The sequence below is a fragment of the Crinia signifera genome, chromosome 19, assembly GCF_055691185.1.
Source record: "Crinia signifera chromosome 19, ASM5569118v1, whole genome shotgun sequence".
Classification (NCBI taxonomy): Eukaryota; Metazoa; Chordata; class Amphibia; order Anura; family Myobatrachidae; genus Crinia; species Crinia signifera.
Window position 1 is genome coordinate 102,304,620 of NC_139226.1, and position 72,089 is coordinate 102,376,708.

Here is a 72,089-nt window from a genome sequence, read left to right on the forward strand (position 1 = left end):
AGCTATGGGCACATCTAGCTGTCATGGACTAGGCAGTCACCGGGTGCCCAGGGTGCCACCTGTAATACATCCGTAGGGACGTTTGCAATTCGCAGGCCCCTCGCAGGCCACACATAACATGGTGGCAGCCCCTAACTCGGTTCCTGCTCAGAATTCCCTGCTGAAAGCCTGCAATGCCGCCCATGCAGGCTGCTGTCACCCACAGTGCCCGCCGTCCCGTGCCCCCGCTCTCCCCCAGGTGTGTGTGCGGGGAGGCTGGGCAGGACTGTGCACAGGAGGGAGGGAGGGGGAGCAGGAAGCAGTTCCAGCCAGGGAGAGGCTCTTATTTTGGCAGCGGGCAGCGGCTGGAGGATCCTGTCTGTGTCTTCCTCTCACATCCCGGAGAATCAGCACCGGGACCCCGTACAGTCGCCCCCTCGCTTTCAGAGCGGCGTGAGCCCGGTTACATGCCCGCTGTGCCCGGAGGAGGGGGCAGGATGAGAGGGGGCACCCTACCCGCCTCGGCTGCGGCTCTATCTCCCCCTCAGCCCCCGAGCTGCGGCGGCGGCGGCGGTGGCTGCTACTGCTGGTGAGCCCAGGAGCCGACACAGGAGGCCGGAGACAGAGACCATGGGAGGCCGCAGGGGAGACTCCTGAGACTGAGAGGTAAGGGAGACACTATGCAGTCACCATGACACCCCTGCCTCAGGTGTACAGGGCTGCCCATCTGGCGCCCCATGCCATCTGTCTTCCTCCAGCTGCATGGTACAGAGGGCAATGCCTGGATTCCTGCAGGAGACCCCCCTGTCAGCCTGCTAGTACTGCCATGTGTGGAGCCAGGCTGCATGTGTGATGCTAGGCTGCTGGCCCTGGCATGTGTGGTGCAAGGCTGTGGGCCCTGGTATGTGTGGTGCCAGGCTGCAGGCCCTGGCATGTGTGGTTCCAGGCTGCTGGCACCACCGGCATGTGTGGTTTCAAACTGCTAGTACTGGCATGTGTGGTGCCAGGCTGTGGGCCTTGTCATGTCAGGTGACAGGCTATGGGTCCTGGCATGTGTGGTGCCAGGCTGTGGACTTCGGCATGTGTGGTTTCAGGCTGCTGGCTCTGGCATGCGTGGTGCCAGGCTGCATGTGTGATGTCAGGCTGCTGAACCTGGCTGGCATATGTGGAGTCAAGCTGCATGTGTGATGCCAGGCTGCTGGCCCTGGCATGTGTGGTGCCAGGCTGTGGGCCCTGGTATGTGTGGTGCCAGGCTGTGGGCCCTGGCATGTGTGGTGCCAGGCTGTGGGCCCTGGCGTGTGTGGTGGCAGGCTCCTGGAACTGGCATGTGTGATGTCAGGCTGCTGGACCTGGCTGGCACGTGGTGTGCCAGGCTGTATGTGTGGTGCCAGACTGCTGGTACTGGCATGTGTGGTGCCCGACTGCTGGTACTGGCTAGTGTGGTGCCAGGCTACATGTGTAGTACCAGACTTCTGGCACTTGCTGCTGTAGGTGTTTCACCAACACTGAATCATCATGTGGTTTGCTGGCAGTGCCCAGGTGCATCGGTGGCAGTGTCAGCATCTCATGCCAGTCTCCTGTGACTATTGTTGTGTCTGAGCCCAGTGCAGTGATTGAGCACACTGGCAGGACTGGTAAAGGGTACACTGGGCTGTACGGCTCATTATGACACATTTGCTGGCAACACGTTTTATATTGAAATACGTCTTTAAAACAACAGAAATCCATTTAATCCGTCATCATGGTAACATAATAATGGCAGTCAGGGCCCTCGCTCCTCCGTAGATGTACACTCTGACAGTGTGTTCTTACAAGGTCTGTGGAGTTTGCATTATGCACTTTACAGTAACATTGTCATTAAAACAATTAACCAATATGTGGCCCCCAAATAGTGATAAAGTTATGTAATAAGCTTTGGAGGGTGATACAGTAGGGAGAGCTAAAGTATCAGCCAATCAGATCCTAAAACATGTTTACAGACTGCATTTAAAAAATGGCGACAGACCAGCTACTAAGCATTTTATCACTCTTTGGGGGAAATTTACTAAAGGAAATTTGTAAAAAAAAATAGGTGTATTTGTATCCAGAAATACACTTATTTTTGACATTTACTATCCCGAAAATACGGCAATTCGTAGTCGTATTGATGTGCTATCAATACGAATACGAATTGCCGTATTTCGGGATAGTAAATGTCAAAAATAAGTGTATTTCTGGATACAAATACACCTATTTTTTACACTTTTCGTTTAGTAAATTCCCCCCTTTGAGTCTTAGTACATCTGCTTTAGTAGATTTAGCAATCAGATGTATGTATTACAGTTATGCATAAGCTGTGTGTGTTGTCTGTATTTTTTTTAAGCTGAGTACGCATTAGACAATATTTGAAACGAATTTGCAGATAAGGTCATGTTGCTACGACAATTGTCCAGTGCTTACCCAATACATCGTAAGCTATGCGCGTTACTGTGGGTCCCAAGGGACATCCCCTTCATCTATACATGCAGCCCAATCAGGGGATGGCACAAGTGATACCATGCTGCCGAATGCAGCATGGCCCCAATCTCCCCCGTCGTCATTTGTTGCTGTCGGCAAGTGTGTATGCATTTCCCAGTGCCAGGTGCCGTCACTATCAATCTAGCATTATGTGCATCATGTATTGTGTATCCAGCTTTGGTTGTCTGTCCATAAGTTCCATTTATATGCCCCTCAAAATGTATTTCCTTTGTACCACTCTCCAGGGCTTAATACATTATGGGTGAGATTTAATAGGATGAGAGATTCAGAAAATGAGAGATTTTGTGAGAAATCTCCAGTTTTTTTAAAGCGGCAATCATTTACACTGTGAAATCAAACTGGTTTTGCAGTTTAAATGATTGCCACTTTAAAAAAACTGGAGATTTCTCACAAAATCTCTCACTTTCTGAATCTCTCATCCTATTAAATCTCACCCCATGTCTCTACACTTTATAAGCAGCAATCAATTGTTATCTTTGCTCGATCTCCCATCTAAAGTGACGGGAGATCGCAGGAGCAATATTCAATTGATGTTGGTTATGGCACTGATTGCGCTCATTGTGATTGGGTTTAGCCGCATAAAGCAGCTAAACCCATCTAAACTAATGGGCACAATGCAAAAAGTCCTGTTCGAGCCCTCAAATGGGTAACATTTCATACATTTCAGCTCCCCACACCTGGGGGATTAGTGAGATAAAGTGCTGGTTGCACCTGACAGGAGCAACAATTGAATAGCTCCCTCAGCCACTAAGGAGAGACCGCTGCCAGCGCTAACAATTAAATCCCTCCCTTAGAACAGGTAGAAGCGACAGGTAAGGTGGGTTGACCAGGCCGGATAACATTGCTAGTTTTTGCTCAAACCCCAATGTACTGACAGTAAGAAGGAGCAAGGTTTCTTCTCCTTCAGGGCGCTACAGTGAGTGTTTGTGGTAGGGACGGCCATCGACTATGGATGTTCCCAAAACATCAATGGTTGGGACCTAGTGCTCAGTGTTTTGGCCATCGATAGTGGATGGTCAAATAGATTCCAGCCATCGATGGACGCCTTTTTTAATGCCCTGCCTGTCCCCGTGTCCCGTATCTCCCTGCCTGCTACAAGTGCCGCTGCTGTTGCATCACTCTCTCCCTGACCTAGTGTTCATTCTAGCACCCACTATATTTGAAAACCCATGCAGTTCCTCTTCCCTGCCTGGGGTGTTGCTGTCTGCCGTAGAGGTTCTAGCACAGTGTGGTCTGTATATCAGCCCTGATCTGCAAACCAGACCTGTGCTAGAAACACCACAGCAGACAGCGACACCCCAGGCAGGGAAGAGGAACCGCATGGGTTTTTACACAGGCACAGCAGCCGGCCATTGGGATGTGCGCGCATGCACCGAAGAAACTTTAACTATATTAGTCAAAGGTTCTTCTGCGCAGGCATTTGATAGCGGGAACCATCGATGGTAGAAGACTTTATCACCATCTTAAGCCCTATCGACTGGTGTCAAAATGTATGCATTCATTATTAATATATTTCTATTAGTGTTTTTTTTTTCAAATTGAGACTGTTTGCAAGTGTTTTATTAGTTATTATTAGCTTTCTTTTTATAGCTTTTAAAGATGTAGATAAAAAATTAATAAAATTTCATATAATTTGTTCCCAGAAATTTATGTTACTACCTTTTATGTGTGTAAATTTAGGAACCATTCATCCCAGCATACCCTGCCACAGGGCATTCTGGGATGTGTAACATAGAACCATAGAATGTGACGGCAGATAAGAACCACTTGGCCCATCTAGTCTGCCCCTTTTTTAAACATGTTACCTCAAACCATATTTGATCCTTATTTTTTTGTAAGGATACAAACCCCTGCAGGGTGCTACAGTGACTGTTTGTGGTAGGGATGGCCATCGACTATCGATGGTTGGGACCTAGTGCTCGGTGTTTTGGCCATCGATAGTGGATGGTCAAATTACACAGGCATTAGACTGTGTAATTCATCAGCAGCTGGAGTGCCACTGTTTGCCTTCCCCTGCTGTAGGCTAATGCCTCATACACATCATTCAGTGATGTCACTGGGACCTGTGACGCGTATGCAGTCACTGATGATATATGTTCAGACGATAGGGCTTATCCTAAGTGATTTATGGGTACGAGTGTTGTTAGCAATTAGGGATGCCAATATTTTTTCAATCTCAGGAGTCAAGATTGAAAAATACTCAATCCTGGAATTCCCAGGATCCCGGGATTGGCATCCCTAAAAGAAAAACGCCCCTGTCCCCCACATTTACTTACTTACGCTACTGGACGTGGAGGGTTCCGGGGGCGGAGGTACGGCATTACCAAGTCACTCTGCGCAGGCCGCACGCTGGTGTCGGGAACAGCCGGGCAGCGTCTGAGTGAGTGCTCAGACGCTGCCTCCGGCATTAGACTGTGCATGCGCAGTATAATCCTGGGATCGGATACTCCAACCCCGGGATTGAAATCCTGGCCCACCTATTAGCAATATAGTGGGTACACACTGAACGATATGCACACTGAAAGCCCCAAAAAATGCATATACACACGTTGCTTGCACTGCTACATAGGTTGTTCCAAAAAGCTGGTGGTACCTGTGTTTTGAGGTGTGTTATATAGTGGTTCTAGGGAGCCCAACCTAAATACATTACAAATGCAAAAGGAAACAATCAAACCATGAATGATGTGTAGAAAAAGTTGAGAAAACTTTATTGATAATGATAAGAAATTCCACAAACACAACATAACCTCAACAGGGCAAATGGTGTAATGGTTAGCATGGGTTCTATCCCCATGGCCCTAACTCTGTAGAGGTTGTATATTTTCCCTGTGCTTGTGTGGGTTTCCTCTGGGTACTTAATTGGCTCCCAACAAAATTAACACTAGAGTGAATGTGTGTGACTACATGTGGTAGGGAATATACCACACTGCCCCAGTATGTCCAAATGTTCTCTGTAAAGCGCTGTGGAATATGTGCTATATAAATAACTGATAATAAATAAATCAATATTATCCTACCATAATGCAATCATATCGGGTGAATGTATTACCTGGCATCAGCAATGTACTGTGAGGATCACCGGGACTGGTGACCTCCATGCACAAGGGGCTATTTCTGGTGGAGGGTTTCTGAGGAACCCAGCCGGAACTACATCCTGCGATCTGTACCCCATAGGCTACAACAGGCTGAATGCGTCAATATTCAGAATGCTTTACAGAGGTCCAATGGATAGATAGAGAGAAAGATATAGAGGTGCGCTAGATAGTGTTTCACCAAGAAATTTTTTTTCTTTACAAAGATAAAAAGTAGGATATATTTATTCCATTAATAAAACATAAAATACATTGTAAAATACATATATTCTGAATAGTGGTTGGAAGCTTTCCAATTGATGATTTCACATAGGAGTTCTGGTACCCGCTTCGACCATAGATCTATATTGGTCTGTAATAAACCTACGCGTTTCGTCCCTTGGGACTTCTTCAGGGGCAACAATAAATCAATCAGGTAACAGGTTTCAGATGGACATTGGCACAATCTGATATGCTCCAAGGTACATCAGTTTTTAGGGTACTGGAGCTTAATTTCATATACCTAAGAGTGGCTTCAACCAAGGTCTGGAGTTATGACCATGATTAGGAAGTTATCCGCTTAGATGTCTTCACACTTTCAAAGGGGTATTCAGTGGCTGTGATGTGAATAGTGTCCACAGTCAGAATACAGAGATACATTGGTGGCAGTGGGCATGTAAATATATAAACATTGGTGGGCAGTGTTGGCGGTAACATATACATTGCTGGTCTGTGCCAGAAATGCATAAATTAGTGCCAACACTGCCCACCAATGTATATTTTGTTATTGCGCAGGCCAGCAATGTATCTATTACCGCCAACACTGCCCACCAATGTTCATATACTTATATGCCCCCTGCCACCAATGTACTGTATATATGGAACCCTTGGAATTCAAACCCAACCCATTTATAATGAAAGATTTTCAGCAAAGTCTTTCGCCACCTGAAAATCTCTTGCTCTTTGGGGAAAATAGCTCAGTGTGTACGCACTACTTCGGTGAAAGATATATCTATCAAAGATTTTGGCAAAGTCTTTTGAAATGAAAATCTTCAAGTGTGTTTGGACCTTTACTCTCTCTGCACATGTTACATCTGCCCCACCTGCAGTGCAGCATGGTTTTGTCCATTTTGAGAACAAATTTGTACTGCGATCAGATATGCATGTGGGCACAGGTGTATCCAGGCCGTTAAGCCGAGCAGTGGCTGCATAGATGCTGTCTGCGCTGGCGTTTTATATGAAGCACTGAGGTTTTAGTTGTCTCTGCTCAGAGCAGATGCAGGCTCTCAGTACAGCGCTTATTTTATATTTACTATGGGAGACCTGGTCACTAAGCTGTGCTGCATTATTCGCTTCCCAATAAAATGCACGGCACCTCTAGATGATACCTATAAATGCTCATTACACGAGCATTGTTTTGGGAGTTTCCTATTAACCCCAGTCCCAACAAGTCATGTTTCCAGACTCTCAGCAGAAATCCAGACAAAACGCGTGTTAGTTGAGTGATTATCTAGTACTTGGATGACTTTAAGTGCCATTTAGTAATGTTGGGTGAAGAGCAATCTGTGTGTCAAGCTGTATAGAGCCCCGAACACACGGGGGAGATATATTGCTCAGTTTCTCCTTGTCAACAGCGACCAGAGATGGTCGCTGATGAAAGGGAACCTCTGCTGGCGGTGCCACAGAGGTAATCAGCTGGTCGCAGGAGCAAGCTCCTGCGACCAGCGATTAGAATGGGGCTAAAACCGGGAGCGTGCACCCGGCGATTTATCGCCGGGGCACACTCCCATCACTGGCAATATGGTCGCCAGCGACCATATTTCCAGCGATTTCAGCCCCTATCGCCCCCGTGTGTACACAGCTTTACCTACTCTCCTGAAAATCCTCTAACCTCCTGGGGCCGTCTACTAAAAAATTTTGGGAGCCCAATATCATAAACTAGTAAGATTTATCTTCAGATCTGGCTGGTTGGAACAAAAACATGGTTATGGATGAGTGACAGTTTGTCAGTTTTCCAGTTTTCAGTTTTCCAGCATTTCCAAGCAAATGGTCAACTTTGCTCTCATCCATAACCATGTTTTTGATCCAACCAGCCATATCTGAAGATAAATCTGCGTGTGTATGGCCACCTTAATTTGTTAATGCAGAATAGTACGTGTAATCCTGAGTTCCGCCGGTAAGTCAAGGTTCCCCATGGTTGCCGAACCAGAGTGGGATCATTGGGTCAACCAAATTTTGGTTGACAGTCATTAGATTGACAGGTGTCTAGGTTGACACATGCGTTAGGTCGACAGTCACAAGGTCACCATGGGGTTTTCCACTGTTGTTTTTTTTTTTTTTTTAACCCAAATGTACATCTTTAAGTGCACCGCGTCCCCTCGATGCCTCGCTACACTCTGCACACTATTTTATTCTTCCACCTGGCCCTAGTAGTAGGGCGTGAAATACCGCCTGTTGGCACATGTCGGCTCAAAAAGCAGTGAAAAAAAACCATGTCGAACTTTTGACTGTCGACCTAACGCATGTTTTGACCTAGACACCTCTTGACCTTGTCCCATGTCGACCTAGACACCTGTCGACCTTAACCCATGTAGACCTAGACCCCTGGTGACCTTCCAGTAGGTTGACCCAATGGTGTCAACCTAATGACTGTCGGACATCTTATGGTCGACCCATCGACCATATCCCGCAGAACCAGGTGTTACTATGTGTATGGACCTCTGCAGCATCTCCTCCAGCATCTTCGTCGTCCGTGAATGATTTTATGCTATTCTGTCCCCATGATGCCGACATGATCGCAAGTGCAAAGCTGCACACCATCTCCTTGGAGAATATACCTGATCTTTATTTACTAGATAAACACCTCCTCCTCGTTCTGACATGTAGACCATGGCAAAAGGAAAGGGCCATTTTTGACTGCAGGGGTATGCTGAAGAGCTATATGTCCTCTTATACCCCATTTACACCGCCACAACAACCCCCCCCCCCCCCCCCCCCCCCAATATGAGGATTCTTAAATAGCCTTTGTCGGGGAAAGCTGTTTGCTGGAGAAACCAGGTGAAAGGTTTTGCAGGCACCTGATCCTCTGATAATAGCCCTTTCTGTAAATACAGATTATGGGGCTAATTCAGAATGAATAACTAATCATAGGATCCGCGAATGATATGTGCGAGGGGAAATAGCGACCGACACTGCGTATGGATCATAAAGCTGACGTTTGGATGTGTCTAAAGAAAAGAAGGTGTGCCCAGGCGTCTGTGAGAGGGTCTGCGACATCCGAGATGACCACTTTCACAATGTCACAGACTAGTGGAAGCCTTGGCGTAACTCACAATTGCAAAGACGGCAAAAGCTGAAGGCTCGGGAATTGCGTATGGATTTGCGCATGGATAGCGATCCATTCACAATTCTCTCACAATTTAGCAAGTGCGGTCTTCTGTCTGGGTGGTGGCTGAATAAGGCGATATGGCTAGGGTGGCCAATCCCGCGATCAGGATCCTGGTATTTGGTCCTAAAATTACCGGGATTTGAATTCTGGATTAGACTGTGCTGCGCGGCTGCTCCCGTCTCCGGCTGTTTGGCGTGATGTGGTCAGAGGTCACGATGCGCAGCCTGATGGTCGCACCGCCGCTCTGCTGCTCTTGGTCGAACCACCTGCCCATGTGAGTAAATGTGTGGGGCGGAGCATTTTTTAATCCCGAATCCTGGGATTACAAAAATAACCTGGGCTTGGCCTCCCTACCTATGTCCCAATAATAAACATGAGCCATGTGAGAGAACGCTGTTAGTGAAAGTAGAGGGATCGGAACTTCATGACTTTAAAACATTTCTGATGTTGGACTTAAAGATGACGTATTGTTACCTTGTCTAGTGTAAATACATCAGCGGCCATAGGTGAGGCTGAAGGCCTGTGCTCTCCCCTTGATGGACAAGGCCCAGGTTGCTTCTGATTCTTTTTTTTCTTTTTTTTTCTCCTTTACTGGAAATTTTTACTTTGCCAGTTTTTGAGAATTTTGGCTTGTGCTATACTTATTTTTATTGATCTAGATTCATGTAACTGTAACTGGAAAACCTTTTTACTTCGTGTATTAATGACCGGGTTTATATGGGAATCGAAAATAGTACAATAGTCAATTTTACAGTAAGCAAGATTAATCCTAACATGCCCTTTTTATATTCCTGAATCAAAGGTGGACCTTATTGCAGCCGCAAATTGCTCTGCTGCATCTGTACGCTAATGCCGCAGCCAATGCGCTGTCTTCTGAGATGCTGACTGTGTGTAAAAAAAAAATGCACCTTCTGATATTGCATAGTGTTTATTCTAAACTCTGAGGGTGAAATGTAATAGGGTGAGAGAATCAGAAAGTGAGAGATTTGGTAAGAAATCTCCAGTTTTTTTAAAGCGGCAATCACTTACACTGCAAAATCAGTTTTTGCAGTGTAAGTGATTGCCGCTTTAAAAAAACTGGAGGTTTTTTTTTATCAAATCTCTCACTTTCTGATTCTCTCACCCTATTACATTTCACCCCAGATCTTTCAAAACTCGTGCATTTCCTGTTCCCTGCCTGGGGTGTCAATCTCTGCTGTGGGGATTCTAGCACAGGTCTGGTCTGCATATCCGTTCTGAAATATAGACCACACTGTGCTAGAAGCACCGCCAGCAGAGAGTGACACCCCAGGCAGGGAAGAGGAACTGCACGAGTTTTGAAGCATACAGGGTGCCAGAATGAAGTTTATTGCATCAGCAAAAGGCAAAAGCTAGTCGCTGCCGGTGACACACACGCGTCTGGGTAGTCATCGCGCCCCCCCATCCCCTGAAACATCCATTGAACTTGTATGGCCCGTGTGCAGGTTTGATCTGCGTCTCTGTGTAGTAAACATCGGAATGCATGCGCAGTGCGACTCAGACACATGCACAGACTGAGAACATCGCCCGCATCTGATGGCACAGCAGCATCCACCTCTGCATCTGGCCCAGTAAGTGCTCCCGTTCAGATTTAACAGAACATGACTTGACCTGATATTTAACTGGGTGGAACACCAGTATAGACAGTTGCCCCTATTGCGATGGGACATCCGTTTCGATAGAATTGGTGCAGCAATCTGTGCATCCAGGTTTCAATCAGATCTGTGCAACTGTGCACAACTAAGTAACAACGGTCTTCCAATGATTCCTGTGCAGTAACGCTATCCGCAACTATCTGCGTGATTGTAGTGGCCTGAATGAGCAGATGATAGGTCACAGTTGCGTACGCACGGTGTTCGCCTGTAGGATATTAGGTTGCTCAAAATGTATTCCACATTCAGAGGCTGCGATCAGGAAAATGTGGAAACATGCCCGCACTACTGTAACTGGATCTATGCATGATTTGGTGGCTGCAATGTCCTGGTCTCATGCCCATACCCGACTATGTTCACCCAATGCTCTACGATGTTCATCCGCTTTGAATGTGGTTTAATGCATGGGTGGAATAGGTAGTGGTAGCTCTGTATCCTGCTTACCCTGATTGTATTGGTTGCATCGCAGTTGATGAATGTAATTTTTTGCAAGATGTATTGGCAACAAGGCTGCGTCTAGCTAACTGGCACTGGGCAGTAGCCAGAACGTAACAAAACCCTCCTGTCTGTTCTAGCTTCCTGCTTACATAACTAATCCTCTCATTCCGTCCCTTTGCTGTGACACTTTTCCCTCTGTTCCTCCTGTGGTTGCTAACCATACCTCTAGTGAGAATACATGGATTGTTCTGCATGGACTGTTAGCAAAACTGTGCTATGCTGCTGACCTGCCAAGAAGAGGAGGAAATAACGGGAGGTGGGTCCTATGGTGATACGGTGGGAATTCCACATGGCTTCAGGATCAGGCGAAACTATTTGGTAGTCAACGACGGCATGAGATCAATGACTCATGTACATTATGGTCCATGTTGGCATATAGAATTGGAAACTTGCTGCAGTAACATGCTCCAGTCATGTCAGAATAGACATGTTTCCCACTTATGCCCCTTTCAGACCGCACTAAAAAAAACGGTATTTTGCTGATTTTTAACTGTTTTAAAATGGTAATCTGTGCAGTCTGAAAGGTCCAGAATGATTTTACCATTTCCAAAAAAACGGTATTTGTTAACGGTAAAAAAGCAGGGTCCTACCCATTTCAGACCCGTTTTTTTGCAGTCTGAACGGGTCTGAAACGGTGTTTAGGACCCAGCCAATAGTGGTCCCACTCTGTGCATATCTAATGAGTGGGCAGTGACTATTTAATGAGCGAGTGTGGACCCGCTCATTAAATATGCAGTGCAGTGCGGTCGTACTAGTAGTTCACATCCGCTGCAGGAACCCTGCCACTGATCTAACATACGCTGCAGGGACCCCTGCCCGCCAGCGCGATCATTCCCTTCCCTGCGCTGCACTGCCCAGGTGGGGGGGGGGGAAAGCTTGTCCCGTGCAGTGTGTGCATGCCCAGGTCTACATTCTACACACAGGTGTAGCTCGCGGCACAGGCCCCGCCCACTCAGGGTATCGATATCAGCCATCCGTGAAACCTGTGGTGGGCTTGGAGGATACGGCAGCTACATCACGTCAGGGGCGGAGTTTTCTGTAGTTGTGCAGTTTCAGCTTCCCCTGTTATGCCTCTTTCACACCAGAAAACCTGTTTAGACCCGGTATAAGTGCGGTCTGAAAGGGGCATTAAAGCCTGCTTTGACCCGTTTTAAATACCAGGTATTAGCAGGTTTTGCGGCATGAAAGCACCATTATATGTTTGGCTATATTGGATTCTGCTGGGAAGCTTCAACTCCGCAAGTAGAAAATCCACAATAAGCACAGCCCCGGAGCTGATGGTGTGCTGGTTTGAAATATTTATAACTACCTTGTGTCTTGTTGCTGTTCTCAGTTTTGCCATGGGCCCTTATTCAGATCTGATCGCAGTACAAATTTGTTCTCAAACTGGACAAAACCATGTGCACTGCAGGTGGGGCAGATGTAACATGTGCAGAGAGAGTAAAATTTGGGTGGGGTGTGTTGAAACTAAAATCTAAATTGCAGTGTAAAATGAAAGAAGTCCGTATTTAACCTGCACAGAAACCAGATAACTTGCCCAAATCTAACTCTCTCTATACAGTACATGTTACATCTGCCCCACCTGCAGTGCACATGGATTTGCCCATTTTGAGAACAAATTTGTACTGCGATCAGATCTGAATAAGGGCCATGGTGTATGACCTGTGACCTGAAACTACGGTGGTGATTCTCATTGGCTTGGTAAGCTGCGTACATTAGCATCTTACCGAGCAGTCTGACGCCGCCTGCCGGCAGTGCGAACTAGCCTGTGCGAGCGATTGCATTTGCATGCTAATGGATGTGTACACTCACTTATCCATTAGCATGAGAGTGTACGGGTGAAAAAAATCATTTGATGGTCGGCGATGATCGAATGATTGTTCCACCCATTCGCAAATACAAGTCAGCCTAGATTGACTTTTTTATTTGCGAGCGGCTGGACGCAGATGGGGCGGACGGCTGGCGTCCTGTGACGTCAGCCACCTGCCCCGAGCAGGCTTCGGCGTGCATGCATTTACAGGTGGATGTCCAGCATTTTTCTGGGCACACCCACCACAAAACGCTGGCCGTCCCCATGCTCTAGTCCACTGCACATTCCCTGTCTGCACCACTGTGTGCGAACATCTCGGGGAGTGTATTACTTGATGAAGGCATTTGCACTGCCAGTCTGAACATGCGTATTTTCGCCGATACACATGCGCAGACCCACTACATCGGACCCCGCTGCAAATTCTGCTCTTTACGAGCCAACATGAATCAGGGTCCATGTTCTACAACCTCAGCTTTGTAACGGGATTATTCTGGTTGATTCGCAAGGGTGATTTGCTCGCAGGGCCTGTGAATGGATGTTATACAGTAACATCCATTCACAGCCTTGGGGAATCCTCCCACATCATTCGATGGTCAGTGACTTATATATGCGTGGTCGCTCAGGAGGAAGTGGGCGGGCAGCTGACATCCGGTGATGTCAGCTGACCGCCCCCCGCACCCGCATCATCGGCCCATTAGCATGAGAACGCCCAGCCTTCTCATGGGAACGACCATGAAATGCTGGGCATCACCATATTCAAATAAGCCGGACCCACACCCTGTTTGCCGTGGCCGCACGCCCCCGGCGTATGCACATGCGCAGAAATGACCCTGCGCATGCACATACGCAACCATCGATGCCCGTGCAAAGATTCTGGTCCATACGAACGGACCAGAATAAGGGCCAGAGATTGGCTGTTCCTCACCCACTTTTGAGCCTCCTAAGCTGATTCTGTTTCAGTTAATAACTGTGTTTCAACCTACATATGAAAATGACAATCATTCTCACCTGATTGGTTAATCATATATATATATCTACAAAATCACTGTGCAAATTCACCTATAAGAATTGATGGTCACAGCACATATTGATTTGATTTATCTTCTGTTAATTCATTTTGCATTTTGTTAATTGATACAAATAAACTAGTAACACTTCTATTTTCAGTTTTTATTCCAAACATGCTGAAAACCTGTGCACAGTATATAGTATACAGTGTGTGTATATCTATCTTCTATCTAGTTAACAGATTTCAAAGTAATACAGGTAATAATATTGTTCAATGCCGTAAAGGCTTTTTGAGTGTTGCATTGAGCCAGTAACGGACCATTCCTAAGTGGGATAAATGCTCTGACCCTTATAACCTCTCAACAGCCCTGAGCTTCACTAACCAGCTGACTGAGAACTTAAAATACACTGACGGTCACAAAGCAGGGGCAGGCTATAAAAAGATATCTAAAAGCTGCCAGCTTGGAATCTCCCCTGCCAGAAACATCATTAGGAAATCTGCTAAGCAGCAGCCACTTTCCAGAGGACCTGTACAAGGTTTGGCTGCCACGGGGAAGCGGCCCACACTATGCAGTTCCTCACACAGAGATGATATGCTGCAATTAGTACCCATTATTCTCTCCTCTTCCCTAGAGGGCTTCTCTGAGGATTCGCAAAACTACAGGGGGCCTCCATGTTTCTAGTTGCATCGGATGCGTGTGACATCACGCATCCACCATGGCCCGCCCAATAATGCCACACAGATATAAGTCTGTGGAGATGGACTTTTATTTGCGACCATTTCGTCAAAGACAGGGCAGGCGGCTTAAAACCCCGGCAGCCCACGTCACATCCAAAATCCCATGGGAACGCCCTGAAAATGCAGGGTCACTGCCCCCCACCGGCTGTGGAAGCGATGTGACAACTGTTTCAGGGCTCGTCAAATAGTAATTTTTGTTCATTTGCACATGGTACTGAATTAGGCCCACTATCAGTAGCGGGAGGTAGAGAAATGGGCACGTTTCTGCAGGGGCACATTTGCTTGCTTGTTACTGGACTCCTCTGATCCTACCAGAATCCCTTTCTTGTTATTTGTCTCGAGTATTAAGGAGGTCATTCTGGTTGCTTCGCTCCCCTGCGCGCCCTTTTTTTTGTGTCTGCGCATAAACATTTGTGCGCATGTGCAGACTCTTTGGGCAAACAGATGCGGCAAATTGATTATTCGCCAGCCTGTTTGCACGGAGCGCGGGGGGGGGGGGGGGGGCCTGTCGGGGTTTTAAGCCGCCTGCCCTGTCTTTGACGAAATGGTTGCAAATAAAAGTCCATCTCCACTGACTTATATTTGTGTGGCCTGTAGAAATCATTTGATGGTCGGAGTGTGGGAACATCGGGCAGGCGTTCGTGTGGGCAGTGTTTAGATGGCTCGCAAAACTGCGAGATTCGCAGCTTCGCGAGTCAACCAGAATGGACCCCTAAATCCAGAGTAGGGATGGCCATCAACACATCCCCCAACGATTGTTGCCATCTACTTTTTTTTTCAAACAGGAACTATCAATGGTTATAAAACATTCTATTCTCTACCATCAATGGTTTCCGCTATTGACTAGCCGTGCATGCGTAGAAGAACCTTTTGAGGTAAATAGTCAAAGATTGTTCTGCATATGTGCGCACCTCCCAGCGGGCCATCTGCGGCTGGCTGCTGTGAGCTGATCCATCGATGTTGGCGCATATGCAGCAGCAGCACCAGCAACACTGCGCGGACGTGTTCCGGAGTATGATAATCTGCAAGTCAAGCCGTAGATTGGGCGGGAAAAAAAACATCGCCATCGGTTCCCATCATCGATAGCCGAAAATTATTTGAACTTCCACTATTAATGCCCAAAACATTGAGCACTAGGCCCCAACTATCAATGTTTTGGGAACATTGATAGTCAATGGCCATCCCTTTTTAGGGGTAGGCAAACCTGTGGCATGCCATCTGCCGCAGAACTACCCAACCCAGCATGCCTTTACAGAAAATGTATATCAGGGAATGCTGGGATTTGTAGTTTCCCAACATCTGGAGTACCACAGCTTGCCTCTATTATATCATGCTTGTATCTGACTTTGCAGTAGTCCGTTCTGTACCATGATATCGGCTGCCTGTTTGATGCTTCCTTTAGTGAAAGTGAGATAATGAATCAGAAAATAACTTGTCACTACGCTGCGCTTATATCCTATTCCTCTGCCATCCGCAGCAACTGGCATTTCAAAATATTTACACTAGTGGGTGTATAATTCTGTTTAGCCCGTTATTGTGTGCGCTGCAGAGCACTCTGCAGCTGGCGTGCCAGTTTGTGCCAGATAGACGTGGGACGCGGTGTGTATGTGGCAGCTTGTGTACAAGAGGAACATTCTGTGTGTAGGATTTTCTGTTTTGTATCCTTGTTATTTGACTACTAAATGTGTTTGTCATCATTCCCTGGCTACAGAATCATGGAGGAGGAAAGACGGCCACAAAGCACACCCAGTCCTTTCCTCTTACGTTTTCTGCCTTGATCTGTTCTGCCATCCTTCGCCCTCTCTACATAGCGCTCTAATGATTGTCAGGTTACAGTGATACCTCCTCGAGTCGTCTTTCCTTTCAGCTCAGCTGCTCTGCAGGGCTGAAGGGGGGAATGAAAGGAAATACTCAGAGGGTAATGATGGAGGAGGAGTGAGAGGGGCTGGCGTAGATCAGACACATGCAGAATTGCTGCTTGTCTGCTGCTCAGCCTTCTCATTAGGAATGAAGGTGGATTTCAGCATCTCGCTATGATTTCTGGCAACTAACACTACTACCTTTCATGTGTGCTTCTCATGCATCGGTTACTTGGTTCCTATAGCTCCCAATGACACTGGGCTTGTCAAACAGTCTTTTTGGCATACTGTACTTCCATATAACTTACTCTGTCTGTAGTGTGTGATATTACATGCCAGGTCACAGCTGGGGCAGAAATACTGGAGCGCGGAGAAGTGATAAAGTGGAAGGTGATAACGCACGAGTCAATCATTGTAACTTTAATGTTTCAAACCCAGCCTGTAACATGACAGTTATTAGCTGATTGGCTGCTGTGTTATTACCTTCCACTTTATCACTCCACTAATGCTGCTTTCAGACCGCAAAACTGTCTTTGACCCTGTATTTGAAAACTTTTTACCTGGGTCTGCCAGGTAAAACCCCTTTCACACCGCATCTCTTAAATGGTATATTACCGTTTAAGTGCGTTTTTTTGACACTGGCAGACCCGTTTTTGGAAACTTTCCAAATACAGGGTCAAAGCCAGTCAATCTGACTTATGTGACAAGTTTTTGGCCTAGTGGTGCCGGTGAAAAAAAAAAGGTACTCTTTACCTAGAAGGGCGCCAGCGATGTTGATCGTGGGCATTGTGAGGTAAAAAATCGCGTCGGTCGCGGGCTAAAGATGCCCGGACGCGACGCGACCGACGCGATGTCCACGATTTCCCCATTGAAAACCATGTTAAACATGGACATCGCGTCGGTCGCGTCGCGGCCGGCCATAAATGTGCACACGATGGCCGCGACGCGATGCCCACGATTTGCCATAGGAATCAATGTTAAAAGGCCCGATGGACACGATTTTCATGTTAAATGGCTGAATGGACCTGATTTTACCATAGGAAACAATGTTAAATGGGCCTTAGAGCCCAAATAGTTACCCTGAACTCTGAAATGGCCCCCCCAATTGTTTACGCCACCCCACGATCAACGTCAACCCGAAGCGTGGCGAGCGCAGCGAGCCCGCAAGGGGCGGCGGTACGCGTCCTCCGACCTTTTCATACCCCCACTATCCACGTCGGCGTGGAGTTGAGAATAGAATAGTGTGGCGAGCGCAGCGTGGCGAGCGCAGCGGATACCTTCACAGGTAAACGCGTCCCTTCGCGGGCTTCACAGGTGTCCGCGTCGCCATGGACACCTGTGAAGCCCGCGAGGGGACGCGTATAGCTGTGAAGGTATCCGCGTCCCCTCGCGGGGCTCGCCACGCTTCGGGCTCGGTGGCTCGCTGCGCTCGCCACACTATTCTATTCTCAACTCCACGCCGACGTGGATAGTAGGGCATGAAAAGGTCGGAGGACGCGTACCGCCGCCCCTCGCGGGCTCGCTGCGCTCGCCACGCTTCGGGTTGACGTTGATCGTGGGGTGGCGTAAACAATTGGGGGGGCCATTTCAGAGTTCAGGGTAACTATTTGGGCTCTAAGGCCCATTTAACATTGTTTCCTATGGCCACATCGGGTCCATTGAGGCATTTAACAGTAAAATCGCATCGGTCGGGCCATTTAACATTGATTCCTATGGGAAATCGGGTGCGTCGCGGGCATCGCGGGTACATTTATGGCCGTCCGCGACGCGACCGACGCGATTTCCATGTTTAACATGGGTTTCAATGGGAAATCGCGGGCATCGCGTCGGTTGCGTCGCGGCCAGACATAAATGTACCCGCGATCACCACGACGGGCGCCCTTCTAGGTAAAGAGTACCAAAAAAAATCTTATAACCTAGAGTGGCGGGATTACAAAAAGCTTGGGAACCACTATTTTAACTGATATTTTCTGCTGATATATACATTTATTTTAGTTTAATCTCACATTAAAGTCCTAGAGATGCAGCCAAAATAACTGTCCACTGTGTATGTGTGGGTATATCAGGAATCACTGGTTGTGCATATAATATGTTTGGTATGTTCCATGTATAAACGATATATAGCAGAACTTTTTGTGAATCTTTCATTCTTATGGGTTGCTTTTAGAAACTGTGATCTCCTCAAGTAGATTTTTCCTTTTCTACTAGTTAAAAGTCTGTCAAAATGACATCTTCTGCAATGTACTTTCAATTTTGTGCTGTGCCCATTTACTTTCAATCTGAGCTGTGACAATTTACTTTCACTTTGAGCTGTGACAGTTTTTAGCCCACCTACTCTCCACCCACCCTCAGTCCCTATCTGCTCCTATCTCTGTCTTCGCAGCTCCCTATCTCCATATCCAGCAAGTTTGAAAGAGACCATTGTCTCTGCAAAAATTGCTTCCATTTGCTTCCTTTCTGTTAACACATTTTTTAACACACAAAGGAGTAATTTGGTTACTGGATACTGGTCTCTGGAGCTGAACAGTTGCTAATTGTTGTGCTGTCTTGAAAAAGGCCATTCGTGGCCGAAACGTCGACCACAGACTTTAATCTCTGTGACTGAACAGATGGATTGGTAAATAAACTCTTACATTTACTTTGAATTTGGTGAGTGCCCTTAATTGGACCAATATGGGCCATATGATATATATATATATATATATATATATATATATATATATATATATATATATATATATATATATATATATATATATATCTATATCTATATATAGATATATATATATATATATATATATAGATATATATATATTCCGATGGAGCTCTGCAGCGCACCCACTGCTGCTATATAGGTAATCGGCCCTGGCCCGTGAGCACTGCTAACACCTGCAATAGGGAACAGGACAGCTCCCATCTGGTACCACTCAGCCTGCACTGCAGCAAGCAACGATGCAGCCACCACTGCTGCTGGACTGTGAGATTTTGATTCTGCAGACGACTGATCATGGCGAGTCTGACCCTCATCCACCGGCCATTGTATTCGCACATGCACACACCCCCAGACCCAAACATACACACGCACTACACTTGTCCCGTTCCCCAACCCCCCCCCCCCCTCTTTTTTTTTTTTTTTAAGGGTTTATAAGACTCCATCTTGCCTCCAGATGACTGGGAGGATTTGTTTTATTTTCGTGTTGGTACCTTTTATTCTTTAATATGTGTTTATTATGGAGAGATCTGAGTGTCGGCAATCAGATCATTATCTCCCTTTGGTATGTTGTTCATGTCATTATGGAAGAGGTTCTGATGATTCCAGTAATCTGATAGCTGCTCAGAATCCCCCTAGGAAGAATGACAGGTTTAACAATAACATAGAGAGTCTGTCTAATTAGCATTTGTTGTATTGCTCTCCGCTATTAAGTGATTATGCTTGGTTACCTGGCCCCAATACTAGAGCCACCTAATTAAGGATATTAAACACTTTATTGTCAATTTTATTGTAATGTAATCCATGTTGTACGATAATCAATTCTCACTCTCGCATAACGTCACATTTCTGGCTATATGTGTTAGGTTAATAGTTGTTTTCTCGAGCACACATTGAACACGGACTGTCTCATATTCACACCACTGCTGCAGGGAATATACAGAGTGTTCAAAAAAATAAGCAGCCGTTTGTGGGTACGCTTTACTGCATGGTAAATGCTGGAAGTGGCCGCCACTTATTGTGTCACACAAATGGACACAGTGAATGATGTTCTCCAACACCCCTTGCAATGTTTAATGTGAAATTGCAAAGTTCTGAATGTTTGCTTGGAGTACTGCTGGGGTGAGATGTGTAGGCAGCGTCCTTCAGGGACCGCCACAAGATAAAATCGAAGGGTGTGTAATCCGGGGCAACAACCTCTGTAAAGGCCCCCCATACATTAGGCCGTCTTGTCCGGAGGACCTTATTTGCCTGGCAGCTCCCCGGAGGCTCTCGCACAATTCGGCAATTTATGTGCTAAGTTTTGCATGTGACAAATTGCTTGCGATTTATCACATGCAACTCCCAGCGAGCTGCAGGCGGAGGGAGCCAGGCAGCGGGGTTCACGGAGAGCTGGGCAGGGGAACCTGGAGATGAGCTGCAGAAGAATAAATATTCATACAAATGAATGGGAGGCTGCTGATTGGCTGATCTCATGGGTTTTGTGTTTATTATACCTCGTCTCGCGACTCCTGGTTCTCCTTGCTGGCTCCCCCCTCCCCTTGTCCATTCACCGCCTCTCTCCCCCTCCCACATCCGCCACTCTTTATCCCTTCGGCCCCCTCCGGGCTGCACATAAGATTTATCCTGTGTGCAACCCGTCCGACCTCCCAACTCCAATCCAATGCGCACAGGACTGCGCATCAGGTTGGACGGGATGTCAAAACATGAGATTCTCACTAGCGTATGGGGGCCATAAAATCAGTTGTCATGGAAAACAATCTACCAAGTAAGCTGCAGAGGGGAATTCAATTGTGGGCAGAATTTTTTAAAAAAAACCCCTCAAGGTGAGAACGCAGCAAATGAGTGTAGGAAGTTTGTGCGCCCAAGGCAGGAGTGACCATAGACATCTTAGGCCAAATGTAATAGTGTGTGTGAGAATCAGAAAGTGAGAGATTTCCCATTTTCTTAAAGCGGCAATCATTTACACTGAATAATCAGGTTGATGTTGACATGTAATTGATTACTGCATTAAAAATATGGAAAAACTCTCAATTCCGATTCTGCATGAGAGCCTACTCATCTGAACATACATTAAATTCCCAATAAGAGAGTAGTAGTATATTAGGGAAAATGGCAACTAATCAGAAAGTCTGACCTAGGAGTTTGCTGCTGGCTGCAGCTATATATAGAGATCTCAAGAAAGAGAGAATGATAGGAGACAGAAATAGATCCGATGACGGGGGAGAAATGATCGGGAATGGGCATCTGGGGAAAAGTGGCGGGTAACACCAATAAACTGTGTAGGGGCGCTACCAGGAGAGGGCTCAGAAGAGAACTGGGATGATCTAAAAACAATTGAAATACCAACAATCACTTGGTCGACACTTTTTTACTGGCAGGGGGTATATACCAATGGTCAAAATCCAGACAGGCCCATAATGCCGACAGTTGAAAGGCCTACAGTCAATATAAACCATGCTCATAATGCCGAATATGTTAAAATGCCAACACAGCTGTAATGTCGACACGGATACCATAATAGTGTACCGCATCCCTTTGCATGCCTCGCTGTGCACGGCACACTATTGTATTCGCCCTCTACGCCCACTGGGATGGTTAAGTATAATCAATTCAGTTTTTGTGGAAAAAGCTGTACTTGCTATTATTTGTGTCGATATTTTGGCTGTCGGCATTGTGGTTCTTCTGTGTTTTGAACCTGATGTTGTTTTGTCAGTATTTTGATGAAGTCGGCATTTTGATTGTTGTGTTCTGTACCTGTCGGGATTTTGTCCGTCAGCACTCATGTTGATTCTGTCAGTATTTTAGTCTGTTGACAAATTAACTACATACCTATGTGACCACCATCAGTACAAACGTATACCCCTGAGGGCTCACTGCAGTTTGGACCAGGAGGATCGATCAGCTTCGTTCGCCACAGGTTACTGTGCCCAGTAGATCTCCACCTCCACCAAGCAAATGTTGAAAAACACAATAAATTACGTATTGTCATGTCGACCTCTTAACTCTGTCAAACTAATGCATTATCCAGCTATTGACCATAGGCCAATATATTGTAAGTCTATCACCCGGGTACCAGAAAATAACATATACAGTCCTGATAAGTGCACAATTGGTCATATATACTGTCTGCAAGTGCTGATACTAGTAGGATGGTGTAACAGGAGATTTTCTATTTACAAAATAATTACAGTGGGCCAGATGTATCAAGCTTCACAAAGTGATAAAATGGAGAGATAAACAGCCAGCCAATCAGCTCCTACCTGCCATATTACAGGCTGAGTTAAAAAATGACAGGTAGGAGCTGACTGGCTGGTTGTTTACCACTCTCCATTTTATCACTTTTTAAAGCTTGATACATCTGGCCCTCTAAGTGGTAGTGGTGGTTATTTTTCATTCATTTTAATGCAAAGCTTCAGGCTACAGTGACATACTCTGGTGTAGCGTGTGGTTGTAGTGGTCACCAGTCACACCAATAGGAGCGTAGTGGAAACTTCACTTTTACCAGCACATTTTTAAACTAGTTCACGATTCATCTGTTTCCATCAGGTCTGATACCTATAACTGAAGGGTTAGGCACTTTAGAATTTAGAAGGGGGATTAGGGTTAGGTTGCAGGGCGGAAGGGTTAGGTTTAGTGTATACTGTTGGTATTCCTTCCTTTGGGATGCCGGCGTTGGTCATACCCACACCCGGTATGCACCGTGAGATTTTGACTATCCAATTTTCCTTGAACTCCCCAATTTTGACTATACTATATATGGCCTGCACAGTCTATTAATTCGTTACGATGCTGATGCCGATTCCAACTTGGAGCAAGGACACTGTCTCTGGAATACCAACATTGATGAGGATGCTGTCGCTGGGATCCCAACTGCCAGCATCCCGATTGTATGTATGCTGGGTGGTTTATGCTGGGTACACCCCAGAACGTTTCGGGCTCAATTACCCCCATTTCTATGCGATTTCGACCAATTGTATGTAAAAATAGCAGAATTGGACATGTTCTCACTGGGATTCCGTTTTGATGTGCATCTCTGATGGTCGTTTGGTTGCTTTGGAGATTTTACCTGCTGCACTAAAGATTTGTCATCTACACTGGATTGGTTACAGATGGTGAGGAGATCGTTTGCAGATCATGTTCTCCAACAGATTGTGCGACCATTGTTCGATTTCAAGGAAATCATTGCACGATCATGGTCATTCTGGTGTGGACTCTACATTGGTGTTAGGACAGGGGGAAAGGGGTGTGTTTGGCTTCAGCACTAGCAGGGACTTATGGCTAGGTTGCAGGAGGAAGAAAGGTTATGGTTAGGCTCTGGTAAAGGTTAGGGTTAGGCACCTAAAAACTTAGAAAGGGGGATTAGGGTTACGCTGTGTGTAGAAGGGTGAGAGTTAGGCACTAGTGGGGAGGGGTAGGGTAGGATAGGGGGGACAGGGGGGAAGGTAAATGTACTGTTGGGATTCCCTCTTTCGGGATGCGAGTGTTAAAAGTGTTTAGACCAAGGGATCACAGTAACAATATTATTTTAAATGTTGGTATTCCGTGTGTGGATATATTTTGTGGATGAAAGTTCTAACAATTTATATTTATATATATATATATTTTATATTTAGCTGTAAATACCTCTGTTACTTCTTAACGTAACATGACCACTCTATAATATAACTGTATTACCGTATTACTGAGTTCTCGTTCCTTTGTGCAGGTTCTCTGACGTCCTCAGCTGACATCAGTGTAAGCCTCGGCCTATCAAATGCACCCGGAAAGCAAACTGGCCAATCATGGGAAGGCATCCAGCAATGGCGGACAATCACAGCCTCCAAATGTGAGCCAGGGGCCAAAAGGGACAGGGCTGCTCGGCCCCAAAGCCAATCACATGTCACCGAGTGGTGTGGGTCTTAAGAGCTCACCAAACCAGGGACCAAACCATGGCACAGGGCAGAGAGATTCTGCTGGAGAGGTTGGAGAGCAGAGAGAATCTGGAACCCCTTCACTGGAACCAGAACCTAAAGGTAAGAGCCCTGTAGATCAGGAGCCCCTTCACTGGTACCTTCACCTCTACTAAAGTTTGAATTTTTTTTTATTAGGCAATGCTAATTGTAATGACATATATAACACTTATCGCCGGTGATGCACTTGTGATTAATGCTTTGTACGGTGTTCTGCTGTAATCCAGGAGAGCTAGCCCCGCGCACTAAGCGGCGTTGTGTCTTGGAACGGAAACAGCCGTACAGCGGAGATGAGTGGTGCTCAGGGCCGGACACCGAGGAGGATGAGAAGAGCCTTGTGGTCCCCCACAGTAAGTTATTCCTTCGGCCTCTTCCCAGATACATTTAGTAAGATGCTCATTTTATGGTCGCAAATAAAAGAAAACGAAAACAACCTGATAATTTCACACGTGAAATGATCAGTACAACTGGATTCTAAATTGATGTAATGACTGAGACAGATGCAGTAATGTGAAGCTTGTGCATGGAGTAGCTGTGTGATTCACCACTGCCACCTGCTGGCCAATAGAAGTATTTATCTGCTTGGTGCGATGGACTAATACAGTGTTAACGTGGAGAGACCTAAAGTACAAGCCAATCGTCTTCTAACTGCCACGTTAGCGACTGTAGGGGAGATTTATTAAGCTCAGTGTAATGATTACGTGGCCTGTTCTTTATCATAGCCAATCAGCTCCTGTCAAGTTACAGGCTGGGTTTGAATATTGGCAGTTGGGGGCTGATTGGCCAGTGATAAAATACCAGCCACATAATCACTTCCCCAGTCTTAATAACTGCCCCTGTGTTTGAGAAATGACCGTTTGGAGCTGATTGGTTGGTAGTTTATCTCTCCACTTTATAGGTGGGATGTATCAACTTCCTGCGCTTCATCCCACCACACATCACCCTGCTATTAAGCGCATATGCAATTAGTAACGCAAAGGGCAGCTCTCACGATAAGGGCTGCATACGCAGTGAAGCCGGGGATGCTGGGAGGGAACGGATCTCTCTGCAGCACCTTGCAGCAAGGACCCCATAGGCTTCTATAGGGTGACACACTTATTGCTGGCATTACCCTCCATATCGTATACCCTGCGGCCGGGGCCAAGTATATATGGAAAATGCAGTAAATCCCTTCACTTTAGCGCATCCCGCCCTATCACATTCCACAGCTTAGTACATCTGTCCCGAATTATTTTGTATTTCATCCATTGTCGTCGTCCCCCTCCTATTGATTACTCGTTTTGATGCTTTTTATATATTTGTCTATATTTGTGCTGCTTTTATGACAATCTATGAATTTATAGTCTTCCATTTTCATGTTAAAATGTCTTTTATTTTATATTTACCTGTAATTTTCTTTTGTATCTTTATGCCTTTTCTCTTTTTTTGTCTGTCTTCCTTTTGTATTGTTTCCTTTGTCCACCTTGTTAGACTGTAACACCGGTGACTCTGTGATGTCCGCCCCCACAGTTCCAGGGTCAGGATCTGCTTCCCTTCCAGGACACAATGACTCCAGCTCCACCAGCACACCCCATGGGGCTGGCCAAGGTCTGCATACTGAGGGTGTCGTCCCGGGAGGTCCACCCAAGCCTCCGTCATCACAAGTTGTTTATGTCTTCACAACGTTTTTGGCAAACACGTGAGTGTTCTTTTCTGTGTGTTGTAGCATCTCGCTTACTGGTTTCTCTAAAGCAGGGGTTCCCAATCCTCAGGAACCCACACAGTTCATATTTTCCAGGTCACCCTACCGGCGCACTTATTACTCACTGACACATTTTAAAAGATCTACATGTGGAGCTAATTATTTCACTTGTGATTCTGTGAGGAGACCTGGAAATCATGCACTGTGTGAGGTCCTGAGGACCAAGTTTGAGAACCTGTGCTGTAAAGGAAAATTCAGAAAAATCTGCGGATGACCATAAGTCAACGGCTCAGTACTGTTGGTTTGCACTAGGTCATGGGGATAAATGCTGCCGATACCAGTGGAGGCATTTGTATGTTGTTTATCACCTCTAACCAGCAAGGTTCCACTGATGCATCTGCTGCCAGCTCCATGCGTCATTTCCTAGACCTCAATGCTGGCATTCAATGTGATGTTACAGTACGGACATAAAAGTATTTAGCAATTTCTAGACTTGACCACAACACCGTTATAAAGGTCTTGCAATATCGAGGTGAGACCGTCCATTTTTGTTTTGCACCACCATAGAAAATGATGTGCATTGTTCTCCATTGCCTATGAAGGGGGGTGTAGTACAGGACAGAAGCGTATTGGGTATTTGTGTAGTTTCACGGCGGCAACTTACGTTACGTTTGAAGCTACGCTAATAAAGTAGCCCAACGGCTGCCTTAGTTGTGTAGTTTCAAGGTGGCAGCCTAAGCTATGTTATCAGTGTAGCCCAATGGCGGCCTTACTTGTGTAGTTTTACGGCGGCAGCCTAAGCTACATTATCAGCATAGCCCAATGGCTGCCTTACTTGTGTAGTTTCACGGCGGCAGCCTAAGCTACGTCATCAGCGTAGGCTGCTACCGTGAAACTACACAAGTAACTACCGTACTGTTGCCGGGAACTGCATCTCTGTCCCCGGCGTCCCTGGCAAGCCTAGTCAGCGACTCTCTCACACTGCTGGAACCAGCATGATCCCCTCTCTTCGGCAGAGAGGGGATCATGCTGGCGCCGGCGGATAGGCGCTGCATCTGTTTAGAAGCAGGAGCGTCTCAGACGCTCCAGCAATGAGACGCTCCTGCGTCTGAGTAGCTATTGCGGCAGGGTACAGCAACCCTGCTGACAAGGTGCGTCTCATTCACAATGAAGGAGGCATTTGCCAGTGCTCCATGTTACATACTGGCAAATGCCTCCATTTGAAACCCCCACTATCCGCGGCAGCACAAAGCATGGGAGGCATTTGCCAGTGTTCCATGTTACATACTGGCAAATGCCACCTTTTCAAACCCCCACTATCCACGGCAGCCCGAAGTGTGGCAGGCAGATGCGTTACGCGTCCTCCCGACTTTTTCATACCCCATACATGTAAGGTAATCCGCGTGCGCTCGCCACACTATATAGCATCAACTCCACGCCGATGTGGATAGTGGGGGTATGAAAAGGTCGGGAGGACGCATAATGCGTCCCCTCGCAGGGCTCGCTGTGCTCGCCATGCTTGGGCCTGCCGTGGATAGTGGGGGTGTTTCAGGAACACATTCACACCTGCCATATCATACATCTGAGACAGTAATGACTGACTACGCTTACTACGATGATTGACCATGCTGACTACGCTGGATCTGACAGGGACGCTTAAGCGGCCACGGGAACACTACGCTAACTATGCTGGCCACGGGAACACTACGCTGATTCTGACAGGGACGCTACGCTGACGGCGTAACTGCCGCCGTGAAAGTACACAAGTACCGGGTATTGTTGGGGCAACCAAATGAAAAATGACAAATTGGACCCATGAGTTGGCATATATTTAATTACTATTATTATTATTATTATTACTATTATATTAAAGTACTTCCTCTTATCAACATTTTTCCCCATACAGGGCTGCCGAAGCTGTTCTACAGGGGCGTGCAGACTCCATCCTGCTCTATCACCAGCAGAAAGTGCCCCGAGCCAAGCTTGATGAGGTACACAGTCCTGGCCACTTGCCATTTCCATAGGCCTGGTTTTATGCATTGGCTAGCATAGTGGGAGTGGAAATAATAATACAATAATCAATAATGTCATTTAATTGACCTGTACTTGGTCATCTTCACACATTGGGGTGGGTGGGGGGTCAGTCATTGGTTTTAACCATCTGGAATTGAGCATGGATATCCTTAAAATCTGGACTGTAATGGCTATGTTTGGAGAACTGCATCTACCAACAGGTCACCTTTTCTAGACCACCTAGCTGGGGCACAAATGCAGTCATTTCTAACTGTCACATTTTCAAACATGTTCTGCATTCATTCCTAACTGACACATTCTGCAGATCCACAGGTGGACTGTTGGTAGATCTTCAGGAACGGTTTTTCTACCCTTGCCTTAAGGTGCCCATACACGGTTCGACAGGGCAGTGCGATGAGTTGCGCGCTCCCGTGCACATCCCATCGCACAGCACATGACGTCTGTGCTGCCCGTGCTTTTAGTACTAGATTGCATTGTATCTAGTACAAAAAGCACGGCGCTGTAGCACATTGTATGCTTTTTGTACTAGATGCTATGCAATCTAGTACTAAAAGCACAGAGTTCATCGCACCATGTATGCTCACCTTAACAGAATTCCCCATGCAGCGAATAAACTCCATTCTGTATCACACAATCTGTCTACAATAAAGTGTGATATTCGGTGCATTACTGCAGATAGCCACATGTAGAAATGCATAACAGGGTAGTGTGGGAATCTCTTCCCTTTCTATATGGAACTATTTAGTTGTACAAGATTAGGATCATAACCTCACAAATAGGTGATGAACCGAATGACCCACACACAAATGTCTGGTTATATTATACCAAACGCAGACGAAACAAAAAATCCTAGTGGTAAATTTACGAAGATGTGAATTCTATTAAAGATGGGATGTTGTCCACAGCAACCAATCAAATACGGTCTATTAACTTCTAGAAGGTACTAAATAAATAAGAAGTAAAATCTGATTGGTTGCAATGGGCAGCAAGCAATCTTCAATAGAACTCACTTCTTGGTCAATTTGGTATCCATAAGGTTTATATGTGGAGCCAAATGACTTTATTTGCCCAGGAGTAGCAACACTGAGTGCTTACAGTACTAAAGACATGGCATAGTAAATATAGAATTTCTAATGCCTATTGCTTGGTCCCATTTGAATAATTTAATTTATTAAGCATTAGCTTAGCAATAAGAGTATCTATATTCTAGAAAACGTTCCCACAGTTTATCAGCAATGACCATCGTGAGCTTACATTAAAAAAGTTATAGGCCTAAATCATCACCTGATGTAGGTTGCTCTATCTGTACAGCGATACCATATCCAATGCACAAGAGATTACAGTAACTTCTCACACTAACAATTACTAGCGCCTACATTACAGAAAGCTTGGGCTTAATTGTAAAGTATGATAATGGAAAACATGCACATAAGATGTTTTGGGAATCTCTGACCACCCCGACTACTGGGTGTTTTTAAAGCAATTCTTTTTGGCCAATTTCAGATAGCAATATTACTAACCTTACAAAAGCATCACTTAGGGCAAGGATGTGGAACCTTTGGACCTCCAGCTGTTGTTGAGCTACACATTCCATCATGCCCTGCTACAGTTTTGCTGTGTGGCCATGCTAAAACTGTTGCAGGGCATGCTGGGATGTGTAGTTCAACAACAGCTGGAGGGCCAAAGGTTCCCCATCCCTGACTTAAGGCCTTGTTCAGACTGGATCAAAAAGCACATTTTTTTGGGGGGGGGGGACAAAACCATATGTTCAAACTGAAATCTAAATTGCAGTTTAAAGATAAAGCAGCCAGTATTTACCCTGCACAGAAACATTTGTAACTCTCTCTGCACATGTTACAAATGGAGTGCCTCTCAGCTAGCACCAGGGCTCACCAGAATGCCCCCGCTGGCAAGCACCGGCACAGAGGCGCTCCATCTGACTGGGTCTCACGCACACGGGGGTCCCAATTTTCAGGCGGCGGGATACGGGAACCCTGCCTGTTTCCGCTTCAGGGAGACGGGCAGGGTTGGGGGGGGGACCGGCGGACTGCGATGGGGACTGACGGGGAGCTCCTTCTGGGGGCTGGTGGTTGGCAATCCGACCACAAGACCCTGGCTCCATCTGTACATCAGCCTCATCTGCAGTGCAGCATGGTTTTATGCATTTGAGAAAAAAATTGCTATGCGATCTAGTCTAAAATAAGCTCTTATTGCGTATGATCTCTCAGTACTTCCGTGGCATGGCTGTTACTGTGCTTGTTATGATTCCTAGGTCAAGGTGTGTCATATTACATGTAATTGGCTGGAATATGTATGGGCCCTATATGCCCGGTAACACTTATCAAAACCTAACATAAAATTGAATGTAAGATGACAATATTGGATTTTGGACAACGGCTAATTTGAGTGGGCACTCATCATCTGAACGAGTCATGCTGTATAAACTTCAAATGCCCCTGTATTTCCGAAATAGCTAACTTTTTAATAGTTTTAATGTCTTTATCTTTTTTTGTACACAGGATGCTCTCCAGAAACCCCCCAGTACACCAGATCCTGTAGGAGACGTTTCTGTGCCCAATCTACCCTTGTCTACTTCACCAACACCAGCCAACCATCCGACAACCACACCTAACCAGGTCCCTGCTACTGCTCTACAAACTGATGCAGTTGTTGAGGAGACAAACCAAGAGTTGACCCCCAGCACGCTGGGAAATGGCAATAGCCGCCCTGTCAGTGGTCCCGCTAATCCTCCACATGCAGCTTCTGCACCGATACCGGGAGATGATTCTGGGCTTGTCGAAAGCGCACAGGGGACTGGCGGGACGATACACCAAGAGGGTCTTTCCAGGGAGCAGCTGGAGCATCGGGAACGGTCCCTTCAGACCTTGAGGGACATAGAAAGGTTGTTGCTTCGCAGTGGTGCTAATAATGAGTCCTTTTCAAAGCACACACCAAGTCCAGTAGAGGGATCTGTACCTCCTCATCCACAGCCTCATGCTCCTTCAAACCTTCCCACTCCAATAAAAAAGTATGAGGAGCCTCTGCAGTCCATGATCACGCAGACCCAAAGTTTGGGGGGTCCAGGGATGGAACAAGACATGGTAGGCCCTCAGCCTGGGCCTGACATGGGCCATCAAATGAGTCTTATGATGCAAAGGTTGGGACAAGACAGTCTTACACCAGAGCAGGCTGCATGGAGAAAACTTCAAGAGGAGTATTATGCAGAAAAGAGGAGGAAGGAAGAGCACATGTCCATACATGGGAGGCCAGCACCCGATATGGTGCTCAGGGGTCCTCCTCCACCTTACCATAGTAAGCCAGGTGAACAGTGGATTACTAATCGGTTACCTGGGCCATTAGAGGGGCAGGAGCCAATGCAACTAAGAGGTGGAGGGATAACGTTCCAAGGTCCACGATTTCCGGGCAGATATGGTGGCATGCAGAACATACCAATGGACACAATGGGGGTTATGCAGAGACAAGGTAGATGGCCTGAAGATATGTCTCCAATGGGAGGAGGGCAAGGTGGCTTTCCACAAGGGGGAATGGGATATCCAGGTGGAGGTCAAGGAGAAGTGGAGAGATTTTTAAATCCTCATTCCCGAGAGGAGTTTTTGCGACAACAGCTGTTGGAGAAGCGCCCGTCAGGTATGCAGAGACAGTTGTCTGTTCCCAGCGGACAAGGCATTGATATGGAGCGAATGATGATGCAGCAGCGTTCAGGAGAACCTTCTATGTTCCAAGGAGATAGCATGGGCAGCGGTCGTGCCATGGGCATGGATTTTGTAGGGTCTCGCGGTATGCTAAGCCCCACTCTTGGGCAGCAAGTAAGAGAACTTGACCCAACAATAGGAGGCGGTAACCTTAACATGAACATGAGTGTCAATATGAATATGAACCTAAACCTCCAAATGGCACCTCACCAACAGATGCTACTGTCCCAGAAAATGAGGAGTGGAGGAGACCTGATAGGCTCTCAAGGAGGTGTGGGATCAGAGGAGCTGGTGCGGGCAGCACAAGCACAAAATGGCAGTGGAATGACCGGAGGTGGCCAGAAGATGGTAATTCAAGGTCAGTTCCCTCAGGGGCAGGCAGGGTTTCCCCCAGGGCAGGGTCCATATACCAGCATGCAGCAGGAAATGAGCATAGACATGTTTGGACCAGAGCACAGTTCTGTGGGGAGCACCACACGACTAAGTCACATGCCAATGCCCCCAACACCTGGCTCCAATCCAGCAGGTATTGGACCAGTGCACATGGCTGCCAACAGAAGTATGGGCCGCAGACCAACAGAACTTACAATCAGCGTAAATCAGATGGGATCACCTATCATGGGCCACCTTAAGTCTCCCACACTTGGACAAGTGCATTCACCCCTTGTCTCGTCCCCTTCTGCCAACCTAAAGTCTCCTCAGACTCCAGGAGGCCAGATGGCTGTGCTCCCTCCAGCCAATCCCCAGAGTTCTCTCAAGTCTCCTCAATTATTGGGCTCATCCTTAAGTGGACGCTCACCCAGCAGCTCCCCTGGCAGACTAAAGTCACCTCAGATGAATGTGCCCTCTCCGTCATGGGTGCCATCTCCTAAAAATGCCATTCCTAGCCCAGGTATTCCTCCAGGAAAGCAGGGAATAGGCATGAATTCTGGAGCGTCACTTGGAGTCGTTGAACAGGGTACGAATTACAACTTTTCTGATGCTTGACAACATAAGTGTATAATGAATTACTTGTGTGGGCGTTACTATGTGTGTGTAGTGTGTGCGGGTTGTTCTCCCCACTTACTTTCACCAGTGGAAATTGGGAATGGAGGCAGGAAACCTCTTAGATTGACAAAGCCTGATCGGTACGTGATATAGCTACTGATCCCACATCCCCTATCTCCTATTATCTGTACTTGTAAGATAGTTACCGTTCCGTTTCTTTGTTTTATTCTGTTTGCTGTTATTGATGTACAGTCCTTTTCCAAGTGTTCCTGTTTGCATTGTGGATGGCGATAGTTGTACATTTATGCACATAGATGTATTTACCTTGCAGATGGAACGCCTACCCAGAATCCTTTGTCCTTGATGATGTCGCAGATGTCGAAGTACGCCATGCCCAGTTCCACTCCGTTGTATCACAATGCAATTAAAACAATTGCCACCTCCGATGACGAGCTCCTACCAGACCGGGTTCTTCTTGCACCAGGTAGTCAGCAAGGTGAGGACCTTTAGGTGTCCCCTGTATCGCTTATTGTGGGAGAGGAAATTTACAGATGTGTTCTCATACACCTAGGGGATATTTACTAAAGTGCAGGTTTGCAGAAGTGGAGATGTTGCTCGGAGCAATCAATTACTTGAGAGATTGGTAGCTATGGGCAATATCTCCACTTCTGTAAAGCTGCAGTTTAGTAAATATGGGGTTCGGTGTACTAAGCCTTGGAGAGTGATTAAGTGGATGGAAATAAAGTTTGTTTGGTACTTTGGGCCTGATTCAGACCTGATTGCTCCGCTGCAAAGTTGCAGGTAGATAGCCGGCGTCTGGACAGAAAAAAATCCCGCCCTGTGCAAATCTGGGAGAATATCGCTATCCGAGGCCGGTGCTGATGTCGCGCACACTCCATTAAAACCCCTGGGCATGCTTGCATTTTTTTGGACACTCCTAGAAAACGGCAGATGTGAACCCCAAAATGTCAGTCAAATTGCGATGGGATTGTGATTAAGAGGTTGATTCGGACCTGATTGCAGTGGAGGTACGCCCCTGTGCAAGAACGGCTTCGCAGCCGTACGAAGAGGGGGGAAACCACTCGCCGTCCAATGGATCCCACCCCCAGTGTACGGCACCGCACAAGTCAATATACTTACTCAGCGCTGCGATGGCTCCGGGGTGATCAGGGCCGCTTATGACGTCAGTTGGCTGTGGTCTTGAGCAATGAGCACTGCCGACCATGCACATAAGCGTACCTCTGATAATCGCCGGTGTGTTCAGGGCTGAATCAGACATTACATCCTTTTGCTATTTTTGCCGCTATTCTGGCTCTCGCATGCGTGCAACGATCTGTATGCATGCGCAGTTATTTCATAAGCGTACACATTGCAAATTAGCACATCTGCAATCAACTCTGAATAACCCCCTTTATCTCCATCCACCACGTACCTAGAACCGTAAACCCTCTCGCCTCAATATGCCATGCAGTGAGAAATGCCTGCCACTAGTGTGCTGCTCCTAAATCTGTACAGTCTTTTTTGCTGAAATGTGCACAGTTATACAAGTTTTGTATATTAAATTAACCAGGGCAGTTTTGTGTGGTTGTTTTGTCGCATCACATTTTGATTAAGACACATATTCGAGCAAGCAGTCTCGCACACGAAGAGGCACTCCCAACCGTGGATGAGGACACCTGTTTAAGGATATTAGGGAATGAGGTCACCTGATTAAGGAATGGGGACAGAAGGATATTAGGGAATACACATACTGAACCTACCTATATGTTTATTACACTTGCTGGTAAAATAATGTAAACCAAATACCCTGTGCGTTAAAGGTGTTCTGGCTTTCTATAGTCTTTCAAAACTTTCAGACCTGATTCTGTTGGGAATAATGGAGGAAAGAGCCGGTAACTCTGCACCTGGGTATAACCATTCTGCACTGCAAGGGGGCAGATGTAACGTGCAGAGAGAATTAAATGTGAGGCGGGCATGTCCAAACTCAAATCTTCATAACTGTGTAACAATAAAGCTGTCCAGCATTTGTGGTCTGCATGCAAAAGCAGACAGTATTTACCCTGCATTCAAAAGCAGCCATAAAGGAAATGTTTTCTGTTGTATTATACTTTCACCAAAGACTTTTGTTCAATATTGTTTTTAGTTTAAATAAAATGAATGTTTAGGTAAAGACTATGCAAAGCTTCCCCAGTGCTTTATCTGGCTGTATATGATCTGTTTCAGGTCCTGGGATGAATGCTCCTGTATCTCTGCACTTGAATTTGAGTTCTTCACACAGCCCAATGGGGAACCTTAGACTTCAAGGACAACCACCTCTTTCCCATGAACCTACTCCAATGCTTAGTTCACCTGGACCTCCCATGCACCCACCAATCGGTTCTTTACAAAACCCCATGATGATTTCTTCTGTAAACCAGGACCCTTGTTGTCCTTGTCCCGGATCGCAAATGATGTCCTCCAACCAGCTGGTCTTCCCACCACGTCTGCAGCCTGGACCACCCCACAACCCACCTATGTCACAGGGTGGTGGCGGGAGCTCCATGCAGCAGCACTATCCAGATGAAGCACCTAATCAACCCCGGCTGCCTCCTAGGTTGTCGGATCACTATGGCCCTGGTCTTCCATCTTTGCTCTCTGACACAGATCTGGGAGAGGTGATGCGAACATCAGCCAGCGGTATCCCGGAATTTGACTTGTCCCGGATCATGCCTTCAGAGAAGCCCAGTAGTACATTGCAGTATTTTCCCAAAGGGAGTACGCAACCTCCAAAACCACACCCCGCTAATATGCACCTCCTTGGCTTGCAGAATATGATGGTAGAGCAGCATTCAGGACGTTCAGGCCCAAGTCTTCCAGGCCCACAGAGAACCCTGGGAGTGCCGCCTATGCACCCTATGGGTAGGACAGGAATGGCGCCTCCACCTCAGATGGCGCAGCAGAACTTTATGCTTATGAAGCAGCGGAGTGTGTCAGGGGAGATGTACCCACAGAGTGCCAATATGCTGTCACCACAGGGTGCTCTTGGAGGGCATCTGCATGGACAACAAAGCATGATGGTTGGACACCAAATGAGACAACGCAGTGTGTCCTTGGATACATACATCCCAGGACCAGGACACCTTCCATTTTAATGTCGGAGACTCACTAGCACCAACCTCATTCTCCCTGCTATAATTAATTTGCAAATATTAACCCTTAGTAACTTCTCCTATGATCTGTACGTTTCCTCCTCAGTCCTCTCTACCCTTTCCCACTTCCTCCAGAAAGTCTCATCACTTTACAAATGCTCCTAGTTTAAGCAGTTTTCTTCTACTGCCTCCTCTGTTCCCTCAGAGACCACCGCCCTGTCTTACCCGTGCTATCTCCATATTGTAGAAGTAGTTCTGTCAGCCCATCCACTATGCCTAATGCCACCCCACCATCTATCACCACCATCATTGCTTAGTTCTATGGCAGAAATCTCTGCAGTATCAGGCATTGGGCATAAGAAATCATCAAGGCAAATCAGGCCTAACAGTTAGAACAATGGTAAGGAGGTAACATCCTATTCTTATCTCCTCTGATGGCATCACAGATGGGTGCTTCTCAGGTGTCCTCGGTGCATTATGCTGAAGTGCGTTTAGATGGTTAGGTAAATGCAACTAGGATGAGAGATGATTCATTCCTTTGGTGAAAGCTCCACTTGCCATTTCCAGTGTGCATTTGGCTGGATTGTGGGTAATGGGCAATGTGTGAAGGTGCCAGTGTGTACTAGTGCTTAGTGCCCCTTAGCCAAGCTGTGGCTTGATAAATTTGGTCAAATTGACAAAGTCTTGTTGGTTCTCCCAGCTACTTGTGTCTCCAGCAACAGGCTTATCCCACCATACTCTCTTTTTTACATTATCCTTCCGCATCTCCGTCGGACTCATCCGACCATATAAAACTGAGCGACCCCTCTCTGTCCACCCCTCCTATTAACAACCGCTGGTCCTTCCCATAATTATCATTTATTTGTAAACCAAAACTGGTGATTGGCAGTAAGGGGGATGTGTAAGGTGAGAGGAAGCGGTGGGTTGGTGCAGTGAGAAGAAGCGCTGGGTTGGTGCAGTGTGATGTCTCTGTACAGTGCTGTCTCTTCCTCTCTTTATCTACTGTATTTGTGAGTGTGGCTTTTTTTTCTCTTTTTATTTTTAATTTTTATTAAAGCAGTGAAAATGTGCAAAGGGTTTTGAAAAAAAATGTAAATACAAGAAATGAAATGTGAAACTTTGTGTACTTGTATTTGTCATTTCTCTTAAGTGTACTTAAAAATAACGTAGACCAGTGGTGGCCATAAACTGCGCTGGAAGCCACACGATCCAACAAAACGGACCAGAAGCTGGGTGACTGATTGATAAGTGCCGTGGTTCCATACAATACATATTTGATAATCAAATCAAGCAATCCAGACCGCTTCTCCGGCATACTACAGTAAATGCTATGCTACAGTGTTTTCCTAGAAAACACTGTAACCTAGCACTTTCTTATGGTCGCACACAGAATATAGGCATGCTTGTGTAATATTAAGAAAAGGCATTTTCAGAAAAAAAACTAAAAAAGACGTCCACTGCATGGAGTATTGGGGAAAAATGCAAGAGGACACATCGGTAGGTCAAAATGTATCAGGCCAAACAGGTAGAAAAGCTTGCTTGCTTTAAAAGATCGACATGAAAATGGTTCACACAAAAAATGTTTTGCACAATTAGTTTTGCCCAAATCTAACCCTACCCCTAGTGTCTAACCATAATCCTCCACCTAGTGCATAACCGTGCCCTAGTTCCTAACAATAACCCTCCCCAGTGCCTAACCCTAATCCTCCACCAAGCGCCTTATTCTCCACCAAGCGCCTAACCCTCCACCTAGTGCCTAACTCAGTGGTTCCCAGACAATGCCGTGGCACCCTGGGGTGCCTTGGGTCAATAGCCCTGGGTTGGTGGTGCTGGACCAATTTAATCCAGTACATACACAGGGGGGCAAGTGTAATTGTATGTGCGCACCTTATGCTAGGGTGGGTATCACCTGGGGGCGTTTCTCAGACACCCAGAGACATGCAATGGAAGAAAAAGATAGGTTCAACCACCACCAGCGTGGGATAAATAAAATAATACTTCCCTTCTATGGGTATAATCCTTTCTTTGTATACACTTGTGTCTGTCATACGTATCCTCTGCTCAATTTATATTCATTTGTACATGAAAAAAGAGCATATACATGACATAGTGTATACTGTTTAATCTATAACAATGGGATATCACATATATAAAAACATCAATACATCAATATACAATTAGCACACAATAAAATTTCCAAAGTGGCTGGTGCATTGGTTAGAGAACGTAGAGGTAGTTACCAGATGGCCAGTGAACCATAAACCAATATAGTTCAGAATGAGCATGCAAGAAAGATTCCACGATCGCCCGGGCACAATCAGGATCTCAAGCTGCTGCAGGATAACAGTCCCCCAGTCCAGTCCAATGCCTCTGCCCGCCGACGCGTTTCAGACTCGATCTGAGTCCTTTTTCAAGGCTTGTCCTTGTGTGCATATGTCAGTTTATTTATGTAGTCCAAATCTCGCGGTGTCACGCAGGAAAACCCCGGCACTTCCGGGTTTGCGGCACCACGATGATGCGTGTGGCGGCATCCCCGTCATCACGTATTGGTACGCGAAATCCCGATACTTCCGGGTTCGCGTAAACGTGGTGACGTCTGCAGTTGACGCAACTGCAGACGTCACCACGTTTACGCGAACCCGGAAGTATCGGGATTTCGCGTACCAATACGTGATGACGGGGACGCCGCCACACGCGTCATCGTGGTGCCGCAAACCCGGAAGTGCCGGGGTTTTCCTGCGTGACACCGCGAGATTTGGACTACATAAATAAACTGACATATGCACACAAGGACAAGCCTTGAAAAAGGACTCAGATCGAGTCTGAAACGCGTCGGCGGGCAGAGGCATTGGACTGGACTGGGGGACTGTTATCCTGCAGCAGCTTGAGATCCTGATTGTGCCCGGGCGATCGTGGAATCTTTCTTGCATGCTCATTCTGAACTATATTGGTTTATGGTTCACTGGCCATCTGGTAACTACCTCTAAGTTCTCTAACCAATGCACCAGCCACTTTGGAAATTTTATTGTGTGCTAATTGTATATTGATGTATTGATGTTTTTATATATGTGATATCCCATTGTTATAGATTAAACAGTATACACTATGTCATGTATATGCTCTTTTTTCATGTACAAATGAATATAAGTTGAGCAGAGGATACGTATGACAGACACAAGTGTATACAAAGAAAGGATTATACCCATAGAAGGGAAGTATTATTTTATTTATCCCACGCTGGTGGTGGTTGAACCTATCTTTTTCTTCAATTTAATCCAGTGTTTGTGGCTTCCAATCATAACATATGTGGACGAACAAAAGCATATACAGTCCCTCACCACATAAATAATGTTAACATTGACATACTGTATAAAAACAATTTACTTTAAAAAAAAATAAAAAATTTATTCCGCCGCTCCCCACCATGACGTGGTCCAGGCGCCTGTACAATGTAGATGACAGGCATCGGGACTGGTGCAAGTACAGTATCGGCCTTTGTACTGCGCATACACCAAGGTTCTATGGGCTGGGTGTACTGCATCTTGCTTTACTACAGTGACTGATTTTACCTGGGAATTGCTGCAGCCCATAGGGAAAACTGACACTTCTGATAATCCACCTAGTGCCTAACCCTAATCCACCTTCTAGCACATCTTTCCATCTTTCCACCTGGTACCTAAGCAACCACCTAGTGCATAACTCTCCACCTATTGCCTAACCATTATCAACCCCACTGGCAGCCTAACCCTAACTCTCCAACTAGTGCATAACCCTAAAAAGTTTGGGAAAAAAACATATTGACCGTATGAACCTGTTGACCTTAAACACGGTCGACCTATCATCTGGTTTATATTTCAGGAGCAATCATTGAACTGTCCGCACTTCACAAGAGGATTTGAGTTTTGCTCCTGCTCCGAGCGGTTGTAGGTTGGGTGTTATACTATGATTATTAGAGTTGTTATTATGATTATTAGAGTTTTAATAGCACCAGCATTCTCTGTCGTATGTTACAATGTGAAGAAAAGGGTGGAAAAACAAGGCTGTTCTTAATATACAGACAAAGCGGTGAGAGGGTCTAGCCCAGGGCTGAGCAATTGCGGCCCTCCAGATGTTGATGAACTACACATCCCAGTATGCTTTACATTAGTTTTGCTATGTGGCCATGCTGAAACTGATGCAAGGCATGCTGGGATGTGTAGTTCATCAACATCTGGAGGGCCGCAATTGCCCAGCCCTGGTCTAGCCGATAAACTATCAGATTTATCTATCAGATTTATAGGTATGCATTGTGCATCTTCCATTTTACTAAAGTTGAGAAGAAGATTTAAACACACAAAGGGGAAATACTGTATGCAATAAGGGAATAATGAATAAAAGAAGTGTTTGTAGATGTTGGAAGACTTTGCTCACCATGTCTCCTGGGATCTTCTCACTTACCTTGAGCATAGCAGAAACATCTGAGCGATCACATTTTGTTCTCGTCAGGAAACGTCTCAAGTTATATGTGCATCTGTCCAAATGTTTCATTTCCTTTAACATGTTTCCCAGTGTTACAACCTGGTGCATAATTTTAAGTAGAGGTGCTGAGTGTATGTGCCATATGGAAGGTAAGGTGCAAATATCAGACATCTGTGTTCCCACCTTGGAAATTGCCAGTTTGTGAGTGCTCACTAACCATATATCATTTCCAGCCAACCAATCCGCTCCTGTCATTTTTCAAACACATCCTGTAGCATGGCAGCTAGGAGCTGATTGGCTGGTACCTCTCCACTTTATCACTCACCAAGGGCATAGTACATCTCCCCTGGTCTGAGAACTATAGCATTCATGTCTTATCTACAGTTCCATCCTCATACAGTAACTGTTACACTTTGGTTTGTAAGATGAAACTATAGCTTTTGCTCCCCTACTTTCCAGTACCCAGGGGACAAAGGTAAATGACATTGCCTGGATATCAAGAAACCTGTATGTGGATAGATTAAATGTGGGAATTTAACTTTTCTCATTGGGAGTGTATCAACAAGCAGAAATTTGGTCAAAACAACTTTTTCCGCAATTTTATTTATTTCAGTCAAGTTAGTCAGACCCGTCTTCAGACGAATCACCCCAACTTGGATCTCTATTTCTTTTTTTTTTTTTTTTTTATTAATAATAATATTAATCCTTTTTATCAGTGTCCCCAATACAATATGTCTGATTTATTAAATGTTTTCATGTGAGAAGGCTCCGCACTAGTGTCCTGTTAAGATACGGGAAGCCTCACACCATCGACCCACACCTCTTTGCGATTGTTCATGGCTCAGTAGGTGGCTGTGCTTAGCAAAGTATTTGAGAGTGTCCTTATTCATGACAGCTAGCGATGGACCTTAAATTGATGGTCTCCATTAGTGGTCTACATCAATGGCCTGGAAACCACTGGCTTACACGATCAATTGCAATCACTGGACTTTGTGGAGGCTGGACTTTGTGGGACAATTGTGAAATGTGATGGGGTTGAGCAGTATGCTGGGGAATGGGGCCTAGCAATGTCGCCCCCCCCCACACACACACACACACCAGGGCAAGTGAAAACCAATGCCACATGCTGCCATTGGTATCGGACATCTTTCAACTTTCACCATTGATGACAAAATCAATCTATTAAATCGGGCCAAAAGAATGTAAATGTTTTCACCTAGATTTGTTATCAGTGATTTATCGGTGAATATCTATCATCTTATTGCGGCCCCCCCCCCCACACACACATACACATACAGTTTAAGTGGATACTAAATAACCAGCAGGCAATTAGAGGACTGAAGTGTTTGCAGTGACAGTAGGGATATAAGCTGAACTTATGGGAGTCAGCGACCTAATATTATGTTAATGAGAGGGGGACTGCGATAAAAATGTTTGTTAACTCGGCCCCCCATGACAGAAGAGTATAAGAGTAAATGGTACAACAGCAGGAAAGTATGGTCTCCCTCTATACCCTCCCCTTTGTGTTCCCCAATCTCAATACCACTTCCAACAGGGGGAGGAGCATAGGTGGTATGGAGATGTCTCTGTTCAGTGTTTTTTAGCTGGCAACCCCTCCCAGACACACCCCCCCCCCCCAGAAAAAAAAGCAGACAAAAGGGATATTTTTTTCATTATTTGAGCCTTTTCATCCTTTAGGCCGGTTTCACACACTCCGGCTCCTGCCGGACGGTGAAATCCCGCACGGCCATGGAGCCGTGTCGCACACAGTACTTTATCATGGAGGGGATGGCCACAGCCTGGCAGCCGTCTCTTCCAGTGGCGGGATCCGGCTGCAGCCGTGCGGCCGGGCCGTGGCCGTCCCGTGTGAATGGACAAAATAGTGTCCATTCACAACTAATGTGTGCGGCACGGCTCCCTGGCCGTTCGGGATTTCACCGTCCGGCAGGAGCCGGAGTGTGTGAAACCGGCCTTACCGTCCATGTGATTGAGAATAGTAATTAGGGTTACATGGGGTTTAATACTGAAAATCACACTACAAAAAAACTGACAAAAAGTACCATGTCAACCTTTTTAAGTGTCTACCTTTTTACGTGTCGACTTATTGACCCTGTGCACCACTTGCATGTCAAACATATGGATCGACCTCTTGACTGTCTACCTAATACTGGACCTTAAAATCCATGCCTCTACCAACCACATGACCCCAGGAGATGTGGGGAGAGCTGCCAGGATTATATATATTTATGTCCTCCAATATTGGATAATACAATAAGAAGAGTCATCCCTGTATTCATAATGTAGAACAGAGTTGGCCGTAACCAGTTTGAGGCCCTTGACAAGATTTTGGCTGGTGCCCCCTAGTCCTGCCTCTGGCCCATCACCCCTCACAATTCTTATCCACAGAGCCGTTGGTGTCCTTACCCCTTAAATATGAATTATAAATTTACATCACAAGGTAGTGTCCCGTAATCCCACTGTCCCATTAGCGATCCCTCATTTTAGTCTACATTTCTAGGATCTGCAAAGCTCCAGGACACTCACCTTGCCTCCCCACAATGTCGGCGATGTGCTCCGAGCTTGGGACCAGGACCAGCTTGCTGGTGGTGGTGACGCTTTTCTTTGGCATGGAGAGTGGGGCCAAACTCACCAGCAGCAACACTTCCTCCTCTGCGGGCCTATCGTCTCCCTCATCACTCTCCATTGGACCCAGCTTAGCTAGCATTGCCCAGATCTTCTCTAGTTCAGAGGCCTAGGCCACAGCAACCCCTCTGCTTGGCATGGCTCTCACAGCTCACCTCAGGATAAGAAGCAGTAGGACCCCTGACTAATCTCAGGGTCTGAACGACTCAACCTCTTGTGCAGCAGGAGACAGCAGCGTGTGCCCTGTGCCCACACCTATAATTAAACCAAGTATCCCCCTGTCATGGTAAGCCAGCCCTAGGCGTGGAATGCATTCCCCTAAGCCAGTGATGGAGAACTTCAGCACGCCAACTGTTGTTGAACTACACATCCCAGCATGCCTTGTAACAGTTTTAGCATGGCCAAATAGCAAAACTTTTGCAGGGCATGCTAGGATGTGTAGTTCAACAACAGCTGGAGGGCCAAAACCATATTTATATAATTGGTAATAACCTACACAGTTATTCCGATAGCTCTGGTATTGTGAACTCATGTACAACTTTTAACAGAACATTTCTTGTCAATGGTCAACTTATTATATTTAAAAAAAAAATCCTCAACATTTGCCAAGAAAAAAACTTATTACGTAAATGGAATACACTTGTATTAGGCTGTAAAGAAGCCTCTATAGATCTACATTGTATTGTGCTAACAATATGCAAAATTTACAAGCATTAGCTGAGATTAGTTAAAATGTATAGTATACTAACATAATCTACACATATGTTCAAGAACATTGAAAATTATAACAAACAAAAATATGTATAAAAGCAAAATTGAAATTCATGGATTATATGATAAATCTGTAAAAATATACAAAATTGGCTAAACCAGGCATGGGGAACCTTTGGCCCTCCAGCTGTTGTTGAACTACACATCCCAGCATGCCCTGCTACAGTTTTGCTATTTAGCCATGCTAAACATGTTGCAGGGCATGCTGGGATGTGTAGTTTCACAGCAGCTGGAGGGCCAAAGGTTCCCCATCCCTGGGCTAAACCCTTAGAAGCTAGACATGACCGTACCACTTTCGGAATCTGTGGTCCTGGCTAATGTGGTCACACTGCACTGCTTCCGTGACTTCAGCCAACCAGCATGTTTTAGAACTCTCAGTGCATCATTCCTGAACTTCACGCCCACAAATGCATAGAGCACAGGATTCAGACAGCAGTGAATATATCCCAGTAATTCCAAGATCGCAATTGCCAGGGGCAGTTCTGTTTTAACTGTGCAGCTCTGTATGAAGTGCAGCTGACTCAAAGTGTCCAGGAATATGGCCACGTTGTACGGGGTCCAGCAGAGGAAGAAGACTCCTGTGATCACTATGGCCACTCTTACCGCCCTCTTTTTCTCCCGCCTGGGGGACCTGTACAGAGCAGCTATTACGTGAGCATAGCAGAAACTCATGAGGATCAGCGGGCACAGAAATCCCACGACGTGGTTGAGAGTTCTCCCCGCTTTCCACCAGCCATTGGTGGGAAAGTGGCTGTTGTGGTAAGTACACCAGGTGTAATTATTAGTCTCATGGGTGTCCAAGAAGAATAGGTCTGGCAGGGAAAGAAGGAAACAGAGAAGCCAGACACCAAAGCAGGGGATGTGTACGGCAGCAGCATTCTGCTTCCTGAAGGTGTAGATGGCGTGGATTATAGACAGATACCGATCGACACTGATGCACCCCAGGAGAATGCTGCTGCAATAGAAATTTAATCGACTGATGACTCCAACAGTCTTACAGAGGAAGCTTCCGAAGACCCACCCTACCGCAGTCTCCGTCACCGAAAAGGGGAAGGTAATGAGCATCAGCAGATCCGCTATGGCCAGGTGAAGGAGGAAAAAATCAGTGGTGGAGCGCAAGCTGCGGCGCCTCATGAGAATGAAGAGGACCAGTATATTCCCCGCCATGCCGACCACAAATACCAGGCTGTAGAGTACTGGGATGACGATACGACGGAATCTTAAAAGTTGATTCTCTTGGTCCTTTGTACCGCAGGTAAAAGTGTTGTCATTATTGATATCTGTATTGGTATAATAGCTTGTGTTCTCAAGGTTCTCAAACATTCCCTGTGGGAGAGACACCAAAGAGGAAGTATTATACAGAGGGCAGCTGTGGTAACAAAGGTGAGTACTGAAGTATTATACAGAGGGCAGCTGTGGTAACAAAGGTGAGTACTGAAGTATTATACAGAGGGCAGCTGTTGTAACAAAGGTGAGTACTGAAGTATTATACAGAGGACAGCTGTGGTAACAGGTGAGTACTGAAGTATTATACAGAGGGCAGCTGTGGTAACAGAGGTGAGTACTGAAGTATTATACAGAGGGCAGCTGTGGTAACAAAGGTGAGTTCTGAAGTATTATACAGAGGGCAGCTGTGGTAACAAAGGTGAGTACTGAAGTATTATACAGAGGACAGCTGTGGTAACAGGTGAGTACTGAAGTATTATACAGAGGGCAGCTGTGGTAACAGAGGTGAGTACTGAAGTATTATACAGAGGGCAGCTGTGGTAACAAAGGTGAGTTCTGAAGTATTATACAGAGGGCAGCTGTGGTAACAAAGGTGAGTACTAAAGTATTATACAGAGGGCAGCTGTGGTAACAGAGGTGAGTACTGAAGTATTATACAGAGGGCAGCTGTGGTAACAAAGGTGAGTACTGAAGTATTATACAGAGGGCAGCTGTGGTAACAGAGGTGAGTACTGAAGTATTATACAGAGGGCAGCTGTGGTAACAAAGGTGAGTACTGAAGTATTATACAGAGGGCAGCTGTGGTAACAAAGGTGAGTACTGAAGTATTATACAGAGGGCAGCTGTGGTAACAAAGGTGAGTACTGAAGTATTATACAGAGGGCAGCTGTGGTAACAAAGGTGAGTACTGAAGTATTATACAGAGGGCAGCTGTGGTAACAGAGGTGAGTACTGAAGTATTATACAGAGGGCAGCTGTGGTAACAAAGGTGAGTTCTGAAGTATTATACAGAGGGCAGCTGTTGTAACAAAGGTGAGTACTTAAGTATTATACAGAGGGCAGCTGTGGTAACAAAGGTGAGTTCTGAAGTATTATACAGAGGGCAGCTGTGGTAACAAAGGTGAGTACTAAAGTATTATACAGAGCACGTGGTGACAAAGGCGAGTACTGAAGTATTATACAGAGGACAGCTGTGGTAACAAAGGTGAGTATTGAAGTATTATACAGAGGGCAGCTGTTGTAACAAAGGTGAGTACTGAAGTATTATACAGAGGGCAGCTGTGGTAACAGGTGAGTACTGAAGTATTATACAGAGTGTAGCTGTGGTAACAGGTGAGTACTGAAGTATTATACAGAGGGCAGCTGTTGTAACAAAGGTGAGTACTGAAGTATTATACAGAGGGCAGCTGTGGTAACAGGTGAGTACTGAAGTATTATACAGAGTGTAGCTGTGGTAACAGGTGAGTACTGAAGTATTATACAGAGGGCAGCTGTTGTAACAAAGGTGAGTACTGAAGTATTATACAGAGGGCAGCTGTGGTAACAGGGGAGTACTGAAGTATTATACAGAGGGCAGCTGTGGTAACAAAGGTGAGTTCTGAAGTATTATACAGAGGGCAGCTGTGGTAACAAAGGTGAGTACTAAAGTATTATACAGAGGGCAGCTGTGGTAACAGAGGTGAGTACTGAAGTATTATACAGAGGGCATCTGTGGTAACAGAGGTGAGTACTGAAGTATTATACAGAGGGCAGCTGTGGTAACAAAGGTTAGTACTGAAGTATTATATAGAGGGCAGCTGTGGTAACAAAGGTGAGTACTGAAGTATTATACAGAGGACCGCTGTGGTAACAAAGATGAATAGCGCAGTATTATACAGAGGACAGCTGTGGTAACAAAGATGAATATAAGATAGAAACAGCCCAGAGAAGTAATGTGCTACATTTAAAATGATTGAGAAAAATAAGCTTCTACGGTTTTAATCAATATATTTTTAAGGTATGAATTATAGGCTCAACAGTGTCTAGGTCAACATGCGTAAGTTCTGCACTGGAAAAAGGTTGACACAAGTAAAAGGTTGACACATGAGACAGACATGAGTTTTTCACTTTTACTGGTGACATCTGAGCACGGGAACCTCCATTTGGTGCCCTCGTTCTCTCGCCATGCCTCAGTCCAGGTGTCCCACCCCACTAATGCTACTCTTGGCACACTTTACCGTTCCCAATCAGGGCAGCATTTACCTGTTTACTAGGCAGCCTATATGCAGCTTAGAGAACAGGTCTGAATAAGGCCCTATGTACAAATATTCCTGTAAATGCTGCAATGTATTCCAATGCACATCACAGCGGGGATAATATATTTTTTCATGGATATCTCCACTGTGTACTAAGTGCAGGGGTGTCCCTAGCCCTGGTGATACCAGGTGCTGAAGAAAGACCACATAAAAAGAGGCAGGGCTTCACATGAAGGGGGTGTGGCCTCAGTCAGTCTGCACTGCCAGCTCTTTCACTGTCACAGGAGCGGAGTGCTACAGTTAATTGCAGCACCTGGCTCTTGTCACTGAGGAGCAGCCGGCATTTTGGTGTGACCCCTTGGTGGATGAAACCATCCGTAATGACTGCTAAATGTAATTCCCAGGGACAGTGTTAGCAATAACTGCTGTTCCTGTGGCTACATCACTGGCATATTTAGAGGAGTTTTTCAATTTCATGGCCATAGTGCATGGTCCGGCGCGCCGAGGGGAGGGATTCTGTGGGTGTAAAGATGGTGCAAGCTGCCTTTGCTTTCTGGAACAAGGTAAATATGACTGATAATGGCTATACTGGTTCTGCTATAAATAAAGGGCGCCCAACAGAGCAATCAAAATAGACTAGCAGCATTTAGAGCAGGGCTGGGCAACACCGGCCCTCCAGATGTTGATGAACTACACATCCCAGCATGCCTTGCATCAGTTTCAGCATGGCCACATAGCAAAACTAATGCAAAGCATCCTGGGATGTGTAGTTCACTAACATCTGGAGGACTTGCCCAGCCCTGATTTAGAGTATATCACCATGGTACTTGCACCCAGTGGCGTAACTATAAAGTTTGCGCCCCCCTTGCCAAAATCTTTGTGGTGCCCCCCCAGGCATAATGGAGAAGCTGAAGCAGGAGAGAGAAAGAGAGACCAGCAGACACTGCTGCATCCCTTGGCTCCAACGCATCCCAGGCCTGCCATGGCCTCACCCGCGCTGCGACTGACTTGCCTCCGGTGCCCGGCCAGTGGGCAGCGGCAGGCACCAGCATGTCAGTGCATCGAGCGGGTGCCGGCGCCCACACAGACCCTGCTGCCACTTGCTCCCCCAAACGGCAGCTGGGGCTGCCTTACAGTAGTTACGCCACTGCTTGCACCCAAAAAGAGCAGCAATTGAATTGCTTTGTCAGACACCTTTTAGTGGCAGTAATGAGGTAAAAACAATTGAATTTCCTCCCTATATGGACTTCTGGTACTAGGGCTAAGAACTCCTCTGAATATGTCTCTCCAAGTAAAGGGATACGGTCACTAGATAGGCAAGCATTAGGTCACCACCACTAGGTCGACATAAGGTTAGGTCGACGGGGTCATTAGGTCCACATGGGGAAAGTCAACAGTCAAAAGGTCGACATGGGGTTTTTCGTGTTTTCCTTTCATGCCCTACCATCCACTAGGGCATGGCAGAAGAACAAAATAGTGTGCCGAAGCATGGCGAGCGCAGCAGTGCACTTTTTTAGGGTCCATGTCGACAGTGTCGACATTTGGGTCAAAAATGTGAAAACCCCATGTTGACCTTTTGCCTGTTGACCTTCCCCATGTCAACCTAATGACCCTGTTGACCTAACTTCATTTCGACTGTCATGCATGTCGACCTAGCTGTGTCGACCTAATGCTTGTAGATCTAATGCTTGCCTATCCAATGATCCCTTTCTGTAAATAATTTGACCACCGCTTAGAGAATGTCAGACATGTAATACATCTGCTTGCCTGCAGGGGGATCCAATGGGTCATTTCAAAGTGCATTTTCAAAGAAACCATTTACATTCAATTCAGACTGTTTCCTCCTTCGAGATCCAACTCTTTCATAACTACAGAAACTGGCACTGATATCCCTCGAAATATAAACATGTCCTGACTAGGAGATATGTGATGTGATCCTTGTAGTGCTCAACTATAATAAAAATGAAAATCGTTACGTGTTTTTTTGCTCTGTACGACCAAGATGTGGAGGGTGTCACATCAGGTTTCTCACGGGCAATTCATACATAAAAAACAAATAAACAAGGACATATATAGTGTAGTATGTTCTCAAAAGTTCATATTGGGGCTATCTTCCCAAGGATAATAAAATAGAGTCTTCCTTTATACGATAGTGGTAGTATTCTTTAGAGGTTCACCTTCTGTGCAGGTAATAATGAACGGTGCCTACAATAAGCTTACATTCATATTATAGATGGTAGAAAACATATCAAGGTATCTTTCAAATGCTCACTTGTATGCTTACATTAGCCTCACAGTGGATCCACCATAGAGTGGTTTCTTTTCAATGAAATGACGTCCAGGCAGAAATTAAAAAATTGGTAGAATTTATTAAAAAAGTAAATATAAAAGGAGGGGCATGTATGATGACAAATGTAATTCATACAGCCTTCTCCAACAAATAAACACCAACGCGTTTCAACAGTGTCTGTCCTTATCAAGGTGCACCTGTCCGTGTGTCTGTTACAATGTATTTGGTTTGTATGGGTTTTATATCTAATAAAAAAACGGGAAAAGTACAAAAGAAAATGTCAGGTTGCACTGTAGACCGTTTCTAAATAATTATAAGAGGGTTGTGTCCTAAGTGCTGTTCCTATATGTCATCATTTATGCATGTAAGACACTGCACTTCTGTGTTATATTGCACAGATCTTATCCACTCATTTGTATTTTGCAGCTGCAGTTTACGGTCCTCCGTACGCCTACACGGTACCATACCCAGCACACATGTATTCGGTTACTGAAAATGAAAGTAGAAGCTTCATGCCTCAATAACTCATCAGCCTAAAGGGGATCTACAATTCATTAATTCTGGGTCGTTCCTGACAGCTTGAAGGGGTAGCTCATCAGAAGGGACCTGACTTTAAAAGCAGTCTGGCCCGTTTTGCCGAAAACGGACGTGGATTGTCGAGATCACGGCCGGATCTCGATAATCCATGGCCGTTTTTGCAGACACTTACCCTTTTTTGCCAATCGGCAGGCGGGACATGGAATCCCACCTGCTGATAAACTGGCAAGCGGACTAAAACGGGCCAGGGTCCCTACTGTCAGGACATACCGACAGCCGGGACCCGGGATTGAATAATAATTAAGCTTTGTCCAGACAGGTTTTTTACCTTCAATGTATTCACATTTCGGTAATATTTTTGGTACTTGTTTCCTAGCACGGCCACACCGCTTCATTTCGGGGCATCGCAGGTAAAAAAATCTAATCGGTCGCATCGCATGCGTGCTAAAAAATCGAATGCGATGCTCCCGACGCGATGCCCCCGATTTCCCATAGGGAACAATGTTAAATGCCTCAATTTACCCAAATGAACAGGGAACAATATTAAATGGTCCAGAAACCCCCAAAAACACCCCAGAACAGTGAAATGGCCCCCCAAAATTAGTTAACGCCACCCCACGATCAACGTGAACCCGAAGCGTGGCGAGCGCAGCGGTACGCGTCCTCCGACCTTTTCATACCCCCACTATCCACGTCGGCGTGGAGTTGAGAATAGAATAGTGTGGCGAGCCCCGCGAGGGGACGCGGATACCTTCACAGTTATACGCGTCCCCTCGCGGGCTTCACAGGTGTCCGTGGCGACGCAGACACCTGTGAAGCCCGCGAGGGGACGCGTTTACCTGTGAAGGTATCCGCGTCCCCTCGCGGGGCTCGGTGGCTCGCTGCGCTCGCCACACTATTCTATTCTCAACTCCACGCCGACGTGGATAGTGGGGGTATGAAAAGGTCGGAGGACGCGTACCGCCGCCCCTCGCGGGCTCGCTGCGCTCGCCACGCTTCGGGTTCACGTTGATCGTGGGGTGGCGTTAACTAATTTTGGGGGGCCATTTCACTGTTCAGGGGTGTTTTGGGGGGTTTCTGGACCATTTAACATTGTTCCCTGTTGATTTGGGTAAATTGAGCCATTTAACATTGTTCCCTATGGGAAATCGGGGGCATTGCGTCGGGACCATTTAATGCTTATTTAGCCGCATGCGACGCGACCGACGCGATTTTTTAACTTTTCAATGCATTTCAATGGGAAATCGGGTCCATCGCATCGGGGGCCATCGCATACCACTATTAAGGGCACAAGATCAATGCGATTGTGGCCGTGCTAGGAAACAAGTACCATATTTTTTGTTGACTACACAACTAGAATATTTTTTTTAATGAATAGATTTTATATATTTTATTATACTGACATCACACGTCATTGGAAAACCTATTTAACAGAAGACACCAGAGAAGTGGATGCACCACAAGCAAGGTACTAATTACTGACTTAATTTACTACTGGGTACTATGGGCGTCTTACTGACAACTCTCACCAACGGGCACCCCCTGACTGACCACTGTCACTTATGGGCACCATCTTACTGACAACTGTCAATAATGGGCACTACATTACTGACCACTATTACTAATGGGCACCACCTTATTGACCACTTTCACTAATGGGCACCCCCTTACTGACCAGTATCACTACTGACAACTATCACTACTGTGTACCACCTTACTGACCACTATCACTAATGGGCACCACCTTACTGACCACTATCACTAATGGGTACCACCTTACTGACCACTATCACTAATGGGCACCACCTTACTGACCACTATCACTAATGGGCACCACCTTACTGACCACTATCACTAATGGGTACCACCTTACTGACCACTATCACTAATGGGCACCACCTTACTGACCACTATCACTGATGGGCACCACCTTACTGACCACTATCACTAATGGGCACCACCTTACTGACCACTATCACTAATGGGCACAACTTTACTGACCACTATCACTAATGGGCACAACTTTACTGACCACTATCACTAATGGGCACCACCTTACTGACCACTATCACTAATGGGCACCACCTTACTGACCAGTATCACTACTGACAACTATCACTACTGGGTACCACCTTACTGACCACGATCACTAATGGGCACCACCTTACTGGCCACTATCACTAATGGGTACCACCTTACTGACCACTATCACTAATGGGCACCACCTTACTGACCACTATCACTGATGGGCACCACCTTACTGACAACTTTCACTGATGTGCACCATCTTACTGACCACTATCACTAATGGGCACCACCTTACTGACCACTATCACTAATGGGCACAACTTTACTGACCACTATCACTAATGGGCACCATCTTACTGACCACTATCACTAATGGGCACCACCTTACTGACCACTATCACTACTGACAACTATCACTACTGGGTACCACCTTACTGACCACTATCACTAATGGGCACCACCTTACTGGCCACTATCACTAATGGGCACCACTTACTGACCACTATCACTGACCACTTTCTGACAAAATATTTCTTAGATGGACAAAACCATGTGCACTGCAGGTGAGGCAGGTGTAAAACCCCACCCAAATCTAATTATCTCTGCACAAGTAACACCTGTCTCACCTGCAGTGCACATGGTTTTGTCCATCTAATAAATATTTTGTCAGAGTGAACTAGAATAAGGGCCTCAGTTCCTGCTGGAGCCTGCTGAAAAATAGCCCTGCTGACCACTATCACTAATGAGCACCACCTTACTGACCACTATCACTAATGAGCACCACCTTACTGACCACTATCACTAATGGGCACCTACTTATTGACCACTATCATCAATGGCCACCACCTTACTGACCACTATCACTACTGACCAGTATCACTAATGGGCCCACCTTACTGACCACTATCCCTAATGGGTACCACCTTATTGACCACGATCACTAATGGGCACCACCTTACTGACCAGTATCACTACTGACAACTATCACTACTGGGCACCACCTTACTGACAACTATCACTACTGGGCACCACCTTACTGACCATTATCACTATTGGGCACCCCCTTACTGATGAGGATCACTAATGGGCACCACCTTACTGACCACTATCACTAATGGCCACCATCTTACTGACCACTATCACTACTGACCAGTATCACTAATGGGCACCACCTTACTGACCACTATCACTAATGGCCACCACCTTACTGACCACTATCACTACTGACCACCACCTTACTGACCACTATCACTACTGACCAGTATCACTAATGGGCACCCCCTTACTGACCAATATCACTAATGGGCACCACCTTACTGACCACTATCACTAATGGGCACCACCTTACTGACCACTATTACTAATGGGCACCAACTTACTGACCACTATCACTAATGGGCAGCACCTTACTGACCACTATCACTAATGGCCACCACCTTACTGACCACTATCACTACTGACCAGTATCACTAATGGGCACCACCTTACTGACCAATATCACAAATGGGCACCACCTTACTGACCACTATCACTAATGGGCAACACCTTACTGACCACTATCACTACTGACCAGTATCACCAATGGGCACCCCCTTACTGACCACTATCACTAATGGGCACCTACTGACCACTATCACTAAAGGGCACCTGACAGACCAATATCAGTAATGCAATCTTATCTGCTGTCCCATTATAGTGGGCTAGGGGAATTCTGTGTCAGGATCACTAATAAGCAGCCTGCATAGAATGGTGGTAGTAGTAATAGCCAGTAAGCAATCAGACCTTTACTGACATTGACTTAATGAGCATCTTACTGTACTTTATTATTAATGAGTATAATACTGGCCATTTACAATAAAGGGCACATTACTGACCATTCATATGAATAGGTAACTTACTAGGCATTATCACCAGTGGGAATGGTATGGACGTCTCTATTAATGTGCAAATTACTAATGTGCACTAATTAGTAATGTGCACTATTACTGCATGGCATCACTGGGCATTGCCATTAATAGGCGCTTAATTGAACATGAATGTTAGGGATATTTTCTCTGCTTGGGCAGCATTATTCCACGTCACCAGTGGTGGCTCCAGCTCCTACCTCCATGTCGGCTACCACTGCCGATCCCACTACCGCTGGTCCAATCCAGGTCCCTGTGGGACTGATGCATGCGCAGTATCATCTACGGTACTGTGCATGTGCTAGTTCCCAGCTTTTATGGGCTGCATTAACAGCAGCCCATAGCGGCTAAATCACGTAAATCCTACCCATTCCTCTAGGGGCCAGTAACTTGTTGATGCAGGATCAAGGATGAACTTGGATGCTTGGTTTGTTTCTATGGAGACTATAATGAGTAGCACCCCTGCCAATCAATGTTGGTGGTCCTGGCCATTGCTATCCCATCCTTTAAAATGGGGCCCTGTTCTTAGCAGGTCTTCTCTAATGGTTGCCCAAGTCACACTTTGGTGGCTGGCCACACCCCCTCTGGTGGCTGACCACACCCCTTAAGCTTGGGCCCCTACCCCTGCTGCCCTAGTGGGCCTTTCATGTCCCAGTACAAAATTGCATGCAAGAAAAAAGTGTGTGTGTATATATATATATATATATATATATATAAATATATATATATATATATATATAAATATATATATATATATATATATATACTGGCAACAAAACTTACTGGTAGGTGTATGGCAGGATCTGTGTAACTTACTACCCATTATCTAATATTTACTATGCACCAAAATAAAGGAAACAGAAACCCTCACAGTGCATTTCCCAAGGGGCAGCACTTACACTGCCAGCTCACACCCTCAGTGCGGTTTCCAGTCCAGTGATCCAGACACCCTATGGTTTGCCAGGTTGTATGTCAGCCAAATACACATATCACATTAATGGCATAAACGATGTTCGCAGAGCGCCTGAGACACCATCCAGCGTCTGGCCGAATAACCGCCCCCGAGTCCCCTCGGGATAAATTTTCGATGGTCACCGACTATCCAATGATTTCTCCTGACTTCACAAATAGAAGTCAATGAAAACAGACTTTTATTTGCGAGCACGACAACGAAGACGGGTTGGGCAGCTGGAGTCCTGTGACATCAGCCGTCTGCCTCCGGGAGGCATCGGCCCACCCGCATACCCGTAGGAACGCCCAGTGTTTTCATGGGGTCGCCGATAAAACGCTGGGCTTCCCATGGCCCACCGACGCCATGTTCGTGTTCCCAGCTGCCACACACCATCCAACTAACAACTATACAAGCCTTCCTGCCCGACTAAAGCATGATCCATACAGAAACTGTTTGTTACACCGCTTCAGATAGTAACCATCTCTAAAGCCCAATACACAATATCACTCATTTCCCCTTCTGAGCGATATCGATAAGTGCGTATGTTGAATATCGCCATACATGTGCACTCCTGCGGGTCGTTAATGATGCCCTCTGTTGTCCTGAATGTACAGACAAGGGAGCACATTGTTAATGAGAGTCTTGATGCCGCTCCCCCCGCCGCCACTTCCACCTCTAACATTGCCGGGTGCACACATCGTGTAGTGTACCTGGTGTTAGACAACATCCCACACATAATGGGCTGCAGTTAGTATCCTGGCACATTGTCCCTCTGTGGGACACCCAAAGAGGGAGAATAAAATAGTGTGCCGAGAGTAGCAAGGCACCGGGTCTGCTGCGTGGCGAGAGCAGCAAGCCCGCAACAAGGGGGGGGGGGGGGTAGGGATCCATGTGCCCCCCCTCCTTGTCGGGATTTCGGTGGTTGGGATTCCAGCGTTGGAATTTTGACCGCCGGGACTTCATACCAATCCCCCACATAATATTATCTATACACATCACTATACACAGAATTACCTTGTCCCTGCTTCATCGGAATAATGTGCATCTATCTATCTATGTAATATATAACTCATGTACAGTATCTATTTATCTAATATATAATTCATGTACAGTATCTATCTATCTATCTATCTATCACACTTCTATCTATCCACCTAATACAGTATACAGTATAACTCATGTACAGTATCTATCTATCTATCTATCTATCTATCTATCTATCTATCTATCTATCTATCTATCTATTGAATATATATAACTCATGTGCAGTATCTATCTAATATATAACTCATGTACTGTATCTATTTATCTATCTATCACATTTCTATCTATCCATCTAAAATATAACTCATGTACAGAATATATCTATCATTTCTCACATTTCTATCTATCCATCTAATATCTATCTATCCATCTAATACAATGGTAGCCAACCCTAGCCCTCGAGAGCTACCAACAGTTCACATGTTCCAGACAACCTAGCTGCTGCACAGCTGCTATCATTAATCACTGACACATTTTAAAAGATACACAGATGGAGCTAATTAGCTCACTTGTGATTGTGTGAGGAGACCTGCAAAACATGCACTGTTGGTAGCTCTCGAGGACTAGGGTTGGCTACCCCAGATCTAATATATATCTCATCTATCTATCTATCTATCTATCTATCTATCTATCTATCTATCTATCGTACAGTATCTATCTATCTATCTCATGTACAGTATCTATCTATCTATCTATCTCATGTACAGTATCTATCTATTTATCTATCAAATATAATCTAATTAAAATATAATTCATGCACAGTCTCTCACACTCACACACACACACACACACTTACGTCTGGGATGTCCATGCTGATGGATGATTGCAGGGACATTCTGGTGACAGGCAGGGGACGGCCAGTTACAGTAGTAGAGTGGACAGAAGGCTTGGGAGGTGGAAGCCTATGCAGAACATACACTGTCACTGTGCAGAGGAAGAATACAGAACCTCACACTTACACCTTACAGAAAACCACTTCTATCCTTAAGCAAATGAGGTCGTTCCTATTGATGATAACACCTCTGCTCTGCAGATCATCGCTTACATGCAGCGCTCAGTCTGGGTCACCGGCTGCACAGGACTGGTCTGGGGGAAGGCTCTGCTAATTGTTTTTAATAAATAAGTTGGTGTAGAATTCTAAAAGTTCTCCAGGTTCTCTGATTTCATACAGTAATATTGGTAAAGGTCCTGTACTTCAGGATTACCTGAATATTGGAAGAAAAAACTGCAGATCTATGGGATTGTCCAAATGGGAGAACACAAAGGCACATGTAGGATTGCCCGTAGGGTGGAACATAGGGGCAGGTTTTTAGGATGCAAATGTGGGTACACGGGGTAAGCCATATATACATACCTGACCCCTGTTGGGATTCCCTCAATCAGAATGCCAACGTCGGTATTCTGAATGCCAACATCCCCACCCCCAGTCATCTGCAGGGCTGACGAGAGGTATGCCGGGGCCCTGGTAAAATTTTGGGGACGTGGCCTAATCGCGGGAGGCGTGGCCACCTCCCGCAATTAGGTCAAACTTTTAGGGGGGGGGGGTGAAAAAACACTTTAAAGTCGGGGGGGGGGGAGTGCTATTGTCGCCCCCCTCAGCAGCAGCACTCACCTACAGCATATGCAGGCTCAACATGACCTCTCACGCTGTTAAGGTGCGTACACATGGATAGACTTGGCCAACAATTCAATCTTGTTAACGATTTACTCAGAACTCCTGCACAAACGATTTAGTGTCAAATGATGAACGATTGAGCAAACGATTACACATGAACGATTGATCTTTAACGATGGTGGAGGGAGAGGGAGCCAGTCAATCAGCCTTACCAAATCGTTCATCCTGCATACACATGAAACGATTGGTACACATTGCTAACGATTGGTCTATGATCTTTCTTCATGCAGGAAAGACCGTAAACCTCTACCAACGACCGGCGGGTATGCGCATCGTCCGATATATCGTTCACACACACACGGAACGATTTGAGCGATTGGTCGTTTCAATCGGTTGGGAACGCCCAGATCTTTTGCCAAATCTATCCGAGTGTATGCACCATTAGTGAGACGCTCATGCTGAGCCTGCTGTCAGCACAGCACATGCTGTAGGTGTGTGCTGCCTGGGAAGGGTCATGAGGGTCGGACCAGGGCCACCACCACCTATTTATTAAAATCTATTGAAGATGGGATGTTGCCCATAGCAACCAATCAGAATAATCTTATTTATTTATTTAGCACTTTCTAGAAAATAATTCTATAGATCAGATCTGGTGGCCCACCTTCAATAGAACTCCCATCTTAGTAAATAATCCTCTTTGATAGAATCTCAGGTTGCTCATTAGGTTGTTGTGAGCACAGATGATTGTGTTCTCTGACACATTTCCTTTTCTTGCTCTTTGAAGTACTGAACACGGAGTGTTGTCATTTCTTGGCAATGCAAAAGAGCTCCCTTTCTGATGTGGCAAAAAAAAACCCAACATTTATAACATGGCTAATACTGACATGCGTGTTACTATGAATGCAATATTAGCATAGGCATTTCTACCATGGGTGCAGTGTGCGCAGTGCACACAGACCCCTGGCCACACCGCGCACACTGATCCCAGGTTTTGATATCAGTCTTTCTTTAGTGCCACTACAGATGTTGTATCCCTGGCAAGAATTGGCCACCAGCATGGGCAGCAGTAAAATTAGGGCCAGATGTATCAAGCTTCAAAAATTGATAAAACGGAGAGCGATAAACAGTCAGCCCATCAGCCCCTAACTGTCATGGTGCACGCTGGGTTTGAAAATGACAGTTTGGGGCCAATTGGTCAGTTGTTCATCACTCTCCATTTTATCACTTTCTGAAGCTTGATACATCTGGTCCTCAGTTTTCAGAACTCGGCGGGCACCATGTTTCTGGAGACCTGCGCATGTGCAGTAGACGCTAGCACAATGACAGCATACTGTCCATAGTGCACCAGAATAGGCTTTGCAGTAGAACAAGTACAGTCCTTGGTCACTTCACACTGATGGATATCATTCACACTGGTAGGGTTAGTATCCCCAATGACAGGAGTACGGACCTTGCAACTGTCCTGATTTTGGTGGGACAATTCCCCATTTTGAGTATTGTTCTTCCGTGTCACCATTGGGCCACAGTGCCCTGCGGTGGAGTTAAGGTTCTGAGGCCTACTGTCACTTTCTGCTGTGTTAAGATGGTGAATAGATGCCATACACATTTGCCAGGGTTGCCTACCCTCCTGGAATGGTTGGGAGACAACCCTCCCAGATACCGGCAGCACCCCCTGAATCTCGCCCGCAGCAGCATTACTTTCCTGCGATTTTCATATTTTTGGGGGGAGGGGCTAACAATGCAAATAGTGTCATTTAGCCCCGCCTCCTACATGAAGACCCGCAAATTATGGGATTTGCAGTACTGGGGGGCAGGGCTTGATTACGTCTACATTAGGCCCTCCCCCCCGAAGTGCTGCTGACAGTCTCCTCTCCGGGCTTCTCCCGGAGAGGTGACTTTAAAAGTAGGCAACCCTGACAGTTGCGCACCACCTATTCATGGGAATGAGGGCATGGCCAGCAGCTAATGAAGCACTGGGCATGCCCACACTATGACAAAAACTGGAGCTTGATTTGCATGTGACGCATTTCACATGATGCCACACCCGCTATGTGACCACGCCCCCTAAAAGTGCAAGGGTCCTTCTGACCTCCTGACAACAGCTGCAAGGTTTGGGCGTGTTATTTATCTACTGTACCCCTGGGATGTATAATAATCTGATATTAAACTTAGTCAGAGGGATGTGCACATGTAATTGGAGGGGGAAATGTTTGAGAGGTGCAAAGAGTTTCTATGAAAGAATTAAAGGGAGTTACAGACATGCTCATGTAATCTAATAGGCATGAGCAGACCCCTGCTGCAAGCACTTTCTAAGATATTTTAGATCGCCGATGTGCTCGCACAGTGATTGATAGACGGGCGATCCGGTGTGGACACCTGGCTTTCCATTAAGGAGCCCATACATCTGAGGGTTTACTTCCATGATCCCCCGACTCGCTGGCACTGCTGACTGATTATTGGTGATCTGTCATGGGATCAGGGACATTAAGGGGTGCGTTCAATCCTGGCTAATATTTCCGACCGTCGGAAATATAGTCCATGAGTATTCAATCTAGGACGTTTTCCTCCGGGATTCACCAATGCAGATGCAACTTTGTTAAAAGTCAATTCTGCAATGTCAGAAAAAGCCACTAAACAGTCAGAAAAACAGACCTGACATTGAATACATCGAATGTAAATGATGAATGAAAACGGATGATATTTCTGCCTGTAGGAAATATCGGCTGGATTGAATACCCCTCGACTCATGTAAAAAAAAGTACTGAGTTCGCAATCCCCTCTGCGACTGGGGAATCTGAATTTTAAGCATGTTTAATATCCCTGATCACAATTTTACCATTTCTCCAGACTAACCCTGAATTGTTCTCAGTCCTATAGATATAAAAGGAGAGACTTGCACTTCTTTTCTTTGGCCAATGCCGTTACTTCATACAGTCATACCCCTTTTAGACATACGGCAAAATCCTGGGATTTTTCACCTGCACGCGCACAATCCCGGGACTAGGGTATGTCTGAAAGACTCTACCCGGGATTTTAGTCCTCTAAAATCCCGGGTCCTGTGCACCTGCAATGGACCCGGGATTTTTAAAAACCCGGGTTTGAACCGGGTCTAAAATCCTGGGTAGTATGTCTGAAAGGGATATAACTTGTCTTTTGCAGTGTTTTGTTTTGTTTTTTAATTTTTTTTTTTTTTTTTTTTTTACCAATTTTGGAATTGGAGCTGCTTCAACTGGAGTTTATTTGTTTTTCTTCTGTAGCTCACCCAGAAAGTCAGTTAAGGGAAAGTTTCAGGTGTGAAACACATTCTATTTACATAGACCACTTGTCAACTTTAATAAAAGTTTATCATCCTGAGTACATGCCATCACACAAAGCCTTTATTTATCAACTGTAAAATTGTACGATGTTTTTGAAAAATACTGTCAGAAAGCGAGAGTGTGTAGGCTAAACGCAAGATGGGTATTTATAATACAGCTTTCACATTGCCAAAATGTTTTAAAAAACTGTATTTTGAAACGGTATTCAAAACGGGTGTGAGCCTTCACATTGCAGTAGATTACCGTTTTAAATACTGTTTAAGTACCATTCACATCAGTCAACAGGTTTAATCCCATGCGCAGTGCACACAGACCCCTGGCCACACCGCGCACACTGATCCCAGGTTTTGATATCAGTCTTTCTTTAGTGCCACTACAGATGTTGTATCCCTGGCAAGAATTGGCCACCAGCATGGGCAGCAGTAAAATTAGGGCCAGATGTATCAAGCTTCAAAAATTGATAAAACGGAGAGCGATAAACAGTCAGCCCATCAGCCCCTAACTGTCATGGTGCACGCTGGGTTTGAAAATGACAGTTTGGGACCAATTGGTCAGTTGTTCATCACTCTCCATTTTATCACTTTCTGAAGCTTGATACATCTGGTCCTCAGTTTTCAGAACTCGGCGGGCACCATGTTTCTGGAGACCTGCGCATGTGCAGTAGACGCTAGCACAATGACAGCATACTGTCCATAGTGCACCAGAATAGGCTTTGCAGTAGAACAAGTACAGTCCTTGGTCACTTCACACTGATGGATATCATTCACACTGGTAGGGTTAGTATCCCCAATGACAGGAGTACGGACCTTGCAACTGTCCTGATTTTGGTGGGACAATTCCCCATTTTGAGTATTGTTCTTCCGTGTCACCATTGGGCCACAGTGCCCTGCGGTGGAGTTAAGGTTCTGAGGCCTACTGTCACTTTCTGCTGTGTTAAGATGGTGAATAGATGCCATACACATTTGCCAGGGTTGCCTACCCTCCTGGAATGGTTGGGAGACAACCCTCCCAGATACCGGCAGCACCCCCTGAATCTCGCCCGCAGCAGCATTACTTTCCTGCGATTTTCATATTTTTGGGGGGAGGGGCTAACAATGCAAATAGTGTCATTTAGCCCCGCCTCCTACATGAAGACCCGCAAATTATGGGATTTGCAGTACTGGGGGGCAGGGCTTGATTACGTCTACATTAGGCCCTCCCCCCCGAAGTGCTGCTGACAGTCTCCTCTCCGGGCTTCTCCCGGAGAGGTGACTTTAAAAGTAGGCAACCCTGACAGTTGCGCACCACCTATTCATGGGAATGAGGGCATGGCCAGCAGCTAATGAAGCACTGGGCATGCCCACACTATGACAAAAACTGGAGCTTGATTTGCATGTGACGCATTTCACATGATGCCACACCCGCTATGTGACCACGCCCCCTAAAAGTGCAAGGGTCCTTCTGACCTCCTGACAACAGCTGCAAGGTTTGGGCGTGTTATTTATCTACTGTACCCCTGGGATGTATAATAATCTGATATTAAACTTAGTCAGAGGGATGTGCACATGTAATTGGAGGGGGAAATGTTTGAGAGGTGCAAAGAGTTTCTATGAAAGAATTAAAGGGAGTTACAGACATGCTCATGTAATCTAATAGGCATGAGCAGACCCCTGCTGCAAGCACTTTCTAAGATATTTTAGATCGCCGATGTGCTCGCACAGTGATTGATAGACGGGCGATCCGGTGTGGACACCTGGCTTTCCATTAAGGAGCCCATACATCTGAGGGTTTACTTCCATGATCCCCCGACTCGCTGGCACTGCTGACTGATTATTGGTGATCTGTCATGGGATCAGGGACATTAAGGGGTGCGTTCAATCCTGGCTAATATTTCCGACCGTCGGAAATATAGTCCATGAGTATTCAATCTAGGACGTTTTCCTCCGGGATTCACCAATGCAGATGCAACTTTGTTAAAAGTCAATTCTGCAATGTCAGAAAAAGCCACTAAACAGTCAGAAAAACAGACCTGACATTGAATACATCGAATGTAAATGATGAATGAAAACGGATGATATTTCTGCCTGTAGGAAATATCGGCTGGATTGAATACCCCTCGACTCATGTAAAAAAAAGTACTGAGTTCGCAATCCCCTCTGCGACTGGGGAATCTGAATTTTAAGCATGTTTAATATCCCTGATCACAATTTTACCATTTCTCCAGACTAACCCTGAATTGTTCTCAGTCCTATAGATATAAAAGGAGAGACTTGCACTTCTTTTCTTTGGCCAATGCCGTTACTTCATACAGTCATACCCCTTTTAGACATACGGCAAAATCCTGGGATTTTTCACCTGCACGCGCACAATCCCGGGACTAGGGTATGTCTGAAAGACTCTACCCGGGATTTTAGTCCTCTAAAATCCCGGGTCCTGTGCACCTGCAATGGACCCGGGATTTTTAAAAACCCGGGTTTGAACCGGGTCTAAAATCCTGGGTAGTATGTCTGAAAGGGATATAACTTGTCTTTTGCAGTGTTTTGTTTTGTTTTTTAATTTTTTTTTTTTTTTTTTTTTTACCAATTTTGGAATTGGAGCTGCTTCAACTGGAGTTTATTTGTTTTTCTTCTGTAGCTCACCCAGAAAGTCAGTTAAGGGAAAGTTTCAGGTGTGAAACACATTCTATTTACATAGACCACTTGTCAACTTTAATAAAAGTTTATCATCCTGAGTACATGCCATCACACAAAGCCTTTATTTATCAACTGTAAAATTGTACGATGTTTTTGAAAAATACTGTCAGAAAGCGAGAGTGTGTAGGCTAAACGCAAGATGGGTATTTATAATACAGCTTTCACATTGCCAAAATGTTTTAAAAAACTGTATTTTGAAACGGTATTCAAAACGGGTGTGAGCCTTCACATTGCAGTAGATTACCGTTTTAAATACTGTTTAAGTACCATTCACATCAGTCAACAGGTTTAATCCCATGAACACGTTTCAAGGCAGCCAGCCTTTAGCCCTGTATACATGCTTAGATTTGCTTTAGATTTGATGTTAGATTCGATTTTCTATTAGATCTGGCATTGGATCTTCCCATTAGATTTGGCATTAGATCTGTACTTTTGCATTCGATTCGATTTGGATTTCACAATGTAGGCACAATGTACTCATTCTATTTACTGGATTGAATTGAGATTTCCTTGGCTGCATAGAAGATTTTTGTGTTCGATTTGGTGAAAACGGGAGCGCGCATCGAATCGAAAGCAGATCAAAAGTGACACAAAAACCATTCGATTTCGATTAGGATTCGATTTGATTTTGCTTCTATAAGCAAAATCGAATCGAAAACAGGCAAAAATCGAAGCGTGTGTACAGGGCTTATCACAGGTCTGTAGTCTGTTGTTTTTACTAAATACCGTTTCAGAGCCATTCTCACTGCATAAAAAACGTCTCTGAAATCTGTAGGACTCTGCTTTTTAAACGTTTTGAAATACCGGTTATCTTTAACCGGTAAATGAACTCTGATGCTTTCCCGCTGCAGCCTTAAACGTTTTAAAATGGAGAAAAACGGCAATATACAGTTTAACAAGTGAGATGTGAAAGGGGTATAATTGTATTTATTATTATTATTATTATTATTATTATTATTTTAGAACACAAACACAACTGCCAAATAAGCAGAATTGAACTATCCTGAATAAATAATGAAAACAACGTTCTACTTTGAGATGGAAAATATTGCTTTACAAATAATATTAAGGGTGTGGCAGGAACAGTATAGTTCCTCATTAAGGGCCTTATTCTGATCGGTGCGGCCCGATCAGAAATATGCGGTCATGTCCATGCAGGCGAATCCCCGCCTTCCATACGGATCGCCACCTCCGTCCGTATGCGGATATGTGGCGGTCCGCATGAAAGTGGACGGGGATACGCCTCCTCCATGTTGGGAGCAGCCCCTGCATTCGATGGTCGCCGAACATCGAATGCAGGGCCGCACGCTCCACCAGGTCCCGCCACCCAAGACCACACGGACACTTGTCCGTGTGAAATCATGTATGGGGGCGGGCAGCTGACATCCGGCGATGTCAGATGCCCGCCCCCTACACACGCGTCACGGCTTCATTACCATGCATACGCCCCGCGTTTGCATGGGAACGCCCATGAAACGCGGGGCGTATGCATAGGGTAATGAGGCTAAGTAGCCCCTCACACCCCCCTACGCCCCCTGTGCGGCGTATAAAGAATACGTGCGGCGAAATCGCCTGCACATGCGCAGAGTGACCTCTGCACATGCGCAGACGATCAACATCGGCGGGACGTCCGCATGCGGTAATATCCGCACCGATCAGAATAAGGCCCTAAGGGCCTTATTCTACTTCACTCTTTCTGACAAAATCCTTCTTAGATGGACAAAACCATGTGCACTGCAGGGGGGCAGATGTAAAATGTGCAGAGAGAATTAGATTTGGGTGAGTTATTTTGCTTCTGTGCAGTGTAAATACTATCTGCATTATGTTTACACTGCAATATAGATCTCACTTTGAAGTAAAACCCCACCCAAATCTAATTCTCTCTGCACATGTTACATCTGCCCCACCTGCAGTGCACATGGTTTTGTCCATCTAAAGGCCCATACACACTAGAAGATTTTCATTTCAAAAGACTTTGCCAAAATCTCTGATAGATTTATCTTTCACCAAAGTAGTGTGTACACACTGAGCTATTTTCCCCAATGAGCAAGAGATTTTCAGGAGGCGAAAGACTTTGCTGAAAATCTTTCATTATATGGCTATTTACATAATGGGCGGGGTTTAGGGCCCATTTTATTCAATGCATTTCTGTTCTTGGGGCCTGATTCAGAGCTGATCATTGGGCTGCGTATATTTAGAGCCCAGTGATCAGGTAAATGCAGGGCCAGCGCCACCACTAGACAGCTTTAGATATTTCCCTAGGGTGCCAGCCACTGGAGGGTGGCATTTCGGAGCAGCTTCCCTACTTGGTTGGAGCCGGGTGAGCGTCGCCCCACACCAGCCCCCCCAACCGAGCATCACCCCTCCCCCCAGACTTGGAGGAGGCAGCCGCATCAAGCCCCCCCCCCCCCCCCCCCTGGAGTCGGCGGCCGCAGGGGCCGCTTCACCCCTTACCCCCTGGACTCAGAAGGGCAGCCGCATCAAGCCCCTCACCCCCCCCCCCACTTGGCGGTGGCCGCTTCACCCCCTTCCCCCTGGACTCAGAGGGGGAAGGGGGTGGCTTATACATTGCGTTGGTGAGCAGTGGTGCCAGTTATATATACATTGATGGCATGTGCCAGCAATGTATACACTACTGGCTAATACATAATGTTGGTGGGCAGTGGTGCCAGTTATATATACATTGCTGGCATGTGCCAGCAATGTATATATTACTGGCTTATATATATACATTGGTGCCCAGTGGTACCAGTAATACATAGATTGCTGGCATGTGCCAGCAATCTATATATTACTGGCTTAAAAAACACATTGGTGGCTAGTGGCTTATATAAACACATTGGTGGCCAGTGGCATTTATATGCTCCACAGTCACACTGTGGAGCAGCAGAGCAGTCAGCTGGGGGCGGGGCGTTCTGCCGGGGACGGGGCGCTCCGCCGGGCTGCGTGTGTGTGACCTGGCCGGGGACTGACTGGGAGACGCAGAGCAGCGGCGTGGACACGGCGGCAGGTAAGTATGTGACAGGGGGTGCGGGGGCGACGGGGGTGCCGTGATTGTGGGCGGCGGGGGCAATGGGGGCGGGGGTGATGGGGGGCGGTAGCGGCCGGTCAGCTGGGCTGAAAGTCTCTGATCTTTCAGCCCGGCTGCCGTACACACCTGGCGATGATGGCTCAAATATGAGCCATCATCTCCAGACATGCTGGTAAAACCAGCAGACGGCCCACTTTGCTAGCGATGATGCGGGAGCGCGCATCATCGCTAGTCGGGCATCGGTGGACTATACACACTTGGAGACTTTAAGCTGAAACTCGCTCAAAACGGCTGTTTTGAGCGAGTTTCAGCTTAAAGTCGGCAAGTGTGTATGGGCCTTAAGAAGGATTTTGTCAGAAAGAGTAAACTAGAATAACCCCCTAAGTTAATGCGGAACAGCAGGATCTCGGGGTGCATAGCACCAGCAGCAGCAACAGCAGCACTGATTAAACCCAGTACAGGTTTTTCCTAAGATCTGACGCAAATCATTGTTTGGCTAATTAATAACACCTGTGGTTTGCTGTTAAATATCTGTTCACGGCAGAGGGTCAGTGTTCTCAATGCCAGTTAGTGGCTGGGCAATAGGCTTGGGGTGTGCGAACTATGCTAGGGCCCTCTAGATTATTGTGAAGCCTGGAGGTTATTCTGGTTAATTTGTTTGCATGCAAATTTGCACGCGGCACGTTTTTTTGCTCAGTATGCAGGCACATCGTACACATGTGCTGGTTTGATCACCCTTACACGCTCGCACCCTTGCGAACAGAAATACACTTGCGAATGAGCCCTACCAATGTAGGCGTGATGTGGGTGTTTCTGTGGGCGTGGTCTCAAAAGAGGGGAAAAGTGGGTGGAAACTGGGGCGGATACAAGGATGTTGCCCATAAGTGCTATGTGGTGGCTTTGCAGCACTGTGCGAACACTCGCAGTGTTCTAGCTCAAAATCATTCGCAAGAAAAAAGTAACCCTCAGGTCTTGCAGGGCAACAGCTTGCAGGGGCACATCATTTGCAAAAAACCTTTGCATGTACATTTAACAAAAAACATTGGAGTGTATGGATTGCATATGACAATGCTCTGCTACTCACTAAAGTGAGATACTAAATAAACACTATAGGAAGCACATTAACGCATTAGGTCAGTGGTTCCACAACTGTGTGCCGTGCCACGGGGGGTTGGGATCGTTTTGTCTACAGCATGTTGGTGGACATGGTTCTAGGTCGACATGGGTTTAGGTCGACAGGTCATTGGGTCGACAGTCAAAATGTCGACATAGGGTTTTTCACTATTTTTTTACCCGAATGTCGACACAGTTGACATGGACACAGTTTCAAATGCACCTCACTTATCTTGCTTCGCTCGCAATGCTTTGGGCATGGTGACTCGCTGCGCTCGGCACACTATTTTATTCTCCCACCACACCCTAGTGGATGGTAGGACATGAAATACCACCGGCACATGTTGACTCAAAAAACAGTGAAGACCCCCATGTCGACCTTTTGAATGTCGACCTAATGCTTGTGTCGACCTAATGACCTGTCAACCTAGAACCATGTCAACCTATCCCCATGTCGACCTAATGGTGTCGACCCAATGCTTGTCGACCATCATGCTGTAGACCAAATGACCATATCCCGCCACGGGTTGGTGGTCCAGGACCAATTCAAATTATTTATGGCCAAAACCAGTGCTGGTGGCTGCCAATCACAGAATATGTGTACACACTGAAGCAAATCCTGCCCTTTACCACATAACTGAACTTAAGAATCACAATCTACTTAATTTTATATATTTTTTCTACATTTTTTTTTTTACCTAGGGGTGCCGTGAAAAAATTCTGATATTCTAGGGTGCATTGATTCAAAAAAAATATGCCCCACCTGCAGTGCACATGGTTTTGCCCATTTTGAGAACAAATATGTACTGCGATCAGATCTAGATAAGAGCCATATATCTAATGTGATTTTTGGAAATAATACATGTAAAACACATTAATCAGCCAAACTTTGTGCATAATTCTAATTGGCCGCTAAATAAGTAAACGAGGTACAATAAACAGCATGTTATGAGTAATCATGGCATTAATTGATAGGCTGAGAATGGGTTGGCTGCGTGCGTATTGTTAGAGTTGCGAATGACTTCACCCACAGAGGATGTTCGTACGCACACACAGCGGCTGAGCTTGAGGACACGCCAATGTGTGTGTGGGTAGTATGAGACCACTCCCATTTGGGTACCATTGCGGACACTCACATTCGCCTGTGGTGTGGGCGTAGCTTTGCATAGTGCGTGCGCTTGCTGTTCGCACGGGTGCATGCGAATGTGCATGCAAACGAATCAACCTGAATAAGGTCCCCTGTGTATTACCTGCTGTAAAATCTGCTAAGCTGCGATGTCAATTGCCAAGCTGTAGTCACACATGCATGCACAGATCTCTGGGAAAATGGATCGGCAGCCATTTCTTCTGGAAATTTCCACAGCTCTGCTGTCATCGACTCTGGACCTCCAGAGGGGTAAGTCCTACAAAAAATAGGTGCTTGTGTAGTGTGGGCCCCCCTGGGACCCAGAGACCCCTGTGCACCTCACACAACTGCACCCATTATAAATACACCACTAGATGTTGTCCATAACAGCCAATCAGATACAAATGATCATTTATATAGCACCTTCTAGAAGATAATAACTAGAATTGGATTGGTTGTTATGGGCAACATCTCCACTCCTGCAAACCCACATTTTAATAAATACCCATAACATACGCACAAGCAGGAGAATTCTGAGTACCTGGAATTTTTGACCGATTATCGGTAAACATCGGACGATATATCTACTGAGACAGTAGAACAATTTAATCATGCATTGGATAGACATAAGGATATCCTTACAAAGGATCTAAAAAGGGGCAGACTAGATGGGCTGAATGGTTCTTATCTGCTGTCAAATTCTATAATTCTATGTTAAGAACCCTCCTCCCCCACTCCGCTCCACCCCAGCACCTTTCTTATTTCTCTCCCCCAATAGAGGTAATAGCCTAGTAGTGGTAGCCCATACTCCTGGGGTAGATTTGCTAAGAAGGGAGTCATATTTCAGATTGGATGTTGCTATAGGCAACCAATCAGATGCTATCAATTATCTTCTAGAAGGTGCTATATAAATAAGTGGATTCTAATTGGTTGCCCATAGCAACATCCAATTTATTAGTATTTTAATTTTATTTATAAGGCACCACAAGTGTTTCACAGCGCCGTGCAAAGGAACAGTACAGGGAAACAAAACTTGGCATAACATTGAATAAATAACAAAAATACAGTACAAATAAATAGCGCCACAGTACAATACACATTACAGCTTAAATATAAGTAGTGAGGACTCAATCAACATACAACTAGAGGCTTGAGGCCAATGATGGAGATGAGTATGCGGACGAAGATGGTCACTGAGTGTTGGAGTATAGGAGAGCTGTGAGTGACATGTGAAGAGAAGTGGGCTTTGACAACAGGAGTGAAGAGGGCCCTGCTCTGAGGAGCTTAAAATCTAGTAATCCAATGGGAAATAAAACGCTCATCTAATGCCCCTTTCAGACCGCACTTTTAAAACGGTAAATTGCCGTTTTTTTACCGTTTTAAAACGGTAATGTGTGCGGTCTGAAAGGTCCAGTCCCACTTAACCGGTTAGAAAATGCCGTTTTTTCTAACCGGTTAAAATGCAGGGTCCTACCCGTTTCTGAACCGGTATTTTAGCGCAAAAATCGGCTCAGAAACGGTATTTAGGACCCAGCCAATGAGCTGGGTCCTAAATTCAGCACAGTGAATACTTAATGAGCGCTCATTAAGTATTCACAGCACTGGAGCCCCCCCCCCGCGTGTGTCGACACCCCCCGCGCGCGTGTCGACGCCCCCGCGCGTGTCGACGGCCCCCCGCGTGTCGACCCCCCCCGCGCGTGTCGGCAACCCCCCCCGTGTCGACTTACCCCGTGCCGGTATCTCCGTTGTGGTTCCCGGCACTGCAGCTCAGTATGCTCGGAAAGCACTTATGAAAAAAGTGTCTTTCAGAAAATGGCTGCCCCCCATACGGAAGACAGTTTTTTTAAACAGGGTTTCCTATGGGGCAGCCATTTTCTGGAAGACACTTTTTTCATAAGTGCTTTCCGAGCATACTGAGCTGCAGTCCACAACGGAGGTACCGGCACGGGGTAAGTCGACACGGGGGGGGCGCCGACACGCGGGGTGGGGTGGGGGGGGCGTCGACATGTGCGGGGGGCGTCGACATGCGCGGGGGCGTCGACATGCTCTCGGTCGACACGCGAGGGGGGGGGGGGAGCTGCACGGAGGGGAGGGCTGAAGGCTGCACTGGCTTTGACCCTGTATTTGGAAAGTTTCCAAAAACGGGTCTGCCAGTGTCAAAAAATCGGCACTTAAACGGTAATATACCGTTTAAGTGCTGCGGTGTGAAAGGGGTTTTATCTGGCAGACCCGTTTTTGGAAACGTTTCCAAATACAGGGTCAAAGCCAGTTATGCGGTCTGAAAGCAGCATTAGTTAATGTCACACCCCCAAAGTTCATCACTGCATTTGTTATAGTTCTAGCATGTGCAAGTTATATTTAATTCTGGTTAGTTTATAGGTTTCACTTCCTCTTCGTGTACAACACCTGCAAAATTTTTATTCAATGTTACCAGTTACTGTAACATATTAAGAAAATGATGTGGGCTTATTTATTTATTTTTTTACAGCCCTCCCAAGCAAAAAGCCTTATTCTTACCTTAACCCATTGAGTGCCAAGTGAATTTGTCAAAATAGGTGTGAAAATTGGGCAACAAACATTTTGGTACTTGTGTATTATCACAGCGCTCATCGCATTGCATACCATAAGGCTTAATATGGTATGCAATGAGATGCGATGCGATGAGACCCGATCTTACAGTGGCGTAGCTAAGTTTTGGGTGCCCCCCCCCCCCCCCCCGCTGCCACCCCGCCAAGCACCCCCCCCCACCCCCGCCGCCCATGCAAACCCCCCCCCCCAATCCCCCGCAGCCTTACCTATCGTGCTGGTCCCGGCCGGCTCCGTTCTTCTGCTGAGGACCACCACAAAATGGCCGCCCCCATACAGCAGACAGTTTCAGAGAACTGTGTGCTATATGGGGGCGGCCATTTTGTGGTGGCCCTAAGCAGAAGAATGGAGCCGCCGGGACCAGCGAGATAGGTAAGTCTGCGGGGGATTGGGGGGGGGGTGTAACTATAGCACCGCAGCCCCCGGCGCCCCCACATGCACATCGCCCCCCCGCGGTGGCGGGGGCTGCGGTGCTATAGTTACGCCACTGCGATCTTATACAATTTAAAATTGTATACATTGTATATGGCATACAATGAGATGAGATGAGATGAGATTTTAAATTGTATAAGCACACTAATGGGTGCTTACAATGTTAAATGCACCCCCCCGCCACCCCCCCTATCAACACCAACCCGAAGCGTGGTGAGCGCAGCGAGCTCGCGAGGGGCGGCGGTACGCGTCCTCCGACCTTTTCATACACCCACTATCCACGTCGGCGTGGAGTTGATCTTATATAGTGTGGCGAGCGTAGCGAGCCACCGAGCCCGAAGCGTGGCGAGCGGACACGTAATACA

At 46.1% G+C, this 72,089-nt stretch overlaps 2 protein-coding genes across 4 annotated transcripts; one reads left to right on the forward strand and one right to left on the reverse strand.

Annotated features, from left to right (window-relative positions):
• Positions 1–248: 248 nt before the first annotated feature.
• Positions 249–36,861, forward strand: BCL9L (BCL9 like). Of its 3 annotated transcripts, none has more exons than XM_083163042.1 (8): positions 249–645; positions 23,958–24,264; positions 24,429–24,551; positions 25,672–25,879; positions 27,789–27,873; positions 30,436–32,587; positions 32,948–33,100; positions 34,840–36,861. In XM_083163042.1, the coding sequence occupies exons 2-8, from the start codon at positions 24,006–24,008 to the stop codon at positions 35,745–35,747; spliced, it is 3,888 nt and encodes a 1,295-aa protein (XP_083019168.1). In that variant the 5' UTR covers positions 249–645; positions 23,958–24,005; the 3' UTR covers positions 35,748–36,861. The 3 variants fall into 3 exon arrangements, with proteins under 3 accessions (XP_083019168.1, XP_083019167.1, XP_083019169.1); XM_083163041.1 differs by having other exon boundaries at positions 253–645; positions 32,948–33,112; XM_083163043.1 differs by having other exon boundaries at positions 260–645; positions 30,436–31,987; positions 32,948–33,112.
• Positions 36,862–43,846: 6,985 nt separating this feature from the next.
• CXCR5 (C-X-C motif chemokine receptor 5) lies at positions 43,847–56,753 on the reverse strand. The gene is made up of 2 exons (XM_083161872.1): positions 56,629–56,753; positions 43,847–44,942 (listed from the first exon to the last, which is right to left on the reverse strand). The coding sequence occupies exons 1-2, from the start codon at positions 56,665–56,667 to the stop codon at positions 43,884–43,886; spliced, it is 1,098 nt and encodes a 365-aa protein (XP_083017998.1). The 5' UTR covers positions 56,668–56,753; the 3' UTR covers positions 43,847–43,883.
• Between the last annotated feature and the right edge of the window lie 15,336 nt (positions 56,754–72,089).

Bases quoted from the DNA above. Each gene is read 5' to 3' on its own strand.
- BCL9L (XM_083163041.1), top strand. From the start codon at position 24,006: ATGCACCCGGAAAGCAAACTGGCCAATCATGGGAAGGCATCCAGCAAT. The intron at 24,265-24,428 runs GTAAGAGCCCTG...GCTGTAATCCAG, and splicing joins ACTGGAACCAGAACCTAAAG to GAGAGCTAGCCCCGCGCACT. The intron at 24,552-25,671 runs GTAAGTTATTCC...CCACCTTGTTAG, and splicing joins GAGCCTTGTGGTCCCCCACA to ACTGTAACACCGGTGACTCT.
- CXCR5 (XM_083161872.1), bottom strand. From the start codon at position 56,667: ATGTCCCTGCAATCATCCATCAGCATGGACATCCCAGAC. The intron at 44,943-56,628 runs GTAAGTGTGTGT...TCTCTCCCACAG, and splicing joins TCAGCATGGACATCCCAGAC to GGAATGTTTGAGAACCTTGA.